General features: G+C 39.8%; 5 protein-coding genes and 1 long non-coding RNA gene across 6 annotated transcripts; 1 reads left to right on the forward strand and 5 right to left on the reverse strand.

Moving 5' to 3' along the window:
- Positions 1–13,905: 13,905 nt before the first annotated feature.
- LOC120296322 lies at positions 13,906–17,996 on the reverse strand. The gene is made up of 2 exons (XM_039318161.1): positions 17,887–17,996; positions 13,906–17,308 (listed from the first exon to the last, which is right to left on the reverse strand). Exons 1-2 carry the CDS (start codon positions 17,987–17,989, stop codon positions 16,050–16,052), a joined length of 1,362 nt encoding a protein of 453 aa, XP_039174095.1. The 5' UTR covers positions 17,990–17,996; the 3' UTR covers positions 13,906–16,049.
- LOC120295782 (disease resistance protein RFL1-like) lies at positions 14,731–16,032 on the reverse strand. Its single transcript, XM_039317347.1, has one exon. It carries the CDS (start codon positions 16,030–16,032, stop codon positions 14,731–14,733), a length of 1,302 nt encoding a protein of 433 aa, XP_039173281.1.
- Positions 17,997–18,866: 870 nt separating the features above from the next.
- LOC120296323 lies at positions 18,867–22,747 on the reverse strand. The gene is made up of 7 exons (XM_039318162.1): positions 22,631–22,747; positions 22,459–22,507; positions 21,452–21,535; positions 21,264–21,360; positions 20,375–20,683; positions 19,533–19,792; positions 18,867–18,948 (listed from the first exon to the last, which is right to left on the reverse strand). The coding sequence occupies exons 3-6, from the start codon at positions 21,494–21,496 to the stop codon at positions 19,665–19,667; spliced, it is 579 nt and encodes a 192-aa protein (XP_039174096.1). The 5' UTR covers positions 21,497–21,535; positions 22,459–22,507; positions 22,631–22,747; the 3' UTR covers positions 18,867–18,948; positions 19,533–19,664.
- Positions 22,695–24,260, reverse strand: LOC120295783 (WRKY transcription factor WRKY24-like). Its single transcript, XM_039317348.1, has 3 exons — positions 23,828–24,260; positions 23,200–23,661; positions 22,695–23,033 (listed from the first exon to the last, which is right to left on the reverse strand). The coding sequence occupies exons 1-3, from the start codon at positions 24,170–24,172 to the stop codon at positions 22,695–22,697; spliced, it is 1,146 nt and encodes a 381-aa protein (XP_039173282.1). The 5' UTR covers positions 24,173–24,260.
- An 807-nt stretch (positions 24,261–25,067) lies between these two features.
- On the reverse strand, positions 25,068–28,358 carry LOC120295250. The gene is made up of 5 exons (XR_005552604.1): positions 28,106–28,358; positions 26,446–26,721; positions 26,160–26,328; positions 25,577–25,694; positions 25,068–25,291 (listed from the first exon to the last, which is right to left on the reverse strand). It is a non-coding gene; the product is annotated as an uncharacterized LOC120295250 (long non-coding RNA).
- Positions 28,359–43,501: 15,143 nt separating this feature from the next.
- On the forward strand, positions 43,502–45,634 carry LOC104422937 (L-type lectin-domain containing receptor kinase IV.1). Its single transcript, XM_010035396.3, is given in 2 exon segments — positions 43,502–43,625; positions 43,628–45,634. Coding segments are annotated over 2 exon segments (1,989 nt in total). The 3' UTR covers positions 45,493–45,634.
- The last annotated feature ends 26,455 nt before the right edge of the window (positions 45,635–72,089 follow it).

Genomic DNA, 72,089 nt, shown 5'->3' on the forward strand with positions numbered 1-72,089 from the left:
CTAACGTGGAGCTCGAATACTTTTTAATAATGTATTTTTTGATTTTATAATTATTTTTAAAATTTTATTTTCATTTTCCTTTTCTCATTTCTTCTCTTCTCGTTCTTTTATTTTTTTAAATTTTTTTTTTATTGTGGCTAGCATAGGTTGCGGCACCCTTGTCCAGATTTAAGTGAGGCCATCGCAGCCATGAGCAAGCCTTGTTGCCTTCGTCCATCGACAAGGGCCCGATGACCCTCGTTAGTCACAATAATAAAAATAACAAAGAATGAAAAGATAAGAAAATAAAAAAAATTTAAAAAAATCGAGAAAAATAAAATATTATTAAAAATTGTCCGTGTTAGGGTTGGCCATGCCATATAGAATGATCGGTGTCCAAATAAGTGATTTCTGGTCAAAATTTGTTGGATGAACTTAATTAGCCATAGGTGAAAAAAATTTAAGCCTGAATTGGCACAATTAAAAGATTAATGATTGAATTGGCATAAATTTAGGACTTTTTTGGTAATTTTTCTATATTAATCATGCACAAGGATAAGAGATCATCGTATAAAATAGAAACCAAGTTATTTGACATGGAATGATAAAGTAGAATGCAAATGATTTCTTGAGAGAGACTATGACGTTCGAAAATTCCTACCTTATTAATATGTAGGAATTTAGTTGCGATCGATGTCACGCATTATGAATTTTATATGGTTGATTAATAAGACTGTTACATTTGGAAAGTTTTGTCAAATGTTTTGACGAGTTCAAAAACTAATTATTAACTTATGTTTGGAAAGTTTTGCTAAACGTTTTGACAAGTTCAAAATATTTTTTGGATTTACATAATATTTAGAATAGATACTGGTTTTCATAATTATGTGCTGATATCCTTGAATTCTTAGCATTTCAAAAGATGTTATTTTTGGAAAGTTATTCTTTTAGCTATTTCTTCTTCCAACAAGTCTACTTTGAACCTTGCATTCCTTTCTTTCCTCCATTAGCAAGTGAGACTTTGGAGTTAGCTTTGTTGATGTTATGCTTATTTCATCTATATTAACATCTACTTCATTAATGCAAGGCAACCTCTTTACTTGGCAAGATGAGATGAAACTCTCCTAAATATGTCTTCTCTTAGTTTATGAGATTGTGTCACATGCCTAAGCTATTCATTTAGGGGCCACATGAACCCTTTTGATTGGAACAACAAGCCTCTCTACTCTTAGACCTCATGATTTACCTTAGGTTTATTAAGTAACTCCATCAAATTCACTCTTAACTGCTTCCCCTACCGAAGGGTAAGTCTTCAACTTCAAGAGAGAGAGAGAGAATTCCCAAGTGAATGCCTCACTTCACTATTTCACCTATCACTCTTCATATTCCTTTCAACTTTCGCTTTCAAATTCAAGAGTAAAAGCAAAGGATTCCACGCGCGTTTCATTAAAGTCTTGAGTTTATTTCCGGGTTTGAACGAGGTAAACGGATTAATTTTCTTCTATTCTTCATAAATGGATTTGTTGTTTTCAAGACAAAAATCATTGATTTGGTTGTCTTACTTTGAAAGAAAATTCAAGCTTCTATTTTCAAAGTAAGTGAAAACTCTAGGTGCTAAGCTAGGCTGTTCTAATGAGTACCTGGCTTGATTGCTTGATGAGTGTTTAATTATAGTGAGTTTTATGAACATATGTAAGAAAATTGGTGATAGCATATCTGATTCTTCACTCGTGTGAATCTTGATGATGATTTGTTGAGTTTGCATTGATTTTTTTTTAATAAGAAGCATGAGTAAAGTCTTTGGTGATTGGTAGTATTTTGGCAAAGAGAGTTTTTTTTTTTTTTTTTAAGTTATTGAATATGGCAGTATCGATTACCACTTACTGAATATGACAGTTACCAATTACCGATTATAGTAGCTTACAAAAGATGGCAGTCTGACACGATTATGGCAGGTACCGATTATTGATTATGGCATGTACCAAAGATGATAATATGATTACTAGTTATGGTAGGTTACCGAGTATAGTAGTTACTGAAAGCTATAGATAATTAAAATATATATAAAAAAAACTATTTTCTTTTCTCATATTTTCTATTTTATGGATATTTTAGTCCTTCATGTTTTTAGCATCATTATTTGATGAATACATGTCTATTATATTTGAGAAAAGTATGCATATTGAATATGTTTATTTGATGATGGTTAAGTACAATGATGCTATGCATAAATGTTGATATGGAATATGTTTGGTAAAGTGAAATGATGCAGTGCATTGAATATTGATATTGATAATCTTTATGTGCATTAATATTGCATAATAACATTAAAAATTGAAAAAAAAAAATGTCGTCATCCACGTGAGGGCAACGATGATGCCTTGGATGTTTTGGGAAGTGTTTCAAGATGCCTTGGGATTTAAGATATCTCACATTAAAAAAAAGAGAGATTATGCATGAGTATGGCTGGATGCCTTGTGGGTGGATGTTGCAGGATACTTTGGAGTTGAGATGTCCTATGTGTCGAGATGCCCCAGGTGTGTTGGAGATGAAGTAAATAAGATGATTTATGTTCATGATTATACATGTAATCCCTGAAGATGAAGTTAGGGAAAATTATCAATGAAAGCTAGACATAGAGGCCAAAGGAAACATAATAAAACTTTTGTTCACTCATAGCCGAGCTACTTCCAAAGTGCTCAATTATATGTCAAACTTTACTAGGCTAAGGAAGAGAAAATGTGATAGCAACGTATAAAGCTGCCAAACTGAGCTAACCGTTAATACTGAAATCGTTTTTAGTCGATTAAGATATAAGAAAAAGATGGTTGACCATGAAATAGCCCATCAAGCGTAGGATGATGATTGACACGATGAAAATGAATATGCTGCTAAATGATGATATCTTTCATCAAGTCTTCTTGAGACTAACTAACTTTCTATATGAGGAAAAATGGAAGAAATTTGTCTATTCCTGTCACATGACCGGGGACAAGTATTGAGTTCCTTCCATTTAACGTTTTCGAGGATGTGGCTTATCTCAAGTCTACCAATCTAACATGCTGGGGATGAATTTGGACTAGGGGTGAGAACGGCAAGATCATTGAAGGGGGTTTGCTTTGAACAAAGGAATAATGTTCTAGTGAATCTCTGGCGTGATGGAGCTTCGAGACTTGAGAATTAGAGAACTGATCGTCTCTGAACTCACCTTGGATGCTTGGCTCCAAGAATTTCCTTCTGATCGTACTTCCTCCAACTGAACCCATCGTTAGGTGGCAATTTGAATTTCGGGCCTGGGAAAACTTGGACCTTAAAGAATAGTTGTTCATCCGACTTTCTGCAGTGAAAAGGTTCCTGCAGTTGGAATCTACGAAATCCTTGGAGCAAAGAACATCATAAAACTTGTTAACCCTAAAATAATTGCGGTCAGACGAAAAAGAAAAGAAAACGCAAAGAAAACTGAATCATTCCGAGTCTTATTGCTTAATCACGTACGTAACTTCGGGAAATACTTTAACTCGAGCGGTGGTGGCTGAAGAATTTCGACCACCGAGGAGGATGAGATATATCACCGGAACAAAAGAGAAACCAATTTACTTGCCATGGATTGAGGAAGTAGAATGTGAATGGTTTCTTGAGAGTGAGACAATTATGCAAGGCTAATAAATGCATAGATCGTATACTATATTTGAACCATATTTTTCTCCAATCATACCTTTTATTGGTAGAGTTTTTTTTTTTTTAATTGGTGGGTCACGGGGTCTGAATATCACTGACAGTTAATATCTGTAACCACCAATAAGAGGCATAATTGGAGGACATTTTCTCTAAGAGATGGAAAACACATGACCCTATTTCCTCCAATCTGATTATGAGGTGAAAAACTAGACTCTTTTGTAACTAAAATCCAACTGAAGGACCTTTTCTGGTAAGTGATGAACTAGGGACAAAGGCCCAGAATTCAACTGGAAGACTTAAATCTTGCTGTCTACCATATAGGTTAACTACATCCATGCGTTATAGAACATAATTTAATCATTTGAATTCTTCTTTTAGATAGACTTTTGTTAGAATTAGTAGTTGTAATTGAATCATACTTTTGTCCATCCCGGAGCTAGCTTATGAATTGATGAATTGCAGACGTGGACATCCCTATCCTCATCGCCCATTCAACACTTTGCACATTTATTCCACAACACCAAAGCTTCACCAAGATAGATCCCCATCCCATATAACACGATCTCCCATTAACTCAGCACTTATCACAGATTTGCCACTGTCTACCTGGGACCAGCCATCAATCGCCACCTCCATCACCAACCTTTTAACGCTCATACGTTCGTGGCATGACTAAACAAGCAGATGAAGAGCCATGCTAAGCAAACCTGTGGAGATGTATGTAACGGTTAACATTTTGGCCATGGATTTTGTGCCTCCACCTCGTCAACGACTGCTACCGAATGCAACCGGATGACATGGTCACACAAAAATAAAAGTGAACAAAAGGAATGTGGTCAGATTTAGTCTCCTTGGAAAGGAAATCATGCTGAAATTGACCGAAATTAGAGCTTCAAGCGGAACTCTAAATGAAGTCATCGTTCTTCGAGTTCCTCAGCCATAAAACGGGGGCAAGCAGTGCTCCCTGTGGCTAGCGGACTGACAGTGAAGAGAGATGATACAGCCACGATTGGTGCCTTGGCTACTTTGGTCGTTCAACTTTGCATTAAGAATATCTCTTTAGCAACCTCCCATTCCTCAACCTTGGTGGATCCAACAGTCAAAACAACCTCGGATCAGAAACAATTGACTTTCCTCTAGTTGAACTAGTAAGTTTGCCAACGCATGCTGATCCAGAGTTTGAAACTTGACAAATCTTCCATTCTCATCATTGATTAGCAAGTTAGCACTGACTAAATTTTTGGACTTTCTGGTGGTCATTTTGAGTGTCTATCATACCATCCCTTATCTATCCGCCAATCAGACACTGTTTCTATCTCTTGATCACTCTTGCCAGATCAATGTGAAGTACAGATTTTTCATCCTCCTTCTTCCAGAATATACGTGTTATTAATATGCAGCAGACCAGATCCTGCTTAAACGATATTGTTCCAGTTGCTTTATGTTGTCTTCCCATTCTCGACGCAATTTTAATGAAACAAGAAAAGAAAAGAAAAAATCAAACTAAAACTGTACATTACGAGTATGACAAGTGCACGTCAAGCGAGCACAGAGAGTACAGAGATAAAAAGACATTCAACAAAACGACATTACTAGTGAAGCGTGACCCTATGGTCCCCCTGATTATCGACTTTCACAAAAACGAGGTCACCTTTGTGAACCCTGATTATTACCTTCTTAGTTTGTGCATCGACATGGTGAATGATTTGATTTCTTTTGTTTTCTTTACCACATTGCCTGAGTGTAGATTCATCTGAGCTGCGTGCTCGAATTGTTTAGCACTTCAAGGTTTTTTCATGAATTTATTCAAGATAATCCGAGTCAATTGGAAAAAAGTGATATTCTTGTACGTATTTAGCAATGGATTGGGTGGTGGTCTTCCATCTTGAGGACCATCCCCAGTCTCAGAGGCTCTTGAACCGCTACTCCTCCTAATCATTGAAGTCATTAGCTTCAAAATCCGTAAGCCCAGACACGCTTCTGGGAGTTCAGTGAGTCATCGTATTCTTCCACTGTGGTCGCCAAAAGACGTGTAAGTTGTGATCGTCAGAAAATGGTTCTGATGATTAAAGTCTACTATAACTTGAATTCTCTAGATTCAAATTACTAAAGTGAAACGCGTGGACAAATAATTGAAAACAGATAAGGAAATTGCAACTTACTTTTATTGAATTAGGTAGATATGGCTTAAATTCTTGGATGCATGCTTGTTCGACAATTATATTTGAACAATAAATTTCAGTGGAAATTGTCACACCCCGAACCTCGAGCGCCAACATCCCACCATGGTCATGCAAATGCGACATTCCCAAGTAGTGTCGCCGACCCCATTCATTTATTATTACGCAAGCGGAACATATTATAAAACCCCTGACAATGAAATACGGGATAGAAAAGCAGGAAGCAAAACCACAACATAACACTTTCATAATTCAACATAATTACAAACAGAGGTCTACGGCCAAAAGTCTACAAAAGACCGGCTCTTAAAAATGAACTGTCCCACGACCTACAAATCGGACACGTTCTCCAATCCTTATGACTTCACATCTGCAACTCCTCAAGGCCAACCAAAGTTATCTGGCCGCTCCGTCCACCAGGGACCTAAAATTTTAATCCCACAATCGGGATGAGACATTGTCTCAGCAAGTTCAACCCCCTAAACCCCTATTAGAAAGAAAATACGCCATAGATGGCCTAGCCACATCACACATAAGACTTACCTCACATTAGTCTTCATCTGTAGGTTAGCACATTTTATATAATTCAACCACGTGCAATTATGATAACCAAACAACTATGACACAATCACATTATCAGAACAATTCAATCACTTGGATCGTCTCAGCGATCAATCGACTCGGCCGATTACATGTCATTCTAGCAAATCAATCATTGCTTCCAATCATGACCCTATAAGAAGGTTTAACAACCAGTGGCAATCATGGCCCCACTCGGCACGACCTTATTAGGTGGTAGATCTCGGCCCGATGGGCACGACCTCTAATAGGTGGTCAATCATGGCCCTATTAGGCACGACCTCTAATAGGTGGTCAATCACGGCCCCACTGGGTACAACCTTTAATAGGTGGTCAATTACAGCCCCACTGGGCACAACCTTTAATAGATGGTCAATCACCCCCACTAGGCACAACCTTTAATAGGTGGCCAATCAGGGCCCCACTGGGCACAACCTTTAATAGGTGGCCAATCACGGCCCCACTGGGCACAACCTTTAATAGGTGGCCAATCACGGCCCCACCGGGCACAACTTTTAATAGGTGGTCAATCACGGTCGTTCTTCCATCAAATTTTGACACTTGGAATTTTATAAAAAGAATCCCTATTTATTGCAATCACACTCCATTTGCCACATCCATTTATCAAATTCAAATTCTAAATGCACAGCAGCGATCACCACGAAATTCTAAGAAAATAAGGTCCCAAAATAATTTTCGAAATTTATTAAATAATTAAATTTATTCCGAAAATTAATTAAATAGTAATATCCATATTGAAATCTGACTACACAAGAGTGAACGGCACGAAATTATGAGAATTTAGGGTCTTGACAAAATTTTCGGAATTTAATAAATAATTAAATTTATTCAGAAAATAATTAAATAATATTTTAATAATTTCGAATAATAATATATTATTAAATTATTTAATAATTTCGAGATATTTAAATAAATCAAAAGTAAATTAATTTATGTCAAATTAAGGCTTATTTTAAATAAACCTACTTACCCTTAATTAAGCACACTTTAAATTAAAACACCACCTTAATCTAATCTACTCTTAAATAACCTAAACTAACAACCTAATAATACTTAACATAAACTAAACCTCCCTAAGCATAATTAACCCTCTAAGTGAGGTTTAGTGAGCTAAACTCACCGGATTAGCGAGTCGAGCGGACCAAAATCACGGGGACGCCGAGGGGATCGACTTTCCTCAAGGCAGGTTAAGCATCCGGGCTCAGGAAGACGGCCAAAACGAGCCAAACCTTCGCTGCAATACCCACTTGGCGAGCTGCTGGTTGAGGCCAAGAAGGGGCTGATCCGGTGCTGGTTCGGGCAGAGGAACGATGGAGGAGGATCGGCGGGCGGTAGCAACGGCTTGGACGAGCTCCCGGCGAGCTGGACAGTGGCTCACGGCTGCAGCTCGGCCAAGAGCAGCGATGGATGAACGACGAGGGCTGCGGTTGGTGCGCGTGCATGCGGGCGAAGAGGGAGCGGAGTTGGCCGGTTGTGCGGGCGAGTGAGTGCAGACGAATGGCGCCGGTGACGGCGACATGCGGCGATGTTGAGCGACCGAGTGAGCGGTGAAGGGGTGTGCGGCCTACTGGTTCCATTCAGAGCTTTCCCTCTCCTCTTTCTATCTCTTCCCAAGCTTGAAGATGATGTTGATAGGTGCCCTTTTTGAGATTAAATCTCCACCCTCCACTTGTCAAGCTCTCATCACTTGGCTCCAACCACCATGACATAAGGTGACGTCATCTTCCACTAACTCCAATCTCTCATAACCTTAGTCCAATAGGTTCAATTTCATTTTTCGCGCTGGCATAAAATCTTGTACAACAACTTCTTCAATTCCACTCGATTCTCTTCCAATTGAGTCCAATTAAAGTCCATAAATTAATTCAATGTTCCTAATAAGATTTGTGACACACCATGATTTCCAATTTCAGAATTCGATCTCAATTTCACGGTTAATTTCACTTTGGCATGATACTAGCGTGTCTTAATCTACCGGGTAGCTTTTAGAAATTTTCATGCATTTGACATGTGGTTGATCAATTCAAGCCACAATGTACATCTTTGACACATCGGCGACTTTCGATTGTCGGGGTAATCTCAAGGTTTCAAATACGAACACAGGGTACCCAAACGATAGAAAAGTCGGTCCAGTGCCAATCGACAAGAATTGTGCGATCTGGTGGAATCACCCATACTCGATCACATGCCTCTGTCGAGTCGACCTGTCTCTGGTCTCTAATTGATTTTTAACTATGCCGTAATGACCCTTGCAGATTAACTCGGTCGAAATGTTGTTTCCCGATCAAATTCTCGAGTTCAATGCATCGAGAATTTCTTAACGGCTTTACTCGATAGACTAGTTATCACATGAGTGATCAGTTCAGGGAAAAGAACTATATGTGTGCCAATGAAATGCCCGTCTCAATTTATTAAAAATAGAATTGGAATATTGAGATGTCACAGAAATCTATGAAGCTTATAGAGAAAGTAAAAGGTTTATAAGATTTGATTGGAAAGCTTGCATAATTAAAAACAAATATCGAACATAGAAAAACTAATCTACTTTGAATTTGAAATTCAAAATTAAAGAAAAATATTATATGAATAATCTTCTTCCAAAATCTAGTGGGACCTTGATGCTGTATGATTCTTGTTTGAAGTCTATTTTCTGTGTTGAATGTCTTGTCATGAGTATTTCCTCCTCAAGAATTTCTAAAGTTTTGAAGTCTATTTTCTGTGGGGTTCTAATCTACAATTGATCGTCGATGTGTGTTATGAACCCTAATTAAACTTTGTCCATTGGAAACTCACCACCAATGAGCTTTCTAAGCATTCCATCGATAGGTCTCATGGGTCAATTGCGTTGTCACGGCCTTTATGAGTGACGGGCTTGATTAGACATTCTATCAAGTGGGCCTGATGGATGAACTATATTGTTATGGCATGACTTGGGCATTTGGCTTCTTTATACTTAGGCCTAGAATAGGGCATTGTGTCAATGCACTAATAAGTTGCTAGCTGGCTCTCCAAATTAATGTGTTTTAATAGCTTAAGACCATTGATCTATAAATATAATGAAATCAACATACAATTGAAGATTTCTATCTAATGACCTATCGTAGGCTGTCGCCGTTTCGGCTTTTTTTTATAATGAATTTTGCAGATAACATAGAATTGGCCACAGGGCAAAACTAGGCACAGGCTTTTTGGGTGGTGGGTCGGGCCTCATTGTGTGTATGGGCTGGGTCAGGCCGATGGGTCTTAATGGGCGGGCCTAGGCTCCACAAATTATTCATTATTATGGGTTCAATCTTGGAAGTCGAATCCATTGTTTGGGGCCAATGTGACCTTATTCTCGATTCTGGGTCACCGTCCGGCCAACGCCAACCACACATATTAGGAGAAAATTATCCCAAAAATCGTAAACATATTACATTTGTATTAATTCAGCTTTAAATATTTTTACATTTTGTCAATTGAGTTCATTCAACCAATTTTGCTAGAATTTGATGACATGTATGCTAGTTGTCCTATGTGATATGGGTAGTGCTAACGTGGACAACCTTTAATAATATTTTAATATGATAGTGTTAACATGGACAACTTCTAATAATATTTTAATATTTTAATAATTTTCTCGAGTTTTTTTTTCTATTTTTTTTCCTTTATTCCTCCTTTTGTCACTGGTCGGCGACCGGCTACATGGTTAGATGGGCTGGCTTGTGGCCCAATTGGTTAGGGGTGAGCCTCGACAAGGGGAGTCCTTGCCTAGGCAAGGCTTGACGAGGGTCGGCCTCTTTGGGCGTCGACTCTTGTAGAGCCACACCTCGCCATGGTAGGCAAGGCCAACCAACACTGGTAAAAGGAAGGAGAACGACAAAAAGAATAATAAAGTCATAAAATTTTAAAGTATTATTGAAAATTATCCAAGTTAGTACTAATTGTCCTATAGAGCACTGTTGACTATCCTACACGGTACATTCGGCATCCATGTCAGTAGTTTCAAGTCAAAATTGGCCGGATAAACTTAATTAGGAAAAAGTGAAAAATGTTTAGGACTTAATTAGCAAAATTGAAAGGTTTAAGACTGAATTGATAAAAATACAATATGTTTAGAACTTTGTGGACAATTATGTCAACATATAAGAGGTGGTTGGGTCATTTCATTAGTAAATTATTATGGCCAACAAGAAAAATTTGGAACTCTATAAATTGGGCCGCTTCCTCTCACGTTTTTGTACAATTTCCCTGCTTCCGAATGCTCTAGCTTTCTAAAATCATTTCTGTATTCGCTGTGCAATACGTGGCACTTGTTCATTGAGTTCCATGACAACAACATATATAAGCCGGCTTTGTCCCCATAACAAGTCAAATTCAAGGATGACGAGACACAATGACCCGACAATTGGGATAAATTGCAAAGGCAAATGCCGGAAGCTAGTCCTTGTCAGGAGGCTTCCCCATACAATACCTATACCCTCAGGAAAAACCCTAAGTAACTACGGCACCGGTTTCGCGGGGAAAGAATGTTCGGTGTTTGGAAGATATTCTGGCTCGAGATTGATGCAATGATGTCAAGAAAGCCATTTGCATGACATGCGGTGGCATATTAAAAGGTGAATCGTCAAGTGGGATGGGTTACTTGAGGACGCACCGGCACCAATATGAGGAAGAGATTTCCAAAGTTGGAGGGTGCTCTTTAAGTACAGCGCTGTATATGGGATTTCCATTATTATAACGAGGGAGGAAATTGCAGAGAGCTTACATATCTTGCTGCGGAGTAACCCTTTAGTTTCGATGAAGATCCCTTACTTTGTGCAATATGTGTAGACAACTCTACAACCTCAATTCAGACGAGTTCCGAGGACAACAAATGCCAAAAACTACGAGTCACTATACAAAGAGAAAATGGTGGTCTTAGTACATCTAATGTCGATGGCTAACTTTCCAATGTCTTCAACTTTTGGGAAAATTACTAAAAAAGTCCTAAACCTATTACAATTGTGCCAATTTAGTTCTGAACTTATTTTTTTGACCAATTGAGTCCTAAACCTTTTATAATTATTCTGATCAGTCTATCCAGCCAAAAATGGCCGGTCGGCGCTGATGTGGCGGCCGGCCGGACCGGCGACATTTTTTTAATAATATTTTATTTTTAAAAATATTTTATTAATTTTTTAATCTTTTTTTCCTGTTTTTTTTCCCTCTCCCTCCTTCCTCCTCCTCTCCCCCGCTTCTTCCCTTGGCTCCGCAACCGGCTAGAGGGGAGGGCTGGTCGGCCGCCGGGCGAGGCGGCCGGCGGGCGAGCCCTCGCCATCGCCGGGTCTGGCGAGGCGAGCCCCGCCGATCCGGCGAGGGCTCGCCTCGTCCGGCGAGGGGCTCGCGTCGCCGCGTCGCAAGGCCCTCCTCGCCGGATCGGCGAGGGCTCGCCTCCTGCCCGACCGAGAGGCGAGCCCTTGCCGATCCGGCGAGGAGGGCCTTGCTGACGCAATCGCCGACTACCACGCCAAGATCGAGGCCGAGCTCTCCAAGATTTGGGACGGCATCCTCGGCCTCCTCGACTCCCGCCTCATCCCCGCCGCCTCCGTCGGCGACTCCAAGGTCTTCTTCCTCTAGATCGGTTCCGGACCCTTGCGAGCCCCCCTCACCGGATGGGCGAGGGCTCGCCTCGCCGGCGACCGCGAGGCGAGCCCTCGCCGAATCCGGCGGGGGCTCGCCCTGCCGTCGCTAGGCCCGCGCCGGCGGGCGAGCGAGCCTCGCCGGATCACGCGGGGCTCGCCTCGCTAAACCCGGCGACGGCGAGGGCTCGCCCGCCGGCCGCCTCGGTCCGGGCGATCGGCTAGCCCTCCCCTCCGCCGGTCGCCGGGAGCCTAGGAAGAAGGAGGAGATGAGGAGGAAGGAGGGAGAGGAAAAAAAAAAAGGAAAAAAAAGATAAAATTAATTAATAAAATATTTCAAAAATAAAATATTATTAAAAATATTGCCGGCGCCGGCCAGCTGCCACGTCGTCGCCACCGCCATTTCTGGCCGGATGGACTGATCGGGAATAATAGTTAAAGGTTTATGACTCGATTGGTCAAAAAAATAAGTTTATGACTAAATTGGCACAATTGCAATAGGTTTAGGACTTTTTGGTAATTTTCCTCAACTTTTGATTCATGTACTAAGCCTTATGAATGATGCGTATTCTATTGTCATCAGTCATTGGGTCAATGATGAATGGAATTTTGTCGCCGGACTCTTACATTAAGAAGTAAATGTTCTCGCATGATTCCCGAAATGTAACTACTGAAATAATGAAAGCTGTCAATGATTATGCCATCTCCAATAAAATTATCAGCATTATGCTAGATAATATTGACGTGAACACCTCCTTAATTTGGAGTCTCATCCAACTAGCTAAATATGATATAATTTGAAGTACTAAAAGTTGAAGAAGACAGGTGAGGGGATGGGTGTGCTGACGTTCTACTCCATCGCTCATGGCGGAAGTGCTCATGGCGGAAGTGCTATCTCCTGCTTTTGACACAACAAATGAGAGGCTTGTTGAAAGTTTTGCTCTTTTGTATTATTTTAGTATTTTGAAAAATAAACGTCCAACTTTATTGAATGGCATGGCGGAAGTGCTCATGCCCGCCATGCCATTCAATGCACGGCCCGGTACAATAATGTGCCGGCCCAAGCGTGGAGCGGTGACCACTATTATAGATCACATACCGAAATTGCTAATAGTTTCAAAGTTATTTTTCTATGAAAACGTACTATATCCATGGATAGATATGAGAGGTAGTTGATGCACTTAAATTTATTGTTCTAATATAAAAATATTCCAGTCATAACGAAAGAGCATTTATCTTCGTTGCTTGATATACTAATGATTACTTATCCATATGAGAATCATCCACTTACACAGATAAATTAAGTAATTATGGCTCGAGAGATGCTAATGATTGACTACATGGGGAAATAACCAGTTACTTGTCCATCGATACTTATGTTTTTCATATAAAAGAGGTACTAGTTGCTTTTTTCTTACAAAAAGTTACTAATCACATGTTTTATAGCCGATAAGGTAATGGATTGCCAATGGAAAAGATTCTTCTGTGGCTGTTGCTTATTTAGCAGCGTGGCGAGCTTCCCTGACTAAGAGACTCAACTCACTGTTCTAATGACAGTAAGTGAGGGACAATACCTAGTAAATGGGAAACTAGCTTCTAATCAATTCTGCTGGGAAAGCAGAATTAAAAGTTCCTTCGTGTCTGTGCCGGCATTCTAATATCCATGTTGATTGCTTTTAGCAAAATCAAACCCACGGGAACGAAATTCTTCAAGTGCAGATCTTCTATTCCACTATTTATCATTACTTCAACCGACCTGATGATGGCCATTCAAGCCCTGCCCAGTCATCCTTTATCTCACGGTCTTCTCTTTGAACGGCAGAAAATGAACAGGGGCAAGAAGAAACTTATAGACCACAGAAAAGCCGGCAAGTAAAGCCTGCCATTAGGGAGGCATGAGTTGTCAAAGTTTAATTAGCGATATTTTCCATACAATAGTCGTCAAATAACTGAAGTTCCCACTGACTTGTCAGGCAATTCCAACAATAGGAATCGCACCCGCGCACACGCACGAGTTAAGGGATGTCACATGTGTCAATTGGGACGAAAATACTGTCCAAGTGATCTGGCTTATGGCCGTGCCATTTCAAGTCCTCCCACCAACTCCTCTCCCCCCTGATTTTCTTCAAATGCTCACTGGAAACTTCATCAGTCGAAAGAGACTTGAGACTCGGGCAGTCATAAAAACTCAATCTTTCTAGCCTCGGTGCAATCCGTAGCCCACAGGATACATTGGAAAGTTTAGGTACGTAATGGAGAGACAACTTCTTCAAAATAGGGAGGAAATACGACGTCTCACAAACTTTGCCAGTAGAAGTTTGGCAGGTAATTAGGCTTTTGATGGCTGGGCAGTCCTCAACTGTGACCTCTTCCAAGTTGTTGAGATTATCAAGCATCTCGCTTGAGAAAATAACTATCAACTCGGGCATTTACACAATGTCAACAGCTTGAGAGAAGATAAACATCCCTTCTGCATTGAGCCTTTCCAAATGTTTCTCAAGTTTCTCATGTAATACACATACAGAAACTCTAGCGATTCAAGACAAATGCTTTTGCAGTGAGATTCAGTTAAAGCCTCTTGATGAAGGGTATCAGATGCATCCACGAGCACCTCAAGCTCATTACACTCCCCCAGAACACACCACTTGAGTTGGTCCATGTTATCTATCCCTAGTTCAGACAGCTTCTTAAGATTAGCATGCCTTTCTAAGAAAAAAAGCATCTGATTGTTGCAGGATGTCCTTAATATCCGTGAAGACACCATCACCATTTGTGTACCTCAAGAATCGGTTGCACTGTTCCAGCTCGAATTCAATATCTGAAGGTAGCCGATTCATGATGCGGCTAGCATGATTACCAACACAAAGTCTGAATTGAGCTAAAGATGGATGCTCCATTGATTTCCTTAGCTGATTAAACTGCCTCAAAAGTTCCAATGTAGGAAAGGAGAATTTGAAAGTGCTTAACCTTTTCAAGTTGCAAACTTCAGATAAAACACCTTCAGCACATGTATCCCACCATTCGGCATTGGCATCCACATCTAGATTCAGTTCTTCCAAGTGCAATAGAGAAGATATTACCCCATGAGGAATCACTGTTTTCGAGTCACTAAAAGGTTCAGTTCCAGAAATTGAGATTCCCAAACAAGTCAAATTAATTAAACATTCAATTTCCCTGGGAAGACTCTTAATCTTCGTCCCCTCAAGATCAAATACCTCCAGCCGCTTGAGCCCTGCAATTGCTGGCGATATCGATCTCAATAGGACACAATCATTCAAGAAGAGTCTTTTGAGGCCGACAAGTTGAGATATGGACTCCGGCAAGCACCGAATGCGGGTTCTAGACAGATTCAATACTTCTAGAGCAGGCATCTGATTGAAAAATGAAGAAGAAAGCTTTCTTAGCTTGTAATTTCTTTGCAGATATAACGACGAAAGTGAAGGGCACCTTGGTTCCTTCGGTAGCTCAGAAATTGCGGTATGCATCAAACAAATCTCTTTTGCACTCTCCCATTCCTCAACCTCTGGTGGCTCTATCAAATCCAAGCCACCTCGCATCAGAAACACACGATTTTCCTCGAGCTGAAATATTAAGTTCACTAATATATCCTGATCCTGGTCTTGAAACTTCACAAATTGCCGATTCTCATCAACTTGGAGCAGGCTAGCATTGACAAGATCTTTTAGGACTTTTTGGCCTTCATCATGGGCGTCTACGATACCATCTCTGACCCATAGGCCTATGGCAGACTCAGATGCAATCTCATGGTAATTGTTACAAAGAGCAAGATTTTTCAAGCATCTTCTAGTTTTATCATCTTCTAGTTGGTCAATGCAGAATCTTAATACATTAACCATAAGAGTTTCTATACCTACTTCATGACTCGTAGGTCGAACATTCAGTCTTTCAAGCACATGTTTCCAGATTAAAATGTCATCAACATTTTGCAGTGCCCTTGCCACTAGAATAACAGCACGTGAATATGGCCTGCACATCCTAACTATTTCTCTAGCTATGGCTTTTTAGAATAATAAACAACTTCACCCACATTCTGACGAAATAATTCGTACAGCAACAGATCATCCAAGCATATTTTCTTATCCACTTCGATTTCATCGCACAATTGTCCTGATCTAGTCACAAAGACTATCTTGCTACCAACTGGTGGTGTTGCTTCAGGAATCCTCAATGTCTCTAGCTTCATGTGTTGGTTAACGCCAACAAGAATGAGCAAAAACTTGAGGCCTTCCAATGCATTCACCACCGAATGTGGCATATCAACTGCATTGGCTTCAGTTAAATCACAAGATATTTGTCCAGCAATCTCCTTTTGCACCTTTTCCATGTGGCAGTTCAGAGGAACAGTAACACAGATGACTCTATCAAATAAATTTCTCAAAATTGCTGATTCCTTCAAAGCTTCAATGACAATAGCTTTTGCAACCTCATTTCTGCCATATATTCCAATTTTTTCAATGTTAGATTTTTTTATGGACTTAATGAGATGGTCGACTATAGAGTCATATTTAATTGCACCCCATCCTTCTGATGGTCTGCCTTCTCGTTTTCCACTGCCACCTAACATATCAATTAAGGCATTGGCATCATCCAAAGTAGCATGTGAAGAACTTTCCTTTTTCATCTTTGGTATGTGTATAATATCATTATATTCTGGACTAGCTTCTATCCTCGCCTTTTTATCCCCAACTTCATATTCCGGACCTGAGCAATATGAATCAACTTCATATTCTTGTTCTGAGGAATATGAATGAACTTCGTCAGAAGCAGTGTCTTCATTTACTTCCACGGAAAAGGGTTCAACCTCTGGCTCTGCAGTGTTCCGCATTTGCAAAACTGCACTTTCCGATGTTTCTCTCCTATGATATTCTCGACTTGCTCGAATCTTCATCTTCTCATCAGTGTCTTCAGATTCTGATTCTGAGCAATGTGAACCAACTTCCAATTCTGAGTAATGTGAACCAACTTCCCACTCTGAGTGTGATGAATAAGAATGAACTTTTCCCAAAGTAGCATGAGGATCAGCGCCCTTTTTCATTATCCAGGGAAACAGTTCAGTCTCTGTATCTTGAGTGCTTTGCATTGGCACAAAATCACTTTCTGCTCTTTGCTTTTGCATGGCTACTAGTTTTTCCGCTTCACTTGACACGGTCGCATTTTCTTCTTCTTTCAGATCACTCAGCAGAGATCCATCGTTCGTGACATAGCCTGCCTTTGTGTGAAGCAAATCAATCCCAAACAACGGCTTGAGTTCTGTATAGAAACAAATCCATGAGAAAAAGGCACAATCATTATCATAATCTACCCCGCGATATATAAACGTTTCTTTCCACAATTTGTCAAACACATTCCATGATAATGCAGCTACACTGATCTAAGTGGACAAGTTGAAAACAGAAAGACAAAATCAGTGCCTTTCTTTACTATAAACAAAATCACCTGGTCTCCTATTTATTGACTTTGGATCAGTTCAGAGAGAAAGAGGCCGTTTTAGCCCAAAATAAATCCCAATACACAAGAAGTGCTCCTTTGGAAACAGCAGCACTTCTAGACTTTATGCTATCTATAATAGTTATTTGATGCATATATAATTGCAATATTATTGATAGAAGCATCGAGATGGCAATCTCGCAAGCACAGAAAAGCTCTCGTCTCTTTACTGCTCTTTAGCTTAGCAATATGCTATTGTCTAAACAAAAAGTACTGAAAACTCATCTTTTAGGACAAAGCAAGGTTGAAATTGAATGGGCTTAAGGTTATATTAGTGCCATGTTGCAAATCTTCTCCCAAATTATTTAAAATGTAACAAATCTTTAAAGAATCAATGCTACCTTGCTGATTTTCAGCAGCATGAGAACAGGGAAATAGTTCAGTCTCTGTATCTCGAGTGCTTTGCGTTGGCACAAAATCACTTTCTGCTCTTTGCTTCTGCATGGCTACTAGTTTTCTGCTTCACTTGACACCGTTGCATTTTCTTCTTCTTTCAGAAGACTCAGCAATGATCCTTTGCTTGTGACATATCCTGGCTCTGTGTGAAGCCATTCATAGAACGGCTTGAGTTCTGTATAGAAAAAAAATTCATGAGGCAAAAGCACAATCATTATTCATAATCTGCCCCAGGATATAAAAACTTTTTTTCCGCAATTTGTCAAACACATTTCATGATAATACAGCTACACTTATCTAAGTGGACAACTTGAAAACAGAAAGCCAAAGTCAGTTCCTTTCTTCACCAAAAACGAAATCACTTGGTCAACCCATTCATTAACTATGGATCAGTTCAGAGAGAGAGCCCATTTTAGCCCAAAGTAAATCCCAATACACAAGTGCTTCTTTGGAAGTAGCAGCACTTCTAGACTTTATGCTATCTACAATAGTAATTTGATGCATACATGAATGCAATTTTATTGACAGAAGCATCAGGATAGCGATCTCACAAGCACAGAAAACTCTCATTCCTTTAGTCACCTTTGGCTAAGCAATATGCTATTCTAAACAAAGAGTACTAGAAAACTCATCTTTTAGGACAAACCAAGATTGAAATTGAATGGGCCAAGGTTATATCAGTGTCATGTTGCAAATCTTCTCCCAAATCATTTAAAATGTTATGAATCTTTGAAGAATAAAAGCTACCTTTCTGATCTTCATAAAAGCTGCCTTTCTGATCTTCAGCAGCATGTGAAGAGGTAAACGGTTCAGTCTTTGCATCTCGAGTGCTTTGCATTGGCAAAAATCACTTTCTGCTCTATGCTTTTGCATGGCTACTAGTTTTTCTTTTTCACTTGACATTGTCGCATTTTCTTCTTTTTTCGGAATTCTCTGCAATGATCCTTTGGTCGTGACATAGCCTGCCTTAGTGTGAAGCCAATCCATCCCAAAGAACGGCTTGTGCTCTGTATAGAAAAATATTCATGAGGCAAAGGCACAATCAATATTCATAATCTGGCCCGGGATATAAAAAAAAACTTTTCTTTCTGCAATTTGTCAAACACATTTCATGATAATACAGCTACACTTATCTGAGTGGACAACTTGAAAACAGAAAGCCAAAGTCACTTCCTTTCTTCACCCTGAACGAAATCACTTGATCACCCCATTTATTGACTTTGGATCAGTTCAGAGACAAAGAGCCCATTTTAGCCCAAAATAAATCCCAATACACAAGAAATGCTTCTTTGGAAACAGCAGCACTTCTAGACTTTTTGCTATCTATGATAGTAATTTGATGCATATATAAATGCAATTTTATTGACAGAAGCATTGAGAGGGCAATCTCGCAAGCACAGAAAAACTCTCATTCCTTTAGTCACCTTCGGCTAATCAATATGCTATTGTCTAAACAAAGAGTACTAGAAAACTCATCTTTTAGGACAAACCAAGATTGAAATTGAATGGGCCAAGGTTATATCAGTGTCATGTTGCAAATCTTCTCCCAAATCATTTAAAATGTAATGAATCTCTGAAGAATAAAAGTTACCTTTCTGATCTTCATAAAAGCTGCCTTTCTGATCTTCAGCAGCATGTGAAGAGGTAAATGGTTCAGTCTTTGCATCTCGAGTGCTTTGCATTGGCACAAAATCACTTTCTGCTCTATGCTTTTGCATGGCTACTAGTTTTTCCTCTTCACTTGACATTGTTGCATTTTCTTCTTTTTTGGAATTCTCTGCAGTGATCCTTTGGTCGTGACATAGCCTGCCTTAGTGTGAAGCCAATCCATCCCAAAGAACGGCTTGTGCTCTGTATAGAAAAATATTCATGAGGCAAAGGCACAATCATTATTCATAATCTGCCCCGGGATATAAAAAACTTTTCTTTCTGCAATTTGTCGAACAAATTTCATGATAATACATCTATACTTATCTGAGTGGACAACTTGAAAACAGAAAGCCAAAGTCAGTTCCTTTCTTCACCGTGAACGAAATCACTTGATCACCCCATTTATCGACTTTGGATCAGTTCAGAGACAAAGAGCCCATTTTAGCCCAAAATAAATCCCGATACACAAGAAATGCTTCTTTGGAAATAGCAGCACTTCTAGACTTTTTGCTATCTACGATAGTAATTTGATGCATATATAAATGCAATTTTATTGACAGAAGCATTGAGATGGCAATCTCGCAAGCACAGAAAAACTCTCATTCCTTTAGTCACCTTCCGCTAAGCAATATGCTATTGTCTAAACAAAGAGTACTAGAAAACTCATCTTTTAGGACAAACCGAGATTGAAATTGAATGGGCTAAGGTTATATCAGTGTCATGTTGCAAATCTTCACCCCAAATCATTTAACATGTAATGATTATTTGAAGAATAAAAGCCACCTTTCTGGTCTTCAGCAGCATAAGAAGAGGAAGATAGTTCAGTCTTTGTATCTCGAGTGCTTTGCATCGGCACAAAATCACTTTCAGCAACTTGAGAGAAGGTAAATAGTTCAGTCTTTGTATCTCGAGTGCTTTGCATTGGCACAAAATCACTTTCTGCTCTTTGCTTCTGCTTGGCTACTAGTTTTTCCGCTTCACTTGACACAGTCGCATTTTCTTGTTCTGTCAGATCACTCGGCAGAGATCCTTCATTCATGACATTGCCTGTCTTTGTGTGAAGCAAATCAATTCCAAATAACTGCTTGAGTTCTGTACAGAAACAAATTCATGAGGCAAAGGCACAATCATTATCATAATCTACCCTGAGATATATAAACTTCTCTTTCTGCAATTTGTCAAAACAAATTCCATGATAATGCAGCTACACTGATCTAAGGGGACAACTTGAAAACAGCAAGCCAAAGTCAGTTGCTTTCTTGACTATAAACAAAATCACTTGGTCACCCCATTTATCGACTTTGGATCAGTTCAGAGAGAATGAGCCCGTTTAAGCCCAAAATAAATCCCGATGCACAAGAAGTGCTTCCTTGGAAATAGCAGCACTTATAGACTTAATGCCATCTACAATAGTAATATGATGCATATATAAATGCAATATTATCGACAGAAGCATCGAGATAGCGATCTCGGAAGCACAGAAAAACTCTCATCTCTTTTGTCACCTCCAGCTTAGCAATATGCTATTGTCTAAACAAAGATTACTAGAAAACTCATCTTTTAGGACAGACCAAGGTTGAATTTCAATGGATAAGGTTATATCAGTGTCATATTGCAAATCTTCTCCCCAAATCATTTAACATGTAACTATTCTTTGAGGAATGAAAGCTACCTTTCTGATCTTCAGCAGCATGAGAACAGGGGCCCAAACCCAAACTAAGGGATGTATCAACTGAACTAGCGACAGGCTGATCAGAGATCGATTTATCCTGAAGCAGTAGGCAATTACAACAATGTTAGTACATTCAACATGTAAATGATATTGATAGTGTTGAAATAATATCTCAAGTCCATGCAGACCGTGCTCAACATCAGATTGATCTGCCTGGAGGTCTTGCCCGTCATTCACCCAGCCAGAAGGTGGACTTGTTGCCCATAGCCCACCTGGCCAGGCAATTGGGACATGCTCAGTGATTTTTATTTTTATTTTTTGGGGGCATAGCCCAGCAGGATTTATTCCTAAATTTCCTATGTTTTTGAGTTGTATTTTCATCTGATGAGAAGATTAAGCCGCCAGAAACATCTCAATAAAATTTCCTGTTATTTCTCTATGTTACTCAAAATGAATAGATAAGTCTTAAGTGCTAGTTTGTGAGTTTAAGTGTGCAAAAACAGGGGTTAGCAAACACTTGAGAGGTGGAGTGATTGTAATCTCCATTGTATCGCTTGATTATTGTTAAATTTTTCTGTCACTCTCCACATAGATTATTGATCGGTCAAACTAACAATGTAATCTCTTGTTTGGTTTATTTTCATTGTTTATCTCATATCTATTTGCATATTTTTCAGCAAATAAATATCATAGAGCCAGAGTTCCAAATTGGATAAAATAGTTTTAAAAAGATATGCAGATTTCTAGTGACTTGAGATTTGATTTGGCAGTGGCCGAGGATGAGTCACCTGCAACTTTGAGAGAGAAGAAATTTTTTCAAAAAAAAAAATAAATAAATAAATAGGCCATAGCATCTGATTGTTGAATTTAGCAAATAAGATGTTGATTGAGGTGGTAGAAAAGATCCGCGCAACAGCTTTATGATAAAGCTGGAGACAAAAAGTAATGAGTTTTAGCAAGTGCTCCATGACAATCTTTAACACCTATTTAAAAAATAAATAGTACAAAAGTAGGATAGAATGAAGTTTTGTGATTGAACCACCTCGTCACAAAGCTTCATAATTATATTTATTTAAGTATGCATGTCCAAATAACTATAACTTGTACCCTATTAGAGGAAAACATGGGCCAGAAAGCAATAATGACGTGTGCCTCATAATTATTTTCGACTACACGAATTTACTGGTTCTCTTACCGTTCTGCTCCCAGGAGCTAAAATCCCTCCATTCTCACCCTCTTGCTTCCTGACAATTAAGGAATGAAATGAATCAGGGACCATGGAGCAGATCAAAACCATCCAATTGTAATATAAACAAACTTCAATTTTGCACACAAGCAAACAGAACTCCATCCAGCTAGCAACTTACCATCTCTTGGGATCTGGTTCATTGCCGATGACCGAAGGGGAAGAGTTTTCTGGGGTTGCAGAGTCTACTTGCGAGGAGCCATGCGCAGAAAAAGCAGGGTCATTGATTTTGGGGCGGCGGGATTGTAGACCGGGACTGCAAGAGATGGCACGGAGGAGGCGGAGGACGCCAAGGATCTCCGGATGGCCAGAGGCTTAGCGTGGTTATGGGTTCCCTTGTAGACAATCTCGGTAATCTGGCCATCCAGAGATCTCTCAACCTTCTTCTTGGTAGGGCATTCAGGATGAGTGCACTTGTAATAGTGCCAGGGGTTTTCGCTCCCCTTCACCTGCTTCTGGCCGTATTTCCTCCAATTGTAGCCATCGTCAGATTTCCTCTGCTCTCGCATGGACTGAGCCTGAGACTGAAAATTATCGTAATCGGATCGGTTATTGGCGTTGGTCTGGAATGGATTGAGTTCGGATTTCACAGCGCTCTCGTCAGAAGGACGGGAATCATCTCGTTTGATGGAGCGATAATCGTGAGGCAAAGGGAAGAGGGATGAGCATATAAAGAAAGTGTAGACATACCTGCTGCTTGGCGTTGGTCTGGAAAGTGAAGGTAGAGTAATTTGCGTCTTCCCTTTTAGGGATCTGCTGGTAACTGTCGGGGGACTTGCTGCGGGGGGAGAGAGAGAGAGGAGGAGATACCTTGGAGTCCAAGAAATCGGCAGGGCTGAGACCAGGCGGCATGGTGGGGAAAGCAGAGGGGCTCAAGGGGAGGGCGCTAAGCAGCAGGGAGGGCACGGAGGAGGCGGAGGACGCCGAGGATCTCCGGGTGGCCTGAGGCTTAGGGTGGTTATGGCATCCCTTGTAGACCATCTCGGTAATCTGGCCATCCAGAGATCTCTCAACCTTCTTCTTGGTAGGGCAGTGAGGATGAGTGCACTTGTAATAGCTGCTGGGGTTTTTGCTCCCCTTCGCCTGCTTCTGGCCGTATTTCCTCCAGTTGTAGCCATCGTCAGTCTGCTCTCGCATGGACTGAGCCTGAGACTGAAAATTATCGTAATCGGATCGGTTATTGGCGTTGGTCTGGAATGGATTGAGTTCGGATTTCACAGCGCTCTCGTCAGAAGGACGGGAATCATCTCGTTTGATGAAGCGATAATCGTGAGGCAAAGGGAAGAGGGATGAGCATATAAAGAGAGTGTAGACATACCTGCTGCTTGGCGTTGGTCTGCAAAGTGAAGGTAGAGCCATTTGCGTCTTCCCCTTTAGGGATCTGCTGGTAACTGTCGGAGGACTTGCTGCGGGGGGGGAGAGAGAGAGGAGGAGATACCTTGGAGTCCAAGAAATCGGCAGGGCTGAGACCAGGCGGCATGGTGGGGATAGCAGAGGGGCTCAAGGGGAGGGCGCTAAGCGGCAGGGAGGGCGGGGAGATGGACTTGAACTTGGGAACGCCGGACCCACGGAGAGGGTCGTCCTCCAGTGCGGAGGCGAGGAGGGATGACAAGGAGCTCGCTCGAGGGTCCAAGCTCCCCGTGCTGGCCGATGGTGAGGCCATCGCTTCCGCAGAAAGAAGAAAACAGGAGGGAAAACGAAAGTGGTGAGGGAGGGGAGGGGAGAGCAAAGGCCTCCTCGGATGGCTCCGGTTATGTTCTTATCTCCAACACACACAGAGAGAGGGAGGTGGTGAGGGAGGGGGAGGGGAGAGCAAAGGGTAGGGAGGAAGAAGAGGCAATGGTCGCGTGTCGCGCAAGGCTCTTTTCTTATGCTCTGGGCATTCCACTGGCCGTGTACGCGGAGGCATCTTCTTCGAAGCTTGGCTGGTCAAAACCTGTGGCTACGTTTGGTCGTCCTGATTTTTAATTGGGATAGACTTTGGATAAAATATGATATAAAATCTTAAGATTTTTTTATATTCTGTTCATTGTTTGGTGAATCATAATATTAAAATCGGATATGTTTTAATCATATCATGTACATTTTTTTTTTTATATATAAGCTGTATATCATTATAAATGAACTTAAATGTTCATAAACGGAAATGGTGAAAATCTCTCGTAACACTATTCCTTAATTTATTTTTATTTTATTTTTCCTCTTTTTTATTTTTTCCCCTTTCATCATTATTTAATAAAATTTTATCAAATAGTAAACTGTACTAACATACCTAAAATACAAAAATACCTAAAATATATAATAAATATAAATATTTTATAGATTGAATGTTTATTATAAGATAGAATTAAAATTGAATATATAAATTAAAATAGGATTAATTAAAAATGATTTTTTTATTTTTAATTTCTTAAATTATAATTCAAATATTATTTATATTGAAATATATTTCAATTTTATTAATTTAATAAGTTTGTTATTCGAGAGAAATAGCTTTCCTAGTATGGACATTAGAAATCCTATCCACATTTATCCCACCTCCCCCTATATCTCCTTTATATCCGACTTTATCTTGTCCTGAGCGAGCACCAAACATAGGATAAGATAAATCATATCCTATCCTGAATTTTATCCTGACTACCAAACGCAGCCTATGGGTTTTGACTGAATGGCGGCTGAACCTATGGGCTCTCTCTCTCTCTCTCTAGTTTATATTGCAAAATTCTGATTACCATATGATGCGATGGCGCCCCTTCGATATCCCTGTGCTCCCTCTTCCAATCTGCTAGATCGAGAAAAGAATCATCAAGACTTGATTTCTCTCCAAGCAAAAGCACACACAACCACCATGTAAATCGGCAGGAAAATGATGGAGAATGCATATCAAGGATGTGCGCTTCCCCTTTTTGAAAAGGTATAGCAATTAGAGGTGAGTGTTCCAGGTTCCATTACTCAATTTGTATCTTCATTGCTCAAGGCATGACATTGAGTTGTGTTATATCCATAGATTTATCGAAATAACAAGCATTTCTAAGAAGTATTATTGATCCTAGTATTCCCTGCTTACCTTTGTATCTACTCATCGCATCGTCAACTCCACGAATTTACGGGAGTCGTCATCGGATCTTTGCACGCGCTTTCTAGCCAAGCAACCTTGGACATTTCAATGAGTGCGCCTATAGTTCCTGAATATGAAGAGTGGGAAATATATTAATGACAGCTAGATATAAAGGACAAAGAAACATAATGAAACTTGTGTGCACTCATAGCCGAGGTAATCCCAAAGTGCTCAATTATATGTCAAACTTTAGTAGGCTAAGGAAGAGAAAAGTGATAGCAACGTAAGAAGCTGCCAAACTAAACTAACTGTTAATAATTGAGGAAAAATGGAAGAGATCTATCTGTTCCAATCACATAACCGGGGACAAGGGGACAAGTATCGAGTTTTTTCCTTTTAACGTTTTCAAGGATGTGGCTCATCTCAAGTCCACCAATGCAACATGCTGAGGATGAATTTGGACTAGGAGTGAGAAAGGCAAGAACATTGAACGGGGGTTTACTTTGAACAAAGGAATAATGTTCTAGTGAATCTTTGGGATGATGGAGCTTCAAGACTTGAGAATTAGAGAACTGATCGTCTCTAAACTCACCTTGGATACTTGGCTCCAAGAATTTCCTTCTGATCTACTTCCTCCAACTGAACCCATCATCAGGTGGCAATTCGAATTTGGGGGCTGGGATGACTCAGACCTTATATAATAGTTGTTCATCCGACTTTCTATAGTAAAAAGGTTCCTGCAGTAGTAATCTACGAAATTCCTGGAGCAAAGAACATCATCTAACTTGTTAACCCCATAACAATTGCTGTCAGTCGAAAAAGAAAAGAAAAAGCAAAGAAAATTTTTTTCCAGACTTATTGCTTAATCACATACGTACCTTCCGGAAATACTTTAACTCAAGTGGTGGTGGCTGAAGAATTTCGACCACAGAGGAGGATAAGATATATCACCGGAACAAAAGAGAAATTGGTCCAGCCTAAGGACCTTAAACAAAGGCCGTGGTTATCGGAGCCCCCGTTCCACATGAATAAAACGGAAGGGTTAACTGCGGGGGAATTTGTAACCAAATTTGGAAACACCCCCAGCCTGATCCTAGCTCTGCTGCATTGGCCTCTCGATGATTGCCAGCCCAGTATCTTAGAAATGAAGGCAGCTGGTTACAAAAGAGAAATCAAGTTACTTACCATGGATTAAGGGAGTAGAATGTGAATGGTTTCTTGAGAGCGAGACGATTATGCAAGAGTAATAAATACGTAGATGGTAGAATAAATTTTGACTATATTTCTCTTCAATCATATCTTTTATCGGTAGAGTTTTTTTTTTTTTTGTCACTTTTTAATTTGTGGGTTACGGGGTGTGAATATCACTGACTGTTAATGTCTGTTACCACCAATAAGAGGCATGATTGAAGGACATTTTCTCTGAGAGATGGAAAAACACAAGGTCCTATTTCTTCCAATCTGATTATGAGGTGAAAAACTAAAGTCTTTTCTAACTAAAAATCCAACTGAAGGACCTTGTGATGAACTAGGGATAAAGGCCCAACATTCAATTGGAGGACTTAAATCTTGCTGACTACCATATGGGTTAACTACCTTCATGCTACCGACCAAAAAAAAAAAAAAAAAAAACTACCTTCATGCTTTATAGAACATAATATAATGATTTGAATTCTTATTTTTGATAGACTAGTGGTAGCATTAGCAGATCTAATTGAGTCATACTTTTGTCCATTCCTAATTGGAGCTAGATTTTGAATTGATGGATTACAGACGTGGACATCCCCATACTCAGGTGATAACCATATTTGTTATTCACCAATTAAAGATCCAACTAGAGGAATTTTTTTCGACATGGTCCTAATTAATTAATTAATTTTAAAAATTCAAGGGCATGAACACAAAGGCTTAGCTACTCGGATGCCCATATAATATCATGTAAGCCTCATGACAGACTAACTTTAGGCCTTTGGCCTATGTAGGTGGTCCTGCCAAAAACTATTCACACGTAGTTAGTGATATTTCAATAAGTGACCTTCAATTTCTGAGTTGAAAATCCCCAGTGCCCAAACCCAACTTTGTCTATCCTCAGTCAATTCATTTTGTTGAAATTATTCTATTTAAATTTTGGTGATTTTGTAAAAGGTCATTGACACTAGTAAAAGTCACGGTGCGTAGTTGTGTGATAAATTGATAGTTCATCAATGAAGCGACAAGACAAATGGCATGATGCAGGGTTTGGTGGTGTTGGGTAGGTCCAAGAGATTTTCTTTGGCTGCACAATTTAAAATAAAAATACAAATAAAAGAAATTGTAAGATTTTGTGTTTATCTTTTCAAATTATTGCCCATCTATATAAGTTAATTCTTCAGTCAATTATTGAAACATTTCCGATAATCCAATTGCACGCACGTCTTTAAACCAGCATAAATTTCAAGAAAATAGTGTGAGAACGATCAAGCTTTGAGGAATTATGAATTCTTATGTAATAAACATATCAACAGATTAGTAAGACGAAGATGAGAATAAACTTTTTACCTGTCTTGGTAATTTCAAGTGATTTGGAAAGAAAGTAATCTGCGAGAATCCAGCTCCACAAGGGCTGCCTTTATTTTCATTGCCATAGCCGAGACCTTTTTCGCTTTCTCCTCCTCCTCCGGCCGAATGGATCCCAGTGAATTCATCGACAATTTCCAGAAAGTCGCCACTACCGCCGTCGATGGTTGTCGTCCGAGCTCGAGCAGATTTCTTGAATTTGGCGCTCTGGTCTGATTTCGATAACCCCAACCTTCGTTCCTCGAGCGTTCTCTGGCTGGTGTTGATGGTCTTATCAAGATTGATCTTGTCTTGTTCTGGCAATTCCAGCCTCCGTTCTGTGCGGGGCCCGCTCGTTGCTCAATTTCCCTCGATCAACGCGTCGATTTGCCTCTCTTTTCTACGTATTTGTGTGTGTTGATTCCCCAAAACTTGTTGAGAAGATGAGCCTCAGAGAGCATATACCTCACAGGAATGGTAGATGAGGCTGATAGCTCTTGAACCAGACAAGGATGGTTGACTTCGGTCCCTAACGCGTTAAATGAATAATCAAATATGATCAACCTCCTATTATTCAATAATTATGAAAAGTACAACAAACACGAATATATAGACACGACTTCCAAAAAGTTCCCTCACTTTATGTCGAAATAACATTAGTTTGCAAATAATATCTTTAAATACAAATAACACTTGAAAATTCAGAATTGTAATAAATACGGCCTTGCAGTGCAACTACTTCCGCTAAGGTGTGAGTCGGCTGAGTCGGTCCTTACACGACATAGACGTGGATGTAACGGCTTCCGGCTTATTGTGGGGACCGATACCATTAAATGTACCGCTAACTTTTGCCTCACTCGGTCTTGTTGCGTGAACAGGATGAGCTCGAGTGATGTAATTCATCCTCAAGCTTATTATTGGCCTTTTTTAATGGTCAAACGGCCGATATGCTCACATGGTTAGATCTGCTCACTAGCATGGTAATTACATCCAAATACTATGACTAAATTGCTCATAATTCATAATCTGCATTGGTAGGGCTTATAACCAGTCTTCATAACTCATAATCTTCATTCTGATGGGAGATCTGGCTTTCCTGTGAAAATTGGCATAGAGATGCTATGGAAGTAAACAAATGAATATGATTTTAAAAACCCATAGATTATAATTAGGTGAAGCAATGCATGGCTCATTCTTCTCTCTTCTCCGTTTCAACATAATAGCAACTCTTTTCCTTGTCCAAAATCATGCATGTGTGAAAAATCCAAGGGAATCAAGGAACTGCAAGAGATGTTGGAATTGAATGCTTAAACAGAGGAACTAGAGACAGAAGCAGAATTATATGATGGAAAGCTTGCTCGTCCTAATTCCATGATTGCTCCTCCGCTCCATCGACTCTGGTTTGCTTCTGATGTTCCCCATGATCATAACCCAAAGAAGGAAGAAGCAAACAACACACGCGCTAACTACGAATCACCAGACGCCATAATAAGTTGGCAAAGAACAAGTTTTTGTAAAAGAGAGAGAGCAGTGACCACCATTTCTCACCAAAATAGATCGGTTTTGTTAGAGATAGAAGGGTGTTGGAAAAGAGTAGGTACCTGCATTCAGTAGATGTGAGCCCAACTCACATGCACCCTTTGATTGAGACCCACCTCATCCGACAGAACCTTTGAATTGGCCATACATACATTGGGCTTATCTAAGAATTTTTCATTAGAAGAGAAGATATTGCCCGACACGTCGAGGCATAGTCCTAAAACTCACCAATTTACATTCACATGCTAAGGTGCATGAGGGAATCTATGTAATTGTAGAGGTGCCATTTGGTCTTACAAGTCAACGTCAATGGATCGCCCACTGATCGCTCGAGTAGCATCAAACGTGTGCCATGTTTCTTATTGAAAATGTTAGCACTAACACCTAGAAAGGGGTGAATGGGTGTTTTAAAAACAAACATTGACAAATAAATGTGGAATAAATTAAGTTGCAAATAAAGTCTGAAAAGGATCAGTGTCTGATTAAACGAGCTATCAGACTTCTAGTGCAGAATTCAAAATTAGATAAGAGATGGACTAGATTTTTGCGAAACTTAAAATGTTGCAGCAAATAAAGTTGAAAAGAGTTAAGGGAAAAGAGAATTGCACACGAGATTTATAGTGATTTAGCTTAGATCAAGCTTACGTCCACTCTCTCACGCTGTCAATCTTCTAGCTGAAATTTACTAAGGTATTAACAGATAAGTAGAATATTTCAAATGCAAACACTCATTGGAAGATTTCTTTTTCCCACACAAAGTCACTCTTCTTGTGATTTTCTCTCTTGAATACAATTTGTAAGAGCTGTCGTTGAAGAACAAGAGGTTGGAAATGCTTCAAATTTTGGAATTTCAATTTTCACGCACACTATCAAATAGATTGAATGAGCTCCTTAAATACTCCTTTACGCCTTACTGGCTGTTGGCATTCTCCAGAGGAAGTTCTTCCAATCAATCCGTTGGACAGAATCAATTAAGGAAATCTTATAGCCGTTTGAAGATTGAGATGAAAATCCGTTGATTCTAGTTGCCCATACAATAAGAATATAAGTTTCCATAAGTAGATGCTTTCCAAAAAAGAACTTGTCTTCAAGATTGATTTTATCAATTCATGATTGATTCCATCAATATATTTATAAAAGGTAAGTGAGATTCTTTGCCAGAAAGCCAGATATTAAAGAATAAATCTCTGTAACATTCATACCAAATCCTTATTGTAAGATCAATAATTCTGAATTTGATTATATTTTTGTTCTGGACGTGATTCCACCTGGATTGTGTCAGAGTGGGAAAGACTTTTGGAATGAATAGATTTTGACAAGAGTCTACGAAATGACTTTAGAAGTCTACTATTCTTCAGAATAAGAACAAGAACAAAAACAAGAACAAGAAAATTTTGTCAACTTCAAAACTTGGTAGAAGTTTTCTCAACACTTACATGTAATTCTCATATTGCCAATTTCGATCTCAACAGATTCAAGTACACAAGATGTTCCTTCACTCTACTAATCTTATATATGTTGCCTATTGGACTGTATTTTTATCTTTTATTTCCTTTCTTTTTTCCCTTATGTTGCCTAAGCCTGTTCTTGAAAAGATCCAATCTCTATTGCCAAATTTTTCCTCTGCTCTGTGATTAAACGGTGGTGTGATGACAAAAGATGCAACTTTTGTAGCTTAAATAGCTGCCATCTTTTGCCATCTTAAAATTTTTAATGGTCTAAATAAGTCTTCTTCTGAATACATTGTTATTATTTTGACTTGCCTTATGTTTTTATTATAGTAACATAATAATCATGTTGTAGTTCTGGTACTGAGCTTTCTCAAAAAAAAAAAAAAAACCATAGGTTGAAACATTTGGGTTGGATTCGCTTAGACGGTAATTGAGCCAAATGCAAAAGTTTTAAGGTTTTTTTTTTTTGTTGAGACATTTCTGTTGATGTCTTTATATCATTGCAAAATTAATGTCCTTCTCTTGTTTCGGTGCATTCACTTGGCAAATAAAAAAACTAAGCCTTTTATTTTTCCCATTTTTTTGAGTAAGTATCATTACCATCTTCTTATGACTAACTCAATTTCGTACTCACAGGCAATATATATTTCCTTCTCTCGTTGTTTGGATGCTTTTTCAAATTAATTTTGTTCTGGTGATAGTCATGGTTGAAGCAGCGGCAAGTAGCTTCTACAATAGTAGTTGAAGCATACAAGGATAGGCATAGCATTTTTTGCCATAAAAAATTGACTATGCTAACAATTTTAAGTTCAATTTGGAGAAATAGAACAAAAAAGCAAAAAAAAATTTATTCAAGAAGGGATGATGAAGAGGTGGAATAAACAAAAATAAGATGAGGAGCGCAACTAAAGAATATGAAGGTTGGACTTGCAAGGTTAAGGCGATTGAACAAGAAGCACTCAAATTGAAAAGCAAGCACAATAAGAGATCAGCCATGCTTGGAGATTCTCTTAGTTTTGGTCATGTGCAAATTTCGGCAAGCATGTGGTCAAGAAGCGTGAAGAATTACAAGCCCTACTATAAGAGGCAGATATTGATAACGGAGTGGCCTGTGGGAGTCATAGATGCCTTCTAAGAGTGAGGAATGGTGGTTCTGGAGAGAAAAATTTCAAAAGAATCGAAGTATAGGGAATGGTGGGAATTGGAAAAACTATAGTCTTGCATAAGTTGAATAGAAATAAAAGGGTTGTGAAAATGTTTGATATTTTAATTTGGATATGGTTATTGAACGCCTAGACTGTTGAGAAAGTGCAACATGCAATCACACAACGTCTGAAGCTAAAAGTGGAGGGTGGAGTCAACGCAGTTGAGACTACTCAATCTTGTATCGAGCAAAGTGAGAGGCATGTGATACTTGCTTCTCCTTGATAATTTTTGGGATTCCTATGATCTATAGGAGATAGATATTTCTAACAATACAAGAACAAAAAGGTGATATCTACTAGTAGATTTTGTGATTTGTGCTATGAGTCAAACGACAATGAGCTTGTAAATATGAAGCATTTTCCCCATATGGATGCATATATAAAATGTTTGAAAAAGTTGGTCTAAGTATGAACAATCCAAATATTTATACTTATAGCACGACCATGGTTAGAGAGTGTGTTACTTTGCATGATCAATAAATTGGTGAGAACTTTTAGGAAGAATGACATTATTCACCCTCAGGGAGATCAATTGAAGAGGTTGCGGAGATGACCCACTATCAACATCCAAGGCATTGATGAAGTGCCTGAGTTTTTGAACTATGATGATTTAGATAGGGAGGATAAAAAGGTTTGCTTTCTGTAAGGAGCATTGTTTATCGAAGAGTGTGACATCTTTGTTGATTATTTAGTGGAATGTTGAAAGTATAAGGATTTCTCCACAGTTTGATGAGTTTTGTGATGTAGACGACAAAGAACACAACATATTGCATGATCTAACCACGTGCCTTTGGTAGAGAAAAGAGAAATGAAGAAACATGTTTGAATGAACAATGTACTTTGTAATAGGGCCAATATAATTTCATCATAAGATATCATAAGTTTTTGGCAAGAGATTGCGAGGGGCCAATGAAGACCGAAAGGAAAAGGTATGGGCATTTGCAAGTCGAATTTCTTTTACGGATAATGTCTTTTCCAATCTACTGATAAATCAAATTGCAGAAACTTTTCAATTTTACTCCTACAAAGAAATTGTGTTTAGATTGTGACCCTTCATAGCTTCTTCTTGTCTATGCAAAGACTCCGAGTCTTAAACTTTCATGGTATCACAAATGCATCCCTTTCACCTTATTTTCTTGCTTGACTGGACTTAGGGCATTCTACTTGAATTCTTGCACGCGTTTAATAGAACTCCCTTTAAGCTTGGAGGCAATGGTGCATCTAGAGGTGCTAGACATCTGACGCTCCAAAATCATCTATATACCTATTCAGGGAAAAGTGCCAAAAAAGTCCTAAACCTTTTGCCTTTGTGCCAATTTAGTCCTAAACCTTTTTTTGGTGCCGATTCAGTCCTAAACCTTTTTAAGTTGTGCCAATTCAGTCATTTCCGGCCAATTTTCACCGGATTTTGCTGGCGGGCCTTGGCCGGGCTGACGTGGCATGATCGGCACCGACGTGGACAACTTTTAATAATTTTGTAATTTTTAAATATTTTTAAATACTTTTAATATTTTTTTATTTTTTTCTTTTTTCTTTTTCCTCCGGCCGGTCGCCGAGGTCCAGCGACCGGCCAGAAGCGACCGCCGGCGAGGGCGAGGCCGACCTCGCCGGATCTGGCGAGGTCGAGTCTCGCCGGCCATGGGCGGGGCCGGCAGGGCGAGCTTCGCCCATGGCCGCCTCGCCGGATCGGGCCATGGGCGAGGCTCGACCTCGCCTCGATCCGGCGGGCGGCGGGGTGAGCCTCGCCCATGGCCTGATCTCGGCGGCGGCCATGGGCGAGGCTCGCCCTCGCCGGATCTCGGCGAGGTCGAGCCTCGGGCCATGGGCGAGGCTCGCCTCGCCGGATCCGCGAGGCCGGCGAGGGTGAGCCTCGCCCATGGCCCGATCTCGGCGGGCGGCCATGGGCGAGGCTCGCCCTCGCCGGATCTGGCGAGGTCAAGCCTCGCCGGCCCTCGCCCATGGCCCGATCTCGGCGAGGTCGGGCGAGGCCGGCGAGGCTCGACCTCGCCGAGATCCGGCGAGGCGAGCCTCGCCCATCGCCCATGGCGGCGAGGCTCGACCTCGCCGAGATCCGGCGAGGTCGGCCTCGCCCTCGCCGGCGATCGCCTCTGGCCGGTCGCCGGACCCCGGCGACCGGCTGGAGGAAAAAGACAAAACTAAAAAAAATAAAAAATAAAAAAATAAAAAAATAAAAAAAATAAAAAAATATTTAAAAAAAATAAAAAAATATTTAAAAAAAAAAATATTAAAATATTATTAAAAGTTGTCCACGTCAGCGCCGATCAGGCCACGTCAGCCGGCCGGCGTCTAGTCAGCAAAATCCGGTCAAAATTGCCGGAAAGGACTAAATTAGCACGACTTAAAAAGGTTTAGGACTGAATTGGCATCGAAAAAAGGTTTAGGACTAAATTGACACAAAGGCAAAAGGTTTAGGACTTTTTTCGCACTTTTCCCTACCTATTCAAATTGGATGTTATTAATGCAACTGAAATGTTTATGCATGTCATTGTCAGTTTTTGACGCTGGAAACCCAATCTCCAAAGGTGATTTCAAGCATTTCTTTATTAAAGAACTCTAGATTGAAACACTCGGTGGTCTAATTAGGTCGCGAGGCCCATCATGAAGGAGGTTTCTATCTTGAAAATGTTGAGTTCGTTGATATTTTCCTTTCCTAAGATGGAGTATCTTGAAATCTTAGTTAGACAAGCCATATGTGGAAGGAACAATTGACATTCAAAATAAATAAAGAATACGTTCTTTAGGTGAATTGCAAATACTAACTGAAAATTGGAATGTGAAGCACTGGTCCTTCCATAGACACCTATATCTAACAAAGATTTCAAGGCACTCTACCTTAGAATAGGAAAATGTTCCTTTGCAATGGTCCTTGCAACGTGATTAGATCACCGAGTGTTTAGGTCTACATTAATGATGAATTTTTCCAATAATAAGTGGCTTGAAATCATTGACTTTCAATGCCAATTCAATTTAATTATAAAAGCCACATATTACTTTCTGTCGGAATTTCTCGTTGTTGGCAATTAGGTGATTTTTTTTTTCCGAATTGGCATTTAAGTGATCTAGCGAAAACTTTTGATATTAAAATGAGTGTCATATATAACTTTTAGCACTCTTGGTGTGTCCTTCTGCCCAAGAAGTTGCATGGCACTATTCTATAGGTGACTTTGCAGTAAATGCATTACTTGAGTTGGCTAATTTTAGATGACATAAAGTTGACGTTAAGTTCCAAAACCTCAAGCACTGTTGATATTCTTTGTTCATTTAGAATTTGTTTGGTAACATGGGTGATGATCTTCTCGAACAAGTACCAAAAACTAAGATGTGTTCACCACAAATTTCAAAAAACAAGCCACAGCATCCAATGGAACTCATGAAAGAACTTAAGATGCATTCGTTTTGCAAAAAAATGAATGATTCACAAGATATTTTTCCCAAAATGATTATTTGTATCGCTTTAAAAAAATGAACAAAATTTTCATCGTTCACAAAAAGATCTATATATAAATTATTATTGGAAAATATTTTTTGATAGGTTTTTATTCTTAACAATGCAAACAATCACTTTTAGGAAAATCTTTTTTAAATCATTCTTTTTCACAAAATTAACAAAGTCTAAATGTAAATTTTATAACATACACATACCTCAATTACATCAATGGAGGAAGCTAAAGAAAAAGAGATCACACTACTAATCCCCGTACTTTTTCAATTTGTTTAATCTCCTTAATAGAAATTTTTCTTTTGGTGTTTGGCAATTTTAGTCTCTAAATTAAATGTTGTTTGTTCAAATTGAAAATTCTATATAAAAAAAAAAATTAAATGCAAACAGTGATGTAGTAATTTAGTCACCATTAAATAGTGATATCGTGTAGACGTGGCATCCTAAGTGGCTTCTAAATTTTATCTAAGAAATATAACATAGAACATATGTCTCTAGATGAAAGACGTTTATACTTAAAAAAAAAGAAGGAAAAAGAGGCATCCTAAACTGTCACGCCCCGAACCTCAAGCGCGCGCACATCTTTCTACGGTCGATAGAAATGCGACTTCCCAGGACACGTCGCCGACCCATTCAATTTTATTATGCATGCGGAAGCGAAACAATTCCCTGACAACATTTAACTTGGGATAGAAAAGCAGGCAATCAATCACAACCAAACAAGCTTTCTTATAAACACATAGGTTTATATACAACACTGGAATGTTTACAAAATAGAGCGGCTCAACAAAAAGGGAACTGTCCTATGACCAACTTGTTAGACACGTTCGCCGATTCTTCAGCCTCCGCCTTCCGAACTCCAGGACTTTCGGTCCTCCATGACCGTCATCTAGGGACCTGAAATATTATCCCACAACCGAGATGAGACTACATCTCAGCGAGTCCTACCCTCTAAAACTTGATTAGGAAGAAAATAAGCCCCAGGGCGCTCTAGCCACACAAAGAGGACAGAGGACTTACCTCGACTCAGTCCTTTCCTACACGTCAGTACAATTCAATTCTCAATCACATTTGATCATTCACAATGATTCAATTCAATCACATTATCTATCTTTCCATAACGTCTATCAAACCAGTCATTAATAAGACAAATGCTTTCCAAAGCTGTAGCTGATAGATAATATAACAGCTCGCCAGAAGCTGCTGCAATATTCAATATAGTATACTATAACTCACCAGAAGCTATCGCAATATTCAATATAGTATACTATAGCTCACCAGAAGCTGCCGCAATATTCAATATATATGTATATCATAACTGCTCGCAAAAGTTATCAATTCAACAATAACCCAATCCATTCCTCAATCAAATAAATCAATAGATTCAAACGGTCCTACCAACCAATTACGATGCCAATAGCTAACACCGGTATTTTCAAGTTAAATACCAAAACTTCTCCAATTTCATTTAATTCCACATTTTTGGAATTATTAACCACAATCATCATTTTCACTCAATTTCGCAATTACGCATACAATTGATACAATATGCTGCTGCGATCGGTGCGAAATTAAATCGAAACCATCCCGGCAAAATTTTCGAAATTATTAAATAATTAAATTTAATTCCGAAAATTAAATAATTAAATATTATATTATAATAAATATAATTTAATAAAATAATATTTATAAAATTCGAAATAATTATTTAATTAAAATAATTAATTAGGGCTTAAACTTAGATTATACTAATTTAAACATACAATTAACCCTAATTAAACATCCATTAAACTAATCATACAACTAATCTAATTTACATTAAAATAATTTAATCTAACCATATAAACCTAATTAGACTAATCTAAACACCCCTTAAACATGATTAACTTGCTAAGCGAGGTTTAGAGGATAAACTCACCGAATTAACATTCCGGCGAGTCCACGGCGAAGGCGATGCCAAGGCGGGCAATAAACCTCAGGGCGGCGACACCAACGGAGGTCGGGAAGGGCTAAAAAATGGGCCACAAAGACCTCACGGCTTTCTGGTTTTCTGTTTCTAATCTGGGCTGAACTGCAGAGAAGAAACCAACAACTTCAACGGCAAAAATGGGCCGATCGGAGCTCCGGCGAGTGGGTGGTTGGCAACCGGCGGCTCCCGGGGGTCTTGGGGATCTTGTAGGAGGTTGGGATGGGCAAAGGAAGGGTCGGAAAGGGGCGAAACAACAAGAAAACGCGAAACAGGCGGAACAGGGCGAGTCCAGGTGGTCCGGCGGGCCGTTCCTTCACGCCGTATTTCGGGAGGCTACAAGGCTCTTTTCTGGGCACCATCAAGTCCTTCTATACGGTTTGGATGTCACGGAGACAATGGTGGGTAGAGCGATGGCTGATTCGACCGGGAAGACTACTTTTTACTCGAATCTTTGACGAAAGGTCAGCTGAAGCAGAAACTGAAACGAGGGAAAACATGGGAGGAAAACGGGTCCGACGGGCATGCAACGGTCTTGGGCGGTTGCTGCTCAATTTCTCTGGTTTTTGCTGAGCTTCTCACCTTCCTCAACAATGGAGAAAGCCAAGAAATGGGGAAGAAGAAGCTGCTGAAGAGTGGGGCTCCCTTGGTGGCTCTCTAGCTTGCAATACTTGTCAATCTCTCCCTTTCACTTGCCCCCACCATGACATCACATGCCATCAGCCACTCTCTCTCCTCGAGCTTCCTCCACAAGCTTGTTAATAGGTGCAAAATGTCCCTAGCCCCATGGCATACGAATTTTAGACATTTGTGCATCAAATTCAATCAATTATCACTCAATTCCATCCAATTGAAGCTCAATTAAATCAACCCATGTGTCATCAACCTTCTTATGACTTTTCCCCATCAAGTGATCCAACTTGCATCCCAAAGATTCGATTAAAAACGGCCATCTGACAATCTCGAACAAAAACGGCCTTACTTTGCTTTTCTGCAAAAAAATTCGGTTTGTAGAAAAATCTTCTGGAGATGAGTCGATATTCCTAAAATGAATTGTGACTTGACAGAACTTCCAATTTCTGTAATCGGGTTCAATTTCTCGGTTGATTTCAATCTGGCGCGACTTTAGCGCTACCTAATCTATCGGGTAGCTTGTAGGAATTTTATGTGCAATTGTCTTGTGGTTGATTATTTTCAAGCCACAAAGTGCATCTTCACACATTGACGACTATCGATTGTCGTAGAAATCTCGAGATTTCAAATACAGACACAGGGTACCAAAACGATAGAGAATCGGTCTAGTGCCGATCAACAAGAATTGTGCAATTAGGTGAAATCACCCACACTGAATTACATGGTTCTTTTGAATCAACATATCTCCGGTCTTTAATCGGTCTGTGCCATAATGACCCTTGTAGATTAGCATGGTCAAGAAGTCGTTTCCTAATCGAATTCTCAAGTTTATTACGTTTAGATTCCTTAACGGCTTCACCTAATAGACTAGTTATCTCGTGAGCGGCCAACTCAGAGAAGAAAGCTATAGATGCGAAGATGAAATGCCCGACTTATTTAATTGAAACCAGAATTGGAAAATCGGGATGTCACATAAACTCAACAAGCGCCGGGACCACTTGTGAGGCTAGCTACCATAGTCTAGAGGACACTAGAAGTGCCAAAAGTTGCGGACGATGCTCATATTAGTGCCAAGAGTTTTTCCCAACTCACTTAAATGCCAAATTAGAGAAAAAATGATTACTTTAATTGTTTCCAACAAAAATTTCAACCAAATTGATTACGTAACATTTATAATTAAAATTTTAATATAATTTGACGCATTTTTCTTAAAAAAATCCAGTCTACATCGACGTCCAAAACAATGTCACACGATAATAACTTTTTAATTGAAATTTGCACTGAAATGATCATTTTTTAACAACAACTAGTACTGAAGTCATCATTTTTCAATAATGACTAGTACTTAAGTGATCATTTTAAACAATAATTGGCACTCAAACGATCCATATATACAATTTTTGACATGCAAATAATGACTCATAACTTGTTTGCATGATGTTATTTAGAGGTTATATGCTGATTAAGTACGTCGACGAGCCACATAGGATTGAGAAATTAATAAAATATGGCCACATCAACCCAAATTAGAGTTGGCGCTTAAATGATTGTTTTTTTAAAAAAATTGTAGTTACTGATCTGAAAAAAAAAAAAAAAAAACTTTTGGTACTAAAATGAGATCTATACACAACTTTTGACACTTTTAGTGTCCATCTCCCTAACTTCCTATTCTAATTCTTGAAAACTGAGATATGCTTCATCTCTAAGAATTATTTGGGACCAGTCTAACAGATTTGTATCTATATCTATCTAGGATTACTAGTAATTGCAGAATCGATGTAAATTTTTTTCTACACATCGTGTATCCATTACTATTACTAAATCAACGGTGATTGATGTATGATGTGTAAAATAAAGAGTTACACGTGCCATATACATAGGAGAGAGTTCTAGTCTCCTCTTAAAATCTTCAAAATACCCTTAAAAATTTTGTCATACTTTTCTCTCACACCATTGATTTGAATAAGATTGTAAATTATGGGACATAGAAATTGTCAATTTATTGTCATCAATAAAGTAATTCTTTAATGTAAAAATTCAAAACAGGGGATTATTGATCTTCATGATTTTCACAATAAGAGGGATGAAAACATACATTTATCCATAGCAATACCTTTGAAAATATTTGTTGCGGAAAACCAAATACATCTTATTTCTCTCCCTTAATCCATACTTTTCCTTAACATATCTTATCTTATGGAGGATAAAATATAACGTCCGTCCTCTTGCTGAAGAAAAAATCATATCCTATTTATACATGCTATTAATAGGCGTTTTCCATCAAAACACCTTTTAACTTCATAAGAGTCGCACTTTTTTGGAAGAACGGTAACTTCTCAATAGAATTGTACCTTTCATCCTTTTTATAAGATTTGCAACATTTCATAGCCAATACATTTTAGCACTTAAATATTTGTTAAACCATTAAATAAATATCATGTGGGTCACGATAATTCTTACATTAATAATTTAGCGCTGAAACTGTTGTATCTTTGAAATACGACGTGCAGCATGTGGATCTACATTAAAACCATGCTTGTTCGAAGAGATTGGGAGGGTAGATAAAGGTTCTAAAAACATAATTGTTTTTGGATGAAAGAGAGGGAAGGAAATGATTAGGAGGGATCAAGGGAGATGATGAGGGATTGATCAGGTTAATTCATGTGCATTCTAAAATCATATGAAGGGATTCGTAGGTATTTGAACAGATTTGTGCGCCACTCAATAAATTTATTCTTCTTCCTCACTTGTAAGACTAGTCTATATCTATTTATGGATACACAAAAGGCTATTCGTATCACAATCGTTTTTCTCCTTTTTCCTCCCTTGCATCTTGACAACAATTTAACTCAATCCCTTAAAATCCTTTCTTTCTTCTCTCTCTTACAATTGTCTAAATCCCAGTTTTTTCTTTCGAATCACCTCATCCAAATTAATGTAAATCTAAAATATAAATAGAACTTCTCTCGTACCATAAGATGTGCCCAGTCTAGAATGGCGGCCGAAACTGTGGACTTTCGTCGTCTTTCATTTTTCCACCATGCGTTTGTCCTACCTCACGTGGAGAAATTTGCACCATTCTTTAGACGTTGTTAGATAACGATGCTTCTGATTTTTATAGCCCTTGTAATTAATTGTATATGCAAATGTGTGGAGTTGGACTCGGTCAAAGTCTAGGGAAAAAAATATATTGACTAATTAACAAAGAAAGAAGAAAAGTGGCTCTGTTGTTGTAATGGGAAGAGGGCAAGCTTGAAAGAGAGAAATAAAAGAAAAGCAAGAAAGAAAGGGAAAAGAAGAAGAAAGGGAAGAAGGTTTTGCGCTACATGCTATGGGGTCTTGCAAAGCGGAGTTTACTTCTATTCGCAATTCTCGGTAAGGATTCAAGCCTTTCATTTTATAATCGGAATAGTTTTGGAATTATGGTACAAATTCAAAATTATGTCAAATTGGAACAGCAAAGTCCGATTTAGAAGTTGTTAAGTTGAAAATTTATGGGGTATTGATAGTCTAGGATGTTATGGAGCTATATGATTTTAGATAACTCAATTTGAGCTTACAGTGTGCCCGAAACAAACTTTTGAAATTGGGTGCACATGCTGAACAGTAACTCAACCAGCAGCTTTCGGTGCTGAATCTCACCAGTTGGCATCTACAATTTGGCTGGCCAAACTAAAGATCTTTAAATACTTTAAAAGGGCTTTCTTTTGACAATAAGCGCACTTGGATTGGAGCTCAGTAAAGAGATATGGTGTGAAAAGTTTGTCATGCGAGTGATTATTCTTCGCACTAGTTGTTTTTTTTTGCCATAATTGGTCATTCATGAGGTCTCTCATCGACCCATAGTGAGCATTTTGACTCTGAATCAAGTATGGTTAAAGAAGTGTTTCACATGGTTTTGACTCCAATTCTTGTTTAATTAATAAAATTACGAGATTTTTGGCTCATATAGCTAATTATTTGGTTTTGGGTATTTCTAAGTAAGTGATACCATCTCTTCTTTGAATTTCTAAATTTTGAAAATGAAAAGAATTAGACATATTGTGTGCAAAATATTAAAAAAAAAAAATTGTCTAAAAGGCAAAAGTGATGTTTATAGCATATTCAATCTATAAAATCTTGATTGGGCATTTACTACCATTTTTATTATTTGAAATTGTATTGAAAGCAATTTTGGAAACAATTTATGAGATGATTATTGTGAAATTGTTTGAGAAATGATTTAGAAATGGATTGCAAAAAGGTTATATGTATTGATTTGTTAATCTGATTTATGAAAGGTATTATGTTATAAAAGGGTATATGTTTGGTATTGTGAAAATGATTTATGATACCGATTCTAGATTGTTTCCGAAAAGAATTGATTTATAGAGAGATAAATGTTTTGATTTGTAAAATTGTATTATGATTATGTGATTGATTCTAAATTGGATTTCTAGTATTGGAAAATGATGGTTTGGTACACACTATCACAGTGAAGGGTTTTTGGGTATGCATATTAGTTTTTAGGATATCCTTATGGCTCAGCCACCGATTGATAATGAATGGAGAACTTGTCAAGGAGGAAACTCAGTTGCCTTGTTACTAAGCATTGTATTATGATTATTGTTCGATATAGTGCAATAGATTGAATATTGGAACAGACCATTGACATGTGACTGGATGAGATGAATTGATGGAATAGACTACGATGTTTGATTTGAGATTGATTAATAGAATAGACTATTAATACGTGAATTGATGAGATTAATCAATAGACTGAACCATTGATATATTCTTTGAAATTACTGACGAAGTATTTCTAATATGTATAAAGCTTTGTTGAAAAGATAAAACTTGTATTTGATCTCATGCATATGCTATACTATGAATTTGAATTCGATGAGTTTCGATATGGTTTTGCAAATATGTATAGCAGGTGCTTGTTTTGCTTAGAAGAGATATTGCTCACCCATTTCATTCTAATCTTTTCAAGTTCTTCAGCTAACGACAAAAAAGACAAGAGTGCTATCGGCAAAGAAGAGGAGAGTGCTATCGGCTGGGAGTTATTGGTAATTGCATTTTGGATAAATTGAGTTGAGATATTTAGATATATTTCCAGGTGTGACGTATCCTTCGCAAGTCAATTGTAGCAGACTTTGAGCTATGTTCTTCAAGATTCTTGTTCTGGTTTCTCTGCTAGCCGTTTCGGCTTACGCTCAAGTGACCAGTTTCGTGTACAACGGTTTCCAATTGGGAAAGCTGAGCCTCGATGGGATGGCCTGGGTCACCCCGATGGCCTCCTGAATATGGGCTACGACGTCAGACAGAATATGGGCCACGCCTTCCATCCCGAGCCAGTCCAGTTCAAGAACTCGCCAAACGGCTCCGTCTTCTCCTTCTCCACCACGTTCGTCTTTGCGATCCGACCTCGGTATAAGGGTCTGAGCGGCCACGGGATCGGCTTCATGGTCATGCCCCAGAGAGGCTTCCCCGGGTCCCTGTCTAGCGAATACCTTGGCATTTTCAACCAAACTGACCACGGCAACGCCACCAATCATGTGTTCGGGGTGGAATTTGACACGTTCCAGAGCAGCGAGTTTAATGACATCAACGACAATCATGTCGGAATTGACTTGAACGGGTTGATATCAGCAAATTCAACTCCAGCAGGGTATTATGCAGATGGTGGTGAGTTCAAGAACTTGACTCTAATCAGTGGTGAAGAAATGCAAGTTTGGGTGGACTATAATGGAACTGAAAAGCGGATCGATGTCACATTGGCTCCGATCAAAGTGCAAAAGCCAAACACTCCCCTTCTGTCTCTTACATGGGATCTCGCGTCAGTTATCAACGAGAACATGTATGTTGGCTTCTCGTCATCGACCGGTTCAACCCAAACTTCTTACTATGTTATGGGTTGGAGCTTCGGGGTAAATGCAAAGGCTCAGGAACTTGCCCTGTCCCAACTTCCTAAGCTTCCTCAGGTCGGTAAAAAGGATACGTCGAAGGTACTAACTATTGGGCTACCATGGGTGGTTCTTTTCCTCATATCAATCCTGATCTCAAGCGTGGTTTACGTGATGAGAAGGAAACGGAAATTTGCCGAGGTGCTTGAAGATTGGGAGAGGGACTACGGCCCACACCGGTTGAAGTACAAAGACCTTTATATTGCAACAAAAGGATTTCGGGAGAAAGAGCTATTAGGGACTGGTGGGTTCGGTCGGGTCTATAGAGGAATCTTACCCACATCAAACATAGAGATCGCAGTGAAGAGGGTCTCACATGAATCGAGACAGGGTATGAGAGAATTCATAGCAGAGATCATCAGCATCAGTCGGCTACGTCACCGCAACATAGTGTCGCTCCTTGGTTACTGCCGTCGGAAAGGGGAGTTGCTCTTGGTTTATGACTACATGCCTAATGGGAGCCTCGATAGGTACCTCTATAACCAACCAACGGTCACCCTAAATTGGAGGCAAAGATTTAGGGTGATCAAAGGAGTGGCATCTGGACTGCTTTATCTGCACGAAGGCTGGGAGCAAGTAGTGATCCACAGGGATATAAAGGCGAGTAACGTCTTGCTAGATGCTGACCTAAATGGAAGACTTGGAGATTTTGGGCTTGCGAGACTATACGACCACGGAGCCGACCCTCAAACGACTCACGTCGCAGGAACGCTTGGTTATCTCGCCCCCGAACACACGCGTACCGGCAAAGCCACTAGGAGCACAGACGTGTTTGCATTCGGGGTGTTTTTGCTTGAGGTCGCCTGCGGGAGAAGGCCGATCCAGAATGGAGATGCGGAGGACACGATATTGGTGGACTGGGTATTTTCTTGCTGGGACAGAGGTACCATTCTCGAGGGCAGAGATCCGAAGTTGGGGGCGGAGTTTGTGGAAGAAGAAATAGAGTTGGTTCTGAAACTCGGGTTGATGTGTTCCCACGCCGAGCCGCTGATGAGGCCTAGCATCCGTCAAGTTTTGCATTACTTGGAGGGCGATATTCCAACGCCGGAGTTGTCGTCCATCGGCGGCAGGTTAACAGTCGGTCATCACGGAGGTTTTGATGATTTGGCTAGGTCTCCGTCCTCCATGGAAGAGGCATTTCAGCAATCATATTCTGCTGTAGAATCGCTTCTCTCAGGTGGGCGATGAGCCTCATATTTTTGGTTTCTGATCTTATTCCATGCTCTTTATTTGGGGAAGATCAATATGTCCTATGCTCTAAGAGTCACTCTATTACTAGTCGGTGAAAGGATCGCTAAAATACACGCTCTTAGTTCTGTTTTGGCTCAAATCGGCTGCCGCCACTGGCCCGGGCGTCGTTCACTGAATGGTGCACTACTTGCAAATCCAACCTTCATTACTCAGCATCCCTCTTCATCTTGTTGTCGTTTGTTTATGCCTCTATATTATCCCCTCTTGCATAATCTCTCATTATTGAACTTGAAAGAAGAGTAATATGTTTTACTCATCTGGCCAAAAATGCTAAGTCCATCTTTGTATGCTTCAACTGTAATTGCAGAAGCTGATGCGGTAGTTGCTTCAACTATGATTGTCACGAGAACAAAACCGACTTGCAAAAGGCAAAAGTGAGAAGAAAACGCAGATTACTTGCAAGTACAAAATAGAGCAAGATATCCAGTAAAGTTATGACATGTGGCCTGAGTATACACGAAAACATCAGTAAATATAGAGAAAGGAGATCAACTTTTGCATTGATTTAGAAAATTCCACGAAGATGTCTCGACAAAGAGGAAGGAGACTGACTTTATGCTTCCATAAACAACTCCGTAATAGAAGGGCCAAACATGAGCCACCTGTCCATCGTTACCATCAAATACAAACAGTCCAAATCAATCGAAGTGGAGATTGATTTCTTTCGGTTTTGGTCCCTTCTCCTTTTCCTTTGTCGCGACCCTCCCAATTTTCACGACACAATTTAAAGGTAATGACCAAAAGCGGGCCAACAGTCCTCAATTAGGCCTGACTTCTCCTAAGCTCTTACCTCGTGCAATGTTGGCTTCATTTTAAATTTGAATTTAATCATAAAGGATTATATGTGAGATAGAAGTCGTTATTAGCCTTTTTGGGTTGGCTAAAAATCAGGCTAGCCACAAGAGTTTGTTTTGCTTCATGCACAACTAGAGAGTAACAAGGCTCATGAACATGATTACGCTAATAAAAAAGTTTATTCTTTTTTATCGATAGTAGGGTTTACTTTGATCTTGCTTATGCCTTCCATTTGATAGAGTTCTTTTAAATAATTAGCACCATTTCGATACCTCTAACTCGGATGGCATATTCATCCAAATGGTCAAATAGTTTTAATTATCAATTATAAACCCTAAAGGTCATTTGTTGTTGCTAATTGCTCATGCAATGGTTTTCAAAAGTTTATTATGATCCTAAGGTTTTCCCTAATCACATTAAAAGGAAAAGAGCAATCAATGTATTGAAAGTACAGGAAGTAAATACCCAAGTTTTGAAAAAGCCTAGATTAAGGTACGAGAAATAAAACCCGATACTTGACGAGTAAATAACACAAATGACTTTGTTTTAAGCCCCAGGATTGCAACTCCAAATCTAACAAAATAATGACTAGCCCATAAAACTTAACTTAAGCCCATTCTATTTCCTCCACATTTTTGTCTTCTTTTCGTATTAATTTTTCTCTTAGCTTCTTCTCTTCTTTTTTTTGGTAAAAGGTAATAAATTGATTGAGGGGAAGCCAGATGTATACAAGATCATGGCACCAAAACTTGCACTCAAAATGAACAATCATAACAAGTGAAAGGATGTCGTGATGTAAAAGGAAGACAGCGCCTTAAAAGACACACAAACAACTAGAAAGGCTAGAAAGGCATGGCATGAACAACTGGCAAGATACAAACCCTTAGCGAAGGAGGAAAGATGTTGGCTCCACAGCAACTCCGTTCCTTGAAGCGACGGTCAAATCCAAGGTCAATCACGGGTCACTCGAGAAGATAATGGGATCGATGCCCCAACTCCTTTGCAATCTTCTGTTCCTGAAGTTGTCCTCAATATTTTTTGAAGATGTTAGCCCTATCCCTAACCACTTTAATAAGGTGATTCTTCATAGCTGGGACAGTAAGGGGTTCTCTTAGCTTCTTCTTTACTTGCCATCTTTTACGCTAACTTCCCATTCCCAGGACTTTTTCCTCATCGCCCGTTCAACGCTCTGCATATTTATTCCGCAACACCAAAGCTTCAACAAAGATAGATCCACATCCCATAAAACATGATCTCCCATTAACCCACCACCTATCACTGATTTGCCACAGTCTACTTGGGACCGGCTATCAATCGCCACCTCCATCACCAACCTTTAAATGCTTATACCTACGTGGCATGACTAGCACAAGCAGATAAAAAAGTCGTGATAAGCAAACCTATGGAGATGTATGTAATGGTTAACATTTGGGCCATGGATTTTGCGCCACCACCTTGCAACGACTGCTGCCGAATGTAACCGGAGGACATGCTCACATAAAAATAAAAGTGAACAAAAGGAATATGGCCAAATATAGTCTCGGTGGAAAGGAAATCATACTGAAATCGACCGAAATCAGAGCTTCAAGTGGAACTCTAAGTGAAGTCGTTTTCTTCAAGTTCCTCAGCCTCGAAACAGGGGCGAGCAGTGCTCCCTGTGGCTACCGGACCGACGATGAAGAGAGATGATACAGCCACTATTGGCACCTTGGTTCCTCCGGTCATTCAACTATGCATTAAGAATGTCTTTTAGCACCCTCCCATTCCACAACTTTGGTGGATCCATCAAGTCAAAACAACCTCTGGTCAGAAGCAAGCGACTTTCCTCTCGTTGAATTAGTAAGTTTGCCAATGCATGCTGATCCAGAGTTTGAAACTTGACAAATCTTCCATTCTCATTATTGTTTAGCAAGTTAGCATTGACTAAATTTTTGGAATTTCTGGCGGTCATTTTGGGTGTCTACTCTACCATCCCTTATCCATCTGCCTATCAGGCACTGTTTCTATCTCTGGGTATTTGCTATGGAGTAAGAGATCCTTTGAAACATTATTTACTTCTAGACCTTCAGTGCTGAACCTCATCACGGAAATCATTAGGGCTTCAATATCTTCTCCATTAATTGCAAGTTGCAGGCTCACTGTTTCAGGGGTATGTTTCCATATGGAAGCATCATGGACAGCCTTCAGTGCTTGTACCATTAGAACAATCACTCTGGATTCATGAGTGCACTTTCTAGCTTTTTCTCTGGTTATAGCTTGAATTTCTGAAGAGTGAACTATTCCACATGCACAGTGGCAACTGGCAAAATAGCTCCCAAGAAAAATGATCATCCCAACTTAGCATTCTGTCCACTGCCATTTTGCTGCAAACTTGTTCTGATTTAGTCACCAAGATTATGTTGCTACCATTCTGTGGCATTGGATCAGGAATCCCCATTGATTCCAGATTTAGGAGTTGAGGAATGTCATCAAGAGCAAGTAAGAATTTATTGCGCTTTGGCACTCTATTCACCAAGTCTGAGATGTCAGCATTCGAAGGCTTTAACTAAAAATCAGATGATATTTGCTCCATAATCTTTTCAGGCACCTCTTTCATATTGTGTTCTCAGGAAGAGTAATCCAAGTCGTCAAAATTGTACAATGGTTTGACTGGTGATCACACTGGGCTTCTCTATCCCCGTCTTTTCCATGAATTCCAACTTTTTCAAAATCTGAACATCTAATGTGCTCCAAAACAAGAATTATGTCATGGTATCATGAACGTCGTGGTCCTATCATGGTCTCTCATATTGTCTGTCAGCACCAAAAAAACTTGTCTTGATTGACATCGCGTCTCATGTGAATCAGTGCATGAGTCACTCGTGCCCTTTTGGGATTAGATAAGATCTTTGCCGCTATTACCATCTCAGTTTGCAAGTCCTACTGATCTGTAGGTTCTCCTAATTATCCCCTTATTTTTTCTCAATCCATATTCGTGGGATCCCGATCTGTTTCCAACTTGCTTTCGATACCCTTTTGCTAAGAACTAGCTTTTCATATGAAAAATCAGTGAAAGAGTCATTCGCTTGTATAATCATAGGAAAGGGTAAACAGAAGATTGAGATAGAAAAGGATCCTCTAGTTGCCGAGCTCAATTGGGGCTCATAATCAGGTGAGACATGCAGATGATTGAATGTTGTGATGGACCAAGAGCCCGACCATCGCGGTTAGATTAGTAAACTGTTCTTTATCCTGATTACTCTAGCAACATCAACGTGAAGTACAGGTTTTTCATCCTCCCCCTCCCAGAATATACATGTATCAATATGCAGCAGACCAAATCCTAAGTAAAAGATATTGTTCCAATTGCTTTATGTTGTTTTCCCATTCTCGTTGCCATTTTGATGAAACAAGAAAAGAAGAAAAATCAAACTAAAACCACACATTACGAGTATGACAAGCGCATGTCAGGCGAGCACAAAGATTACAAAGATAAAAAGACATTTGAAAAAACGACATTACTATTGAAGCGTGACCCCGTGGTCTATGGGTGTTCACAAAAATGAGGTCACCTTTGTAAATCCTGATTATTACCTTCTCAGTTTGTGCATCGACATGGTGAATGATTTGATTTCTTTTGCTTTCTTTACCACATTGCTTGATTGTAGATTCATGCTGGCTGCATTCTCAAATTGTTTATCACTGCAAGGTTTTCTCATGAATTTTTTGAAGATAATCCCAGTCAATTGAAAAAAGTGATCTTCTTGTACATATTCAGCAATAGACTGGGTAGTGGTCTTCCATCCAGGACCATCCGTAGCCTCAGGGTCTCTTGAACCACTACTCAACTCCTAATTATTGAAGTCATTAGCTTCAGAATCCATAAGCCCAGACACGATCCTAGTAGTTTAGTGGGTCTTTGTATTCTTCCACTGTGGTCACCAAAACACATGTTGGATTCATTTTTGTCGAGTTGTGATCGTCATAAACTCAATGGTTATAATGGTTGAAGTCTAATATAACTCGAACACTCTAGATTCAAATTACTAAAGAGAAATGTGTGGACAAATCATTGAAAACAAATGAGGAAATTGCGACTTACTTTTATTGAATTAGGCACATATGGATTAAATTTTTGGATGCATACTTGTTTGATAATTATAATTAAACAATAAATTTCTCAATGGAAATCAATGATGCTCATATAGAAAGTAAAAGGCTTGCAAGACTCGATTGGAAAGCTGGTATAATTAAAGACAAATACTGAAGATAGAAAATCTAACATACTTCAAATTTGAAATTCAAAACTTTATCTGAATAATCTTCTTCCAAAATCTGATGGGCTCCTTGATGCTGCTGTATAATTCTTGTTCGAAGTATATTCTCTTTCTTGAATGTCTTGTCATGAGTCATTCCATTAAAAATCATGATCTTCCCCCTCAAGAATCTCTATCTACCTTTTGCGCACGCTACTTCACGGTGAATTTGTAACTGCACCCGATTCTTCAGATTCAAGCTGTGAGCCCCACTTAAACTCTGTCCATTGGAAACTCACAATCAAAGAGCTTTTTAAACATTCTATCGATGGGTCTCATGGGTCAATTATGTTTTTACGACCTTTATGATCAACAGGTTTGTTTAGACATTCCATCAAGTAGCCAAAATGGGTTAACTATATTGTTATGGCCTGACTTGGGCATTTAGCCTCTTTATACTTAGGCTTAGAGTTGGGCATTGTGTCGACGCATTAATAAGTTGCTGGCTGGCTCTTTGATTTAATATTTGTTTTGACGGCTTATGACCATTGATCTATAGATATAATGAAAACGAGATACAGTTGAAGATTTCTCGCTAATGACCTGTCTTGCAAATTGTAGGCTGTAGCCGTTTCAGCTTTTTACTAACGAATATTGCAGATAACATGGAACTGGCCACCGGGCCATGCTAGGCACAGGCTTTTTGGGTGGTGGTTTTGGGCCTCATTTTGTGTATGGGCTGATCAATGATCATTATCCAACAAGAAAAAATTGGGAACTCTCTAAAGTGGGCATTTTCGTCTCACGTTTCAGTACAATTCCCCAACTTCCAAACGCTCGAGCTTTCTAAAATCATTTGTAAATTTCATATATTCCCTTTCTCCTTACGATTTAATCACATTTTAAATATCGCAGTGTCAACAGTAACTACAATAGTCTCCAATCATTCCAACTCAATTCGATGTTCTGCAATTAATGGGAAACTTGTTCATTGAGTTCCACAACAACATAAATAAGCAGACTTTGTCCCCACAATAAGTGAAAAATTCAACAATGACAAGACACAATGACTTGATGATTGGGAAGAATTGTCGGGATAAACTCCAGAATTGGTGTTTGGAAGACATTTTTGACTCGAGATTGATGCAATTATGTCAAGAAGGCCATTTCCACGATATGTGGTGACATATTAAAGGGTGAATCGTTGAGTAGGATGGACCACTTGAGGACGCACTAACACCGATATGAGGAAGATATGAGGAAGAGATGTTCAAGGTTGGGGGAGCTCTTCAAGTACGAGGCTACATTCAAGATACCCATTATATGACAAGGTGGGGAACTAGCGGGAGCTTACATATTATTGTCTTGTTGTCGAGCAACCCTCTGGCTTTGTCGAAGATCAATTATTTTGTGCACTACGTGCACATAACTCTACAACCTCAATTCAAACCCGTTCCGCTGACAACAAATGCCAGAAAATCTAAGTCACTATACAAAGAGAAGATGGTGGTGTTAATGCATCTGCTATCAACAGCTAGCTTTTGAATCTCCTTAACTTTAGATTTATGTACCAGCCTTAAGAATTATGCATATTGTGTCATTATCGGCCACTAGGTTAATGATGAATGGGATTATGTCACCAAACTCTTACATTAAAAAGTAAATATTCTAGCATGATTCCTGAAATGTGAATTCTGAAATAATGAAAGCTGTCAATGAGTATGCCATCTCCAATAAAAATTTTAGTCTGCCATCTCCAATAAAATCTTTAGCATCATGCTAGATAATGCCAACATGAACACCTCCCTAATCCGGAGCCTCGTCCAACTAGCTAAATTCATTTTGCTATGGATTTTCATGCACATGTGGTGTAGGGGTGAGTATGGTCTAGTTGGGTCAGTCTATCATCTAACCTTAAGATCAACCCACACAGTATTCCTCTTCAATTTTTAATAACGAAAACTGATCCTATTGATGTGACATCCCGATTTTCCGATTCTATTTTCAATTAATTGAGACGGGCATTTCGTTGGCACGCATATAGTTCCTTTCCTTGAGTCGGCCACTCATGTGGAAACTAGTCTATCGGGTGAAGCTGTTAAGAATTTCTAATGCATTAGACTCGAGAATTTGATCAGGAAGCGACCTTTCGACCGAGTTAATCTGCAAGGGTCATTACGGCACAATTAAAAATCGATTAGAGATTGGAGATAGGTCAACTCAACAGAGGCATGCGATCGAGTGTGGGTGATTCCATCAGATTGCACAATTCTTGTCGATCGGCACTAGACCGACTTTTCTGTCGATTGGGTACCCTGTGTTCGTATTTGAAACCTTGAGATTACCTCGACAACCGAAAGTCGCCAATGTTTCAAAGATGTACATTGTGGCTTGAGATGATCAACCACAAGTCAAATGCATGAAAATTTCTAAAGGCTACCCGGTAGGTTGGGCCGCGCTAGTATCGTGCCAAAGTGAAATTAATCGTGGAATTGGGATCGAATTTAAAAATTGGAAGTTTGGGTGTGTCACACACAAATCATTTTAGGAACATTATCTAATCTTCGGAAGATTTTTCATGCAAGCCGAGTTTTTTGGCAAAATAATCAAAGTATGGCTAATTTGGCTCGAGAAATTAGTAGGCCCGTCTTTGGTCACGCTTTTGAGACTTAAGTTGGTTCTATGGACAAGTGAAGATGTGAATTGAAGTGTGGTGACATTGGATTAATTTTATGAACTTCAATTGGACTCAATTGAAGAGAATTGAATAGAATTGGAGAAATTAATGTACAAGAATTGGACCCCGGTGGAAAATGAAATTGCAACCATTTGAAGAGGTTGTGGAGGATTGGGTGAGTGGAGTGTGATGTCATCCATGAGGTCATGGTAGGCCATTTTATTGGACTAAAGAAAAAAAAAAGAAAAGGGAATGGTCCCATCTCTCTCTCTCTCTCTCTCCTTCTTCTCTCTCCTCCCTCTCTTCTTCCTCTCTCCCGTGCGACTCCTCCATCTGCATCTTCTTCTTCTTCTTCGGATGTCATAGGAAAGAAAAATAGGAGAGAAGATCCGGGCCTCATGTCGCCGAGCTGCTCCCCGTCCGCCCGCACCATCACCCGCGCGACCGTCGCCCTCTCTCCTCCATCTCTGCTGTAGCTCGACGCACCAGCAAATCTGAAGACGCCAGAGCAGCCCACGGTCCCAGCCGGACGCCGAAGCCCCTCGCGCGTCCGCCTCTCGCGCGCCTCCGCGCGTGCCATCTTCCCCGTCGTCCGCGCCTTCCTCTCGCCATCATCCTTCGTTGTCCCGAGCTGTCCGTTCGCCGCCAAGATCACCGGAGCTCCTCCGGCCGCCGTGAGACTCGCTTCGCCGCCATGTGTCACCGCCCGAGCATCCGCCGCCTCCTCCGCCGCCGTTCCTCCGCCCGAACGCCGCCGAGCAGCCTCCATCCGACCTTGGACCAGCAGCCAAGAAAATGGGTATGGCAGCCTGGTTTGGCCCATTTTGGCCGCCTTCCCGAGCCCGGATGCTCGGCCCGCCTTGAGGAAAGTCGATCCTCGCGTCGTCCCCGTCGTTTTGGTCCGCTCGGCTCGCTAATCCGGTGAGTTTAACTCACTAAACCTTGATTAGATGGTTAATTATGCCATAAGTGTGCTTAGTCTAAGTTAAGCAAGTTTAGGTGGATATTTGAGTTTATTTAATTGTGATTTGGGTTAAAAGATTTGTTTAATTTAAAGTGTGTTTAATTAAAGGTTAAGATAGTTTATTTAATAATAAACCTTGATGGGACATAATAGGGTTTTAATTTTGAATTATTTAATTGTTTGAAATTCTGAAATTTATAATATTATATTATATTCCGAAATTATTAAAATATTATTATTAAAAAAAAGAAAAATTATTTTTAACCCCGGTTGCTCGAATTTCGTGCCGATCGTTGCTGTGCATTTAGAATTTGAATTTGATGATTGGTTGTATAAATTGAGTGTGATTGCGAAAATATAGATTTTTATTTAAAAATTAATTTTCGAATAAATTTAATTATTTATTAAAATTAGAAAATTTCGTCGTGCCCTGAGGCCGTGATGTCTTTAGGAATTTCGTGCCAATGAGGCCGTGATTTAGAATTTGAGTTTGATGATTGATCGTGGCAAATTGAGTGGATTGCACCTATGAATAGTTCTTTATAAAATGTACCACCTAGTGTCAGAATTGATGCCCGGAGAGGCCGTGATTGACCACCTATTAGAGGTCGTGCCCGGTGAGGCCGTGATGGACCACCTATGAGAGGTCGTGCTTAATAGGGCCGTGATGAAGCACCTATGAGAGGTCGTGCCCAGTGAGGCCGTGATGTACCACCTAGGAGAGGTTGTGCCCAGTGAGGCCATGATTGACCACCTATTAGAGGTCGTGCCCAGTAAGGCCGTGATGGACCACCTAATTAAAGGTCATGTCGAGTGGGGCCGTGATTCCCACTGTTTGTTAAACCTTTCTATAGGGCCGGGATTGAGAACAATGATTGATTTGCTAGAATGACATGTAATCAGCCGAGTCGATTGATCGCTGAGTCGATTCAAGTGGTTGAATTGTTTTGATAATGTGATCGTGCCATGGTTGTTTGGTTATCATAATTGCACGTGGTTGAATTATATAAATTGTGCTAACTTACAGATGAGGCTAATGCGAGGTAAGTCTTCTGTGTGATGTGGCTAGGCCACCCGTGGCATATTTTCTTTCTAATAAGGGTTTAGGGGGTTGAACTTGCTGAGACAAAGTCTCATTCCGGTTGTGGGATTAAAATTTCAGGTCCCTGGTGGAGGGAGCGGCTAGATAACTTTGGTTGGCCTTGAGGAGAAGAAGAGGTGAAGTCATGAGGATTGGAGAATGTGCCCAACTTGTAGGTCGTAGGAGAGTTCATTTTTAGACTTTTTGTAGACTGTAGGCCTTAGACCGTAATTCCGTTGGTTTATGAAGTGATTGGTTGTGAAATTGTTTCCTGCTTTTCTATCCCGAATTTTATTGTCTGGGGTTTTATAATACGTTCCGCTTACGCAATAATAAATCAATGGGGTCGGCGACATTACCTGGGAATGTCGCATTTGATCGACCGCAGTGGGATGTGCTCGCGCTCGGGGTTTGGGGCGTGACATCCCCGTTTAAGTGGTATCAGAGCATGGTCTGTGTATGGAGTGATAAGGTGCGATGAGTCATGGGATAGTTAGTAGGAAATGCTTTTAGTATGCTGATGCATGTGGTTGATAACTGTTTGGTAGCTTGTTTGTGGGGTCGCTCAAATTTCAACCTGATGTTGAAATCAGTAAACAGGTGTCCATAAAGAGCCTGTAGGATGAGTGACCAGGAGTGGAGAACTCCTTGGAAGAGGTCGATAGGACTTATACCTCAGGGTAGGATGTTGACAAGAGTTGGTACCGAGGTAAAGCACGCGAGCTTAGACCAACGTGTGTGTGAGAGTACCATCGCAAGTCGGTACTTAGAGTGTAAAGACGAACGATCTTAGGTCCGTTGAGATCCTTCAGGCGCTAGTGTCCCTTGGAAGCTTGTTGGGTTAGTAAGCTCAGGATCGAGCCGTTGTTGTTGTTGTTGTTTTTACCGCTGCCAGTGTTGTGACCATTGTTGTTGCCGCGCTTGTTGAGACCCAATCTGGAGTTGTGATCGAGGATCAAGCCGTTGTATCTGAGTCAAGGTTCAATTTAGACAGAGATGAAAATCGGTTGGGGAGAAAGGCCGATGTCAGAAGAAAGATGCCCTGTTTCACCCAACCGGAAGAGTAGAGTTGGAAAGTCAGTGCTCAACTCGATCGATGCGTGTCGTGTCTGTAAGAAAAGACATTGATATGTTTCGTGATGTAAGAGGGAAAGGACTTGTTATAGGTGTCGCCAGTAAAGCCATTTGATCAAAGATGGCTCGTATAGATGGATGGAACTATAGCTGTTTCTGGCACCGCCGTTGATAAGACAGAAAGAAGGAAACATGCTTTGGGACATTTAATGGGGTACTTGGAACGGACCCCGGTGCAAAGAAGGGTGCATGATGTTCCTTGATGGGAGGTAAATGACTCCATGATTGTGTGCCGAGTTTGTGGAAAGGAGGCATGAGTCAACCTAGTGTCGAGTAAAAAAAAGGAGCATGTTTTGAATGTGGCCAAGCATGACCATCGATGTTGAGAACTAACTGCGAAAGTTTAGGTGAGAGTGTAAGCACTATTACTGCAGATAGGACACCACTAGGATGGCTAGAGGAGCATGAAGGGATCGACCATGCATCAATCAGAAGAAGAATGTTTTTGAGATGTTTTTATCAGAGTAGTGCAGCAGAATTTTCAGTGAAGGTTGTAGGATTTTCGGATTGGTAATAAAGTGATAGAAATGATGAATCTCCGACTATAGTTGTACTTGAAGGGTTTGCTTAAGTATGACTTGGAAGTCATTTATGAAAGGGTTTGGCTCAAGGAGCTTTCTGTTGTTTTGAATCGTAGTAGTAACATAATTCAGTTTGTTCAGTTAGCGTGTGAAAGTTTTGAATCACTGAAAGTTAGAAAGGACCTTCGATCCCTGTTATTCGTCATTGAAGATGACTTGGTTCAGGTTGTTGGTTATCGAATCCACATGGCAGCTGTAATGGATGCGTCAGTTGAGGAGCCGAATATGGAGAATATAATCGTGGTACATAAGTTTTCTAAGGTAGTTGCCGAAGAATTGTCAGGTTTGCAGTCAGAAAGAGAAATGGAGTTCGTGATTGAATTAGCACCGGAATAGAGCCAGTCCCTAAGGCTCCTTACCGGATGGTGTTACCCGAGTTAAAAGAACTGAAGGTGTAGATACAAGAATTGTTGAAGAGGGGATTCATACATTCCAATGCATAACCTTGGGGAGCACCAGTTCTGTTCATGAAGGAGAAATGTGGTTCGTTGTGGTTGTGTATCGATATTCCTCAAGATTGACTAGAGGTCAGGGTATCATCAATTGAGGATCAGGAAGAAAGACATACCGAAGTTAGCATCTCGTACTCGATATGGCAATTATGAGTTCGCTGTAATACCGTATGGTTTGATGGACACCATAGTTATTTGTTTGGGTCTAATGAGCAGAATATTTAAGGGTACTTGAATCAGTCTTGATCGTGTTCATTGAAGTTATCCTAGTGTGTTGAAAGAGTGTTGAGGAGCACGAGAGACATTAGAAGATGATACTTTAGACCTTGAGGACTCTTCAATTTTATGTTAAGTTTAACAAGTGTGAGTTTTGGATGACTCGTGTTGTGCTCTTAGGTCACGTAATTTTAGGCGAAGAAATCTCCGTAGACCCCGTCCAAAATTGAAACAGTGAACAATTGGCCGAGATTGACTATAGTGACAGAGATTAGAAGTTTCTAGGGATTAGCAGAATATTACAGAAGTTTTATGGAAGGGTTTTCCGCGTCAACATTGCAGTTGATTCGACTACTGAGGAAGTAAGAAAAGTTCGTGTGGACGGATAAGTGCGAGCGTAGTTTTCAAAGGCCTAAGAAGAGGCTGACTACCGCACACATGTTGATCGTTCCATCTAGGTCCCGAAAGTTATGAGATCTAATGATGCATCGTTTAAAGGATTTGGTTGCTTGTTGATGCAGTATGATAGAGTTGTTGCATATGCGTTCCGTCAGTTGAGACCTCGGGAGTTGAATATGAGACAACGTCACTGGATGGAACTCCTTAAGGATTATGACTATGATATTTTATATCACTTTAGAAATGGGAGAAAAGTCGCAGATGCATTGAGTCAAGAGTCCTTAGCTGCACAGTTGGTACTCAAGGATTGAATATTATTTGAGAAAGTTCGAAATTCAAATCTAAAATATGCCACCTTTTGAATCTTATGATTACCCTTAGAATTGAGCCGAGAGTACAGATCAGAATCAAAGCGCTTCAGTGGACAGATTCAAAATTTCAGAATACTCTATAAAAGAATGTAGATGAGAGAGAGGTTGATTTTCAAAGTTCTGAAGGCAGAACACTAAGGTTTTGAGGACGATTGTGTGTAATTGACGATATAGAGATTAAAGAAGAGATCTTATGGGAAGCTCATTATAGCAACTTCAGCATTGTCCAGACAGTACGAAGATGAGTCGGAATCTACATCACCGGGATTGGTAGATCGGTATGAAGATTTATATCGCTGAACAGGTTGTAAGTGCTGGATGTATCAGTAAGTTAGAATCTGGTAATGTAAACCAGGAAAGCTTTTCAAGCACTTGAGAGAGTCCTGTGTGGGAATGGAAGTATAGCATGATGGAATGTTATGATAGGTTATCAAAGAGTCGGGAAGAGTATTGATTTCTTATGGGGTTGTGGTCGACAGATGAACAGAGTCAACTCACCTTAGTGTAGCACAAAAAGATATCGATTAGGATAGGTATACCGAAGTGTGTGTATATCATATAATTTATCTGCATGGAGTGCCGGGGATGAATTGTATTTCAAATCTAGATCAGATGTTCCAAGTTGGTAGAGCTTTCAAATGGTTCTTTCTTAAACAGCGCATAGCAGGGAGTGCAGAATTTCAATTGCTGAGATGAAGTCAGGGAAAGAAAGATCACTAGGTCGTGGTCGAAGATGGTCGTGATTGCAGGTTGCCGAGATCGTGTCGAGTTATAGTAGATCTTGACCATAAGTTCCCAGTTTCAACAGATCAATTAGATAGTTTCTGGTTAATCAGTGCAGAGCAGAGTGTTCAGGACTTCAGTCGGTTGAGATGAAATCGGAGATCAGAAAATCGCGGGTCCAGAGTTGATTCATAAATCAGTGATATGGTTGCAATTATCAAAGATAGTTTTGAGACCGTTCAGAATCACCAATTTAGCTTCGCAGATTTTGTGTTGAAGACCTTTGAAATTTTAAGTGGGCAAGTATTTAGTATTTTGTATCCAAAGTGGTTTGGGCAAGATAGTAGTGATCTATCAAGTATTGGTGCGAAGGAGCAACTCGAGAAAGAGAATACTAGATGAGACGACATTTGTACCCCCACCTTTTTGTTTAAGAATTGGTAAAGGTTTAAATTTCGAGGAAGAAATTTTTATAAGAGGGAAAGAGTTGTGACATCCCGATTTTCCGATTCTATTTTCAATTAATTGAGACGGGCATTTCGTTGGCACGCATATAGTTCATTTCCTTGAGTCGGCCACTCATGTGAAAACTAGTCTATCGGGTGAAGCCGTTAAGAATTTCTAATGCATCAGACTCGAGAATTTGATCAAGAAGCGACCTTTCGACCGAGCTAATCTGCAAGGGTCATTAAGGCACAATTAAAAATCGATTAGAGATCGGACATAGGTTGACTCGACAGAGGCATGCGATCGAGTGTGGGTGATTCCACCATATTGCACAATTCTTGTCGATCGGCACTAGACTGACTTTTCTGTCGATTGGGTACCCTGTGTTCGTATTTGAAACCTTGAGATTACCTCGACAACCAAAAGTCGCTAATGTTTCAAAGATGTACATTGTGGCTTGAGATGATCAACCACAGGTCAAATGCATGAAAATTTCTAAAGGCTACCCGGTAGGTTGGGCCGCGCTAGTATCGTGCCAAAGTGAAATTAACCGTGGAATTGGGATCGAATTCAGAAATTGGAAGTCTGGGTGTGTCACACAAAATCATTTTAGGAACATTATCTAATCTTCGGAAGATTTTTCATGCAAGCCGAATTTTCAGCAAAATAAACAAAAATGGCTAATTTGGCTCGAGAAATTAGTAAGCCCGTCTTTGGTCACGCTTTTGGGACTTAAGTTGGTTATATGGACAAGTGAAGATGAATTGAAGTGTGGTGACATTGGATTAATTTTATCAACTTCAATTGGACTCAATTGGAAGAGAATTGAATGGAATTGGAAAAATTAATGTACAAAGTTGGACCCCGGCGGAAAATGAAATTGCACCCATTTGAAGAGGTTGTGGGAGGATTGAGGTGAGTGGAGTGATGTCATCATCATGGTGGGCCATTTTATTGGACTAAAGAAAAAGAAAAAGAAAAAAGAAAAGGGAATGGTCCCATCTCTCTCTCTCTCTCCTTCTTCTCTCTCCTCCCTCATCTCTTCCTCCTCCCGTGAATCCTCCATCTTGGATTTCTTCTTCTTCTTCGGAAAAAGAGAGAGAGAGAGCAGCCACCGCCGGACAGATCCGCCGCCGCCCACGTCGCCGCCTCCGTCCGCCCGCACCATCACCCGCCGCCGTCGCCCTCTCTCCCATCTCTGCGTAGCTCGCGCACCAGCAAATCTTCGCACGTGAAGCAGCACGGTCGCCGGACGTCCACCGCCCCACGCGTCGTGCCATCTTCCCTTCGTCCGCGCCGTCCCAGCCATCATCCTTTGTTGTCCCCCGAGCTGTCCCCACAGAGCTGCTCGGCAAGATCACCGGAAAGCCGCCGTGAGACTTGCACCGCCGTGTGTCACCGCCCGAGCTCCGCCTCCTTCCTCCACCGATTCCTCCGCCCGATTCGCCGCCGAGCAGCCTCCATCCGACCCCGACCAGCAGCCAAGAAAATGGGTATTTCAGCGGACGTTTGGCCCACTTTGGCCGCCTTCCCGAGCCCGGATGCTCGGCCCGCTTTGAGGAAAGTCGATCCTCGCGTTGTCCCCGTCGTTTTGGTCCGCTCGGCTCGTTAATCCGGTGAGTTTAACTCACTAAACCTTGATTAGATGGTTAATTATGCCATAAATGTGCTTAGTCTAAGTTAAGCAAGTTTAGGTGGATATTTGAGTTTATTTAATTGTGATTTGGGTTAAAAGGTTGGTTTAATTTAAAGTGTGTTTAATTAAAGGTTAAGATAGTTTATTTAATAATAAACCTTGATGGGACATAATAGGGTTTTAATTTTGAATTATTTAATTGCTTTGAAATTCTGGAAATTTATAATATTATATTATATTCCGAAATTATTAAAATATTATTATTAAAAAAAACGGAAAAATAATTTTTAACCCCGGTTGCTCAGAATTTTGTGCCGATCGCTGCTGTGTATTCGGATTTTGAAATTGATGGTTAGAATTATAAATTTGATGATTGGATATTATTATTTAATTAATTTTCGTAAATTTAATTATTTATTAAAATTTAAAATTTCGTCGGGACCTAAACTCTCAGAATTTCGCAAATTTGAGTTTGATGATTGATCGTGATTTGTGATAAATAGAGATTCTTTATAAAAATCCTAAGTGTAGAAATTGATGGGAGATTTGGCCGTGATTGACCACCTATTAGAGGTCGTCCCGTGAGGCCGTGATGTACCACCTAGGAGAGGTCGTGAACCGTGATTGACCACCTATTAGAGGTCGTGCCCGGTGACCCGTGATGGATCACCTATGAGAGGTCGTGCCTAATAGGGCCGTGATGAACCACCTAAGAGAGGTTGTGCCCAGTGAGGCCGTGATTGACCACCTATTAGAGGTCGTGCGTAATAGGGCTGTGATGAACCACCTATGAGAGGTCGTGCCCAGTGAGGCCGTGATGTACCACCTAGGAGAGGTTGTGCCCAGTGAGGCCGTGATTGACCACCTATTAGAGGTCGTGCCCAGTGAGGTCGTGATGGACCACCTAATTAAAGGTCGTGCCGAGTGAGGCCGTGATTGCCACTGTTTGTTAAACCTTTCTATAGGGCCAGGATTGAGAACAATGATTGATTTGCTAGAATGACATGTAATCGGCTAAGTCGATTGATCGCTGAGACGATCCAAGTGGTTGAATTGTTTTGATAATGTGATCGTGCCATGGTTGTTTGGTTATCATAATTGTACGTGGTTGAATTATATAAATTGTGCTAACTTGGAGATGAGGCTAATGCGAGGTAAGTCTTCTGTGTGATATGGCTAGGCCACCCGGGGCGTATTTTCTTTCTAATAGAGGTTTAGGGGTTGAACTTGCTTAGACATCGTCTCATCCCGATTTTGGGATTAAAAATTTCAGGTCCCCGGTGGACGGAGCGGCCAGATAGCTTTGGTTGGCCTTGAGGAGTCGTAGAGGTGAAGTCATAAGGATTGGAGAGCGTGTCCGACTTGTAGGTCGTAGGAGAGTTCATTTTTAAGAGCCGGTCTTTTGTAGACTTTTGGCTGTAGGCCTTCATCTGTAACTCCGTTGGTTTATGTAAGTGATTGGTTGTGAAATTATTTCATGCTTTTCTATCCCGTATTTTATTGTCGGGGTTTTATAATACGTTCCGCATGTGCATTAAATAAATCAATGGGGTTGGCGACATTACCCTGGGAATGTCGCATTTGATGACCATGGTGGGATGTGCTCGCGCTCGGGGTTTGGGGCGTGACAATTGAGCTTGGGACTAAGGACTGAATCGACTTGATGCATTCGATTCAGTTTCAGGTTCGACTCGAGACTAATTAGTAATTTTTTTGTTTCATTTTTTGTATTATCCAAAAAGGCAAACCTGTCATTTCAATTTACATATCCATCAACAATACGGCATTGTGCAACTAAATTATAAATATCAATACATACTTAACAAATTTAAGATAAGAAAACAATATAAATTTCACACATGCTAAAAGGAAAAAATCATAAAAATGATTAAGATTGCTCATAAAGATATGGGACAAGATAGAAAATTTATGTAATAATCTATCAATAATACTCATAACACCATATGCACAAGCATTATAAATAATATATTAGATATATAATATATATTGTACATATTATGTATAGTCAAGGTTAGTCTGGATTAGACCGACCTTGAACTTCCAAGACCGAAGATTAACTCACACGATGATGATCTAGGAATCTCAAGATTAAGGATCAATTTAGTCTCCCTAGGAATCAGACTAGAACCGACAGAGTTGGGTTGGTCTTAGGTCGATCTAGGGTTAATCCTAGACCGATGCTCACCCTTAATGTCGTATATATGTTACCGCATTAACTTGTGCATGCAAGACGGTCTCCACCAACTTTACATATTTGTGGCCAATGTATCAAGATTTGGAGGTCCTATACAGGCCTTATGGTAGGAAAGCTGAATAACTCCCTTTAGACGTAAGAACGAGGTGTACTTTAAAGTACCAGATGTTGAGGAAGACATGTGAGGGGATGGGTGTGCTGAGGTTTTATCCCGTCGGTCATGGTGGAAGTGTGATTTCCAGCTGTTGACACAACAAATGAGAGGCGTCTTGAAAGTTTTGCTCAATTACTATTTTTTTAATCATTTTAGTATTTTGAAAAATAAATTAGTCTAACTTTATTGAAGTTTTCATCAAAAAATTTAAATTAATTTACCGAAAAATGGATTTGTGCTAGGTAATGCCCAGGCCCAGCACAATAATATGCTGGCCCAAGCACAGCCCGGTGACCACTCCTATAGATCATATATCAAAATTGCTAATAGTTTCAAAGTCATTTTTCTAAGAAAACGTACCACATCCATAAAAAGATATGAGTGGTAGTTGATACCCTGAAACTTACTGTTCTAATATAAAAATTTCTTTTTTCTTTTGGTCAGAAATATAAAAGATTTCAGTCACAATAAAAAAGAGCATTTATTGTCGTACTTGATATACCAATTATTACTCAACCATATGAAAATAATGTAGTTGTAAAAATAAATTAAGTATTTCCGTCTTGTGGGATGCTAATGATTGATCAAATATAAAAATAACCTGTTACATGTCCATTGATACTTAGTTTTTCATATAAAAGAGGTACTAGTTGCTTTTTTTCCCCTTACCGGAAGTAACTAATCACATGTCTAATAGCCGATAAGGTTATGGGTTGCCGATGGAAAAGATTCTTCTGTGGCCGTTGCTTCTCGACTAAGAGACTCAACTCACTATTCTAATAACAGCAAGTGAAGACTATACTTACTGAATGGGAAGCTAGCTTCTAATGTCCATTTTGATTGCTTTTGGCAAAATCAAACACACAGGGACAAAATTCTTCAAGTGCAGATCTCCTATTCCACTATTTATCATTACTTCAACCGACCTTATAATGACCATTCAAGCCCTGCCCAGTCATTCGTTATCTCACGGTCCTCTCTTTGAACGGCAGAAATGGAACAGGGGCAAGAAGAAACTTATAGACCACAAAAAAGCCGACTAGTAAAGCCTACAATTAGGTAGGCAGGAGTTATCAAAGTTTAACTAGCAATATTGATTTGGTACAATAGTCATTAAATAACTGAAGTTCCCACTGACTTGTCAGGCAGTTCCAACAGTCGGAATCACACCCACGCACACGCTTGTGCACAGAGTTAAGGGATGTCACATGTGTCAATTGGGACGAAAATACCGTCCAAGTGATCTGGCTTATGGCCGCACCATTCCAAGTCCTTCCACCAACTCCTTTCACCCCTGATTTTCTTCAAATGCTCACTGGAAACTTCATTAGTCAACAGAGACTTCAGACTTGGACAGTCATAAAAACTCAACCTTTCTAACCTCGGTGCGATTCGCAGCCCACAGGATATACTGGAAAATGTAGGTAGGTAATGGAGAGACAACTTTTTCAAAATGGGGAGGAAATAAGACGTCTCTCGGACTTTGCTAGTAGAAGTTTGGCAACTAATTAGACTTGTGATGGCTGGGCAGTCCTCAATTGTGACCTCTTCCAAATTGTTGAGATTATCAAGCATTTCTTGTGAGAAAATACCTGTCAACTCGGGGCATTTACACAATGTCAACAACTTGAGAGAAGATAAACATCCCTTCAGCACTGCGCCCTTCCAAATGTTTCTCAAGTTTCTCATGTAATACACAAACAAAAACTCCAGTGATTCAAGACAGATGCTTTTGCAGTGAGATCCAGTCAAAGCCTCTTGATGAAGGGTATCAGATGCATCCACGAGCACTTCAAGCTCATTACACTCCCCCATAACACACCATTTGAGTTGGCCCATGTTATCTATCCCTAGTTCAGATAGCTTCTTGAGATTAGCATGCCTTTCTAAGAAAAAAGCATCTGATTGCCGCAGGACATCCTTAATATCCGTGAAGACACCATCACCATTTGTGTACCTCAAGAATCGGTTGCACCGTTCCAGCTCGAATTCAATATCTGATGGTAGCCGATTCATGATGCGGTTAGCATGATTACCAACACAAAGTCTGAATTGAGCTAAAGATGGATGCTCCATCAATTTCCTAAGTTGATTAAATTGTCTCAAAAGTTCTAATGTAGGAAAGGAGAACTTGAAAGTGCTCAACCTTTTCAAGTTGCAAACTTCAGATACAACACCTTCAGCACATGTATCCCACCATTCAACATTGGCATCCACATCGAGATTCAATTCTTCCAAGTGCAATAAAGAAGAAATCACCCCATGGGGAATCACTGTTTTAGAGTCATTTGAAGGTTCAGTTCCAGAAATTGAGATCCCCAAACAAGTCATATTGATTAAACATTCAATTTCCTTGGGAAGATTCTTAATCTTTGTCCCCTCCAGATCAAGTACCTCCAACTGCTTGAGCCTTCCAATTGCTGGCGATATCGATCTCAAAAGGACACAATCATTCAAAAAGAGTCTTTTGAGGCTAACAAGTTGAGATATGGACTCTGGCAAGCACCGAATGCGTGTTCTGGACAGATTTAAAACTTCTAGAGAAGGCATCTGATTGAAAAATGAAGAAGGAAGCTTTCTCAGCTTGTAATTTCTTTGCAAATATAATGATGAAAGTGAAGAGCACCTTGGTTCCTTCGGTAGCTCAGAAATCCCAGTATGCATCAAAGATATCTCTTTTGCACTCTCCCATTCTTCAACCTCTGGTGGCTCTATCAAATCCAAGCCACCTCGTACTAGAAAAAGACGACTCTCCTCGGGTTGAAATATTAAGTTCACTAATATATCCTGATCTTGATCTTGAAACTTGACAAATTGCCCATTCTCATCAATTTCAAGTAGGTTAGCATTGACAAGATTTTTTACGACTTTTTGGCCTTCATCACGGGTGTCTACAATACCATCCCTTACCCATAGGCCTATAGTAGACTCAAATGCAATCTCTTGGTATTTGTTACAAAGAGCAAGATTTTTCAAGCATCTTCTAGTTTTATCGTCTTATAGGTGGTCAATGCTGAATCTTAATACATTTACCATAAGAGCTTCAATTCCTGCTTCATGACTTGCAGGTTGAACAGTTAGTCCTTCAAGCGCCTGTTTCCAGATTAAAATGTCATTAACATTTTGCAGTGCCCTTGCCACTAGAATAACAGCATGTGAATAGTTTTTGCACATCCTAACTATTTCCCTAGCTAGGAATTGAATAGCAGTTGATTGAACAGCTGCACCCACATTCTGACGAAATAATTCCCAGAACAAGAGATTGTCCAAACATATTTTCTTATCCACTTCAATTTCATCGTACAATTGTCCCGATCCAGTCACAAAGACTATCTTGCTACCAACTTGTGGTGTTAAAATAGGAATTCTCAATGTCTCCAGCTTCGTGTGTTCATTAATGCCAACAAGAATGAGTAAAAACTTAAGGCCTTCCAATGCATTCACCACCGAATGTGGCATATCAATGGCATTGGCTTCAGTTAAATCAGAAGATATTTGTCTAGCAATCTCCATTTGCACCTTTCCCATTTCACATTTCAGAGGAACAGTAACACAGATGACTCTATCAAATAGATTCCTCAATATTGCTGATTCCTTCAAGGCTTTAATGACAATAGCTTTTCCAACCTCATTTTGGCCATATATTTCAATTTTTTTCAATCTTAGATTTTGCTATGGACTTGATGAGATGGTCAGTATAGGATCATAGTTAATGGCACCACATCCTGGTGATGGTCTCCTCTCTTGTTTTCCACCATGGCCAAACATATCAATCGAGGCATCATTATCATCAAAAGTAGCGTGTGGAGAACTTTCCTTTTGCATTTTTGGTATGTGCATAATCTCGTATTCTGGACTTGCTTCTGTCCTCGCCTTTTATCTCCAACATCATATTCCGGTCCTGAGCAATATGAATCAACTTCAGATTCTTGTTCCGATGGATATAAATGAACTTCACTGGAAGCAGGGTCTTTATTTACTTCCAAGGTAAAGTGTTCAACCTCTGACTCTACTTTGTTTCGCATCTGTGATACTTCACTTTCCAATGCTTCTCTCTCATGATATTTTGGACTTGCCTTGATCTTCATCTTCCTATCTGTGTCTTCAGATTCAAATTCTGAGCAATGTGAACCAACTTCCAATTCTGAGTGCGATGTATGTTCTGAAGCAGCACGAGGAATGCTGTCCTTTTTCACTACCCAGGAAAATAGTTCAGCCTCTGTATCTCGAGCGCTTTGCATTGGCACAAAATCACTTTCTGCTATTTGCTTCTGCATAACTTCTAATCTTCTTGCTTCACTTGACACCGTCATATTTTCTCCTTCTGTCAGATCACTCAGAAGTGATACTTTGTTCGTGATATAGCCTGTCGGTGCCTGACTCAAGTCGATCCCAAAGGGCGGCTGGAATCCTGTGCATAGAAACAAATTAATGGTGCAAAGGCACAATCATAAGCCATAATCTATCCAGGGAAATGAACAACTTTTCTGTCCACAATTTATCAAACCCATTTCATGAGACAATGCAGCTGCACATATCTAAGTGGCCAACTTGAGAACATAAAGCCAGACAGTCGTTCCTTTGTTCACTTTAAACGAAATTAATTGGTCACCCAGAGAGAGGGGCGGGGGGGGGAGACTGGGAGGGAGGGAGGGGAGGGGCAGAGAGGGAGAGAGAGAGAGAGAGAGAGAGAGAGAGAGAGAGAGAGAGAGAGAGCCCATTTTAGCTCAAATATTTGCCATATACAAGAAGTTCTTCTTCGGAAATAACAGCGATTTGTAGATTTTATCCTATCTATAAGAGCTATTTGAAGCGCATATAAACGCGACTTTACTTAACTGTCATTGACAGAAGCATTACAATAGTTATCTAGCCAGCACACTAAAAACTCTCGTCTTTTTCGCCCATACAATACTAAGAGATAAAGTGTAATTCTGAAAAATGAATGCTACATCGTATGGTTCAAGTGTAAGATTTCAAAAAGAAAAGAATGGTACCGTTTTAGTCACCTTCAGGTTAACAATATGCTTTTGTGTAAACAAAGAGTTATAGAAAACTCATCTTTTAGGTCAAACCAAGGTTGAAATTAAAAGGGCTAAGGGCATAATGCGGTGTCATGTTGCATTATTCACCACAAGACCTTTAACATTTAACGATTCTTTGAAGAATGAAAGCTACCTTTCTGATCTCCACCAGCACGAGGAGAGGTTTTCATACGTAAACTAATGGATGATTCAACTGAACTAGTGATGGGCTGATCAGAGAATGATTTTTCCTGAAGCAGTAGCCAATTACAACAAAACAATGTCAGTCCATTTGATACGTAAACGGCATGATAATGTTGTAATAATATCTCCAGTCCATGCCCAACGTCAGATTGTAGTGCGTGGAGGCCTTGCCCGTCGTCCGCGAGTGCAGGAGGTGGACTCCTTTCCGGCAGCCTGCCTGGCCGGGCAACTGGAATGTGCTTAGTGGGCGTTTTTGTTGGGCATAGACCAGGAGGATTTATTCCGTAAGTTTGTGTTATATTTTGTGTCATTTCTCTTATCGCTTGGTTATAGATAAATCTTTCTGCCACGCTCCATGTGGATATAGGTCGTAACAAACAAACCGTGCGCATCTCGTAAATGATTTATTTCTTTAGCTGTTTATCTCGTTTCTATGCGTATATTTTGTAGCAAATGAATATCGCTGAGAAAAACATCGTAGACGAAATTCGAACTGGAGAAATAGGTTTAGTCTATGGCAAATTTAAAATGTGTAGATTTCTACTGACACAAGGTCTTGATTTGACAGTGGCCTGGAGAGAAAAAGTTGCTTGCGACTTCGAGAGATTACTTACGTAAGCAACTCATTTTTGAGATGGAAGCAGGGCAATACAATTAGATAGGCATCTCGCGCAAGCCCTAACATATGAAGTATATGGTCCTTGGACTTTAACCTTTATGTAATGTGGCCCCTAAATTTATAATCTAATCACGTAATTTTTAGACTTTTGATAGACATTTAACTTAATCTCTAAATTATATAAAAATATTCAATATTGTCTTTAAACTTGAATTAATAGAATTACGGTATTGAACTTTTTCATATAGCTAAAGAATTAAGTTCAACATCTACCAAATGTCTAGAACCACAATCAATAAATTAAAATTTCAAATCACATTGAATAAATTAAATGTTTAGATATCACTGTACACATTGAATTAAAATTTAGTGACTATTTATGTCATTTTCCCAAAGAAAAATGATAAGGATACTAAAATTAGTACGATGCTTAGTTCATTGTTATAATTTTTTTCGATCACTCACTCGAGTGTCATGATTTCATAAAAACATTCATTTGAATGTTATAACCCTTTAAGATCACCTAAATGCTGCAATTTCCCAAAAGCAGTCATTAAAGTGCTATAAAAGAACCAATCACCACAAGTGCCAGAAATTTGTTGTCACATGACATTTATGGTAAACAATTTTAAAAAAAATTATGACATTCGAGTAATCGATATGAAAGTTATGGCACATAAATGAACTTTTTTTATTATAAAAATCATGATACTTAATTAATAAAAATAGAAGTAAGGGTACTTAAGTAATGGGAAAAAAAATTGTGACATTCAAATGGTTGTTGTGCAAAAACTTTTGGTGTCCTATTTTCATTGCCTAAAGGTACTATTAGGTTGGAAAAGAGATGGTCAACGTTAGCCACACATTTTCCATAGGAGAGAGAAATGTCTGTATTCTATTTGGCAATTTTCCACACGCTTGTGTTGGAAAAAGGAAAAATTTGTGATTATCTTTAACTGTCACACCATTGTACTGTCCTACTAGCACAACTTAATAAAAAGGGTCTTGTTAAGTTCCTCTAATCACCATGCATAATTAATACCTTTTGAAAATTAAAAGAGAAATCCCAGAAAGTAACATGCTTCAAATAGAAATGTTTGTATTTCTAAAGCCGGATTAATGAAACGAAGTTTTGTAATCGAGCCACTCATGACAAATTTTATAATAGTAATTAGTTGAGTTAACTTGTACCCCAACGGAGGAAAACACAGGCAATAAATAATGATTGTGTAAGAGGTCGAAAGAAAGGTATGGTAACCTCAATAAGTCGCTGCAATTCATTGTCATCCGCTTTTCTGAGGTAAAAAGGTTCCTGCATCTTTTTCGTAACTGTAGTCGTATCTGGAACGAAAACATCGCCAACCAACCATGTTAACCCTGAAATAATTGCAGTCAGGGAAAGAAGAACGTGAATCATGTACATACCTTCTGAAGAAACCTGGACAATATTTCTCGTGGCTGATGAATTTGGACCAAGGACGAGGACAAGAGATTTAGGAGAAAAGAAAAGCCAAGTTACTTGCTTTGCATTGAGGGTGTAGACTCTGAATATATTCTTGAGAGAGAGAAATGATCATGCAACACAAATAATTACATAGATGGTATATTTTTCCAAGTATATTTCCTTACAATAATATCTCTTATCAGTGGCTTTTTTTTTCTTTTACTTCTGTAAAAAGACATTTACAACCATATCCCGGATGCCTCGTGGATGGGCAAACGAATAGTTTATGGATGAACTCGGTTAGACAGACAGAAACGATGTATGATTTAGGAGCGTTGGGGCAGGTACAAGAGGTTTTCTTGGGCTGCACCAAGATTTTGTGTTTATCCTATCAAATTGTTTCCCATCTATAAAGTTTAATTGATCGGTCAATTATAGAAACATTTCCAATATCAAACAATACGTTTCAAAAAGATTATGGGAGAACGATCAAGCTTTGAGGAAATATAAATTTATAAGAAAGAAACAGTAAAGAAGTCATACAACTACATCATTTATCTATCAATTTTGTGATTTGGTCTTTACTATTTAAAAAGAACGTACCCGTCTCGACAATTGCAAGCTACGTGACGGATCTGAAAGGAAAGTAAACTGCGAGAATCCAACTCCACAAGGGTTGACTTCATTTTCAAAGCCGGCCGAATGGATTCCGCTGAATTCCTCGACCATTTTCCCAAAGTCACCGCTACCGCAGTTGATGGAAGTCGTCGGAACTCGAGCATACTTCTTGAATTTGGCCCTCTGGTCTGATTTCGATAACCCCAACCTTCGTTCCCTAACCGTTCTCTGGCTGGTATTGATGGCCTTATCAAGATTGGTCTTGTCTAGTTCTTGCAATTCTAGCCTCCGTTCTGTGCGGGTTCTGCTCATGGCTCTATTTGGCTCGGTGAACTCCTTGATTTGCCTGTCTTCTCTCCGTATGTGCGTGTGTTGATTCCCCTAAAGTTGTGGAAAAGATATGTGTTGGAACCAAGAAAATCAAAGGTGACTTTGAAAATTTGGAACGAGGCACAAGTTGGAGAGAGAATTCGTTCTTAGAGTACTTTTCTGGTGGCTTCAATCAAAATACAACACTCATCCTCTCTTTATAATAGCAGAACACA

This window comes from Eucalyptus grandis, chromosome 7 (assembly GCF_016545825.1).
Source record: "Eucalyptus grandis isolate ANBG69807.140 chromosome 7, ASM1654582v1, whole genome shotgun sequence".
NCBI classification, from domain to species: Eukaryota; Viridiplantae; Streptophyta; class Magnoliopsida; order Myrtales; family Myrtaceae; genus Eucalyptus; species Eucalyptus grandis.

Bases quoted from the DNA above. Each gene is read 5' to 3' on its own strand.
- LOC120296323 (XM_039318162.1), bottom strand. From the start codon at position 21,496: ATGACGGGCAAGACCTCCAGGCAGATCAATCTGATGTTGAGCACG. The intron at 20,684-21,263 runs GTAGCTTTCATT...GTTTCTGTACAG, and splicing joins TGCTGCTGAAGATCAGAAAG to AACTCAAGCAGTTATTTGGA. The intron at 19,793-20,374 runs GTGGCTTTTATT...TTTTCTATACAG, and splicing joins TGCTGCTGAAGACCAGAAAG to AGCACAAGCCGTTCTTTGGG.
- LOC120295783 (XM_039317348.1), bottom strand. From the start codon at position 24,172: ATGGCCTCACCATCGGCCAGCACGGGGAGCTTGGACCCTCGAGCGAGC. The intron at 23,662-23,827 runs GTATGTCTACAC...GATAATTTTCAG, and splicing joins AGACCAACGCCAAGCAGCAG to TCTCAGGCTCAGTCCATGCG. The intron at 23,034-23,199 runs GTATGTCTACAC...GATAATTTTCAG, and splicing joins AGACCAACGCCAAGCAGCAG to TCTCAGGCTCAGTCCATGCG.
- LOC120296322 (XM_039318161.1), bottom strand. From the start codon at position 17,989: ATGCAGAAGCAAAGAGCAGAAAGTGATTTTGTGCCAACGCAAAGCACT. The intron at 17,309-17,886 runs GTAGCATTGATT...GTTTCTATACAG, and splicing joins TGCTGCTGAAAATCAGCAAG to AACTCAAGCCGTTGTTTGGG.
- LOC120295782 (XM_039317347.1), bottom strand. From the start codon at position 16,032: ATGTGCAGGCCATATTCACGTGCTGTTATTCTAGTGGCAAGGGCACTG.